Source organism: Lithobates pipiens, unplaced genomic scaffold (genome assembly GCF_037356315.1).
Source record: "Lithobates pipiens isolate NorthernLeopardFrog02 unplaced genomic scaffold, aLitPip1_a1.2 Scaffold_22, whole genome shotgun sequence".
NCBI classification, from domain to species: domain Eukaryota; kingdom Metazoa; phylum Chordata; class Amphibia; order Anura; family Ranidae; genus Lithobates; species Lithobates pipiens.
In genome coordinates, this window is record NW_027507784.1 from 10,348,494 (window position 1) to 10,420,582 (window position 72,089).

A 72,089-nucleotide genomic window follows, 5' to 3' on the forward strand; every position below is an offset into this window, starting at 1 on the left:
TGTCTGCTGTGCCTGATTTTGTGTTGGGAACCCATCCAGGGGGTCACACACACCCGCTGCCGAGCTAACCCCTCACATTGGATGGAGTGGAGGAAAATCTCTGGGGCAAACTAGAAGGCTAAAGATATGCTCCTGGAATGTTCGGGGGATAAGGGATACATCTAAGAGACAGGCAATCTTTTCTACTGCTGATGCAGAGAGGGTTAAAATAGTCTGTCTGAAGGAAACACACCTTCAGAAGGAGACAATAAGCACATTGAGGCGCAGGAATTACCAGGTGCAATACTACTCTATTTATAACTCCTATTCAAGGGGAGTGAGCATCCTGGTGGATTCAGGGATGTCTTTTCCTGCAGGTAGAGTAAGATAGATGAGAAAGGATGATATGTTTTTATTTTTTGCTCAATAGCTGACAGTTTGTGAATATTGGCTAATGTTTACATCCCCCTGCAATTTGGTATGGAAATTCTGAAAAATTTAATGAAATTTATCATGGATAAACCAGAAATACCTGTGATAGTGGCAGGAGACTTCAATATGACCATCTATAAAAACTTGGACAGGTTTCCATCCAGAGCCCTGGTGGTATATCTTACAGCCCATTCCTCCAGTTTTGTGGAGATACAGGGCTGGTGTATTTCTAGAGGAGGTGGTATCTGGATGTAAGACAGTCCTCTTATTATTCTAAGCCCTTGTACACACGGTCTGAGAATCCATCGGAATGTGTCTTATCGGACCGTGTTGTCGGATAATCCGACTGTGTGTGGTATGCATCGGACTGATTCTGTCGGAATATCCGTCGGACCCAATTTTCCAACATGTTGGAAATATTTTCCTACCAACTGGTTCGATCGGACATACTCCGATCATGTGTAGAGAATTTTGATCGGACCAAGTGCCACGCATGCTCAGATCAAATTCCTACATCAAAGCTATTGGCTACTAGTCCCATCATAACGAAATTACGTCATCACGTTCTGAATGATCGGATTTTTCGACAACTTAGTCCGACCGTGTGTATGCAATAGTTTCGGACAAGATCCGACAGGCAAAATCCGACAGGCAAAATCCGACGGATTTGGTTGTCGAAATATCCGACCGTGTGTACAAGGGCTAAGACACATTCCACCTTATCTATGATAGATCTTGTGCTATGAAATGAAGCGGCTCCAAATATGATGGAAGAGGTACAATACGAACTGAGGGGCCTCTCGCATCACTAACCTGTGGTTTTCTCACAAAAAATAGGGAATAGCTATTCAAGGAGCAACTGGAAAATAAACCCCTTCTGGCTGGAACTGACGGAGAACTCAGGAAAAATAACAGCCAGCCTGGAGGAGTTTATAAATTTAAATACGGAGTCAGCTCCACTGGGAGTGATCAGGGACACCCTGAAGGGTGCCTAGAGGTGATTCAGTTCGCATTGTGCGCTATACAAGTATTTCATTCATTCATTCATTCATTCAAGGCATTGCTTCAAGGTGTACTAATACAACAAATCATTCAAGTTAAGAAACAAACAAGATTAAAAGAGATCACCGCAGGGGAGAGTGCGAGAGATGCTGAGGCCCAGTATGTGGCAGATCCAACGCCACCTTGGAATGGGGAGTGGATGGAGAGACAGGAAGAATATAAGAAGCAGGTCTTGACAAAAGTAGAAAATAAGAGGGTATTCCAAAAACTGAGTAGTGCCAATCCTGGCTTTAATTGCTAAGGCAGACACACCATATTCTATTATACTGGCCATTATGGTTGAGGGAGGTAGAAATACTAGGTCAGTCTTGGAAATAGTGAATGCATTTAAGAATTATTACAAAAATCTGTACAGTACATCATATATAAATGTAGAAGAGGAGATTTTGGATTTCATTAGGGGGTTGAGGATCCCGTTGCTTTCAAAGGAGGACAGAGAGGGCTTGGAGGCCACATTGACATTAGAAGAGCTACAAAAGGCAACAGCCGTCATGGCAAACCAGAAGGCCCTGGGCCTGGATGGCCTTCCAATAGAAATATACAAAGGGTACGGAGGCAAGCTGCTCCCAAAACTTCTGGAGGTGCTCAATTGGGCTGGGGGAGAAGGGAAGTTACCTCCATTTATGACAGAAGCACCAATTATTGTAATGCTAAAGGAAGGGAAGAAACTCTTGAAGTAGCATCATATAGACCAATATCCCTCTTATGTTTCAGATGTAAAATTTTTAGCAAAGGTGTTAGCGACGAGGCTGAATAGAATAATCTCAAAACGTATACACCAGGATCAAACCGGATTTATACCGGATAGAGTGGAAAGTGCAAACATAAGGTGAGCATATTTAAATATCCAGTTACCAACAGGAAACAAGGGGACAAGGGTGCGTCTTATCATTGGATGCTCTTGCAGCCTTCGATAGCCTTGAATAGTTCTACCTTTGGCATGTCCTAGCGGAATTTAAATTTGGCCCTAATTTTGTTGAATGAATTAAAATATTATATGAAGGACCTAGAGCTAAAGTGAGAATAAATGGGGAAAGTTCAGAATGGTTTCAGTTGGCAAGGGGGACGAGACATGACGCCCCTGCTCTTCGCCCTCGCAATAGAGCCACTGGCCATTACTTTGAGATCCTCATTGAAAGTCCAGGGATTTAGGAGGGCGATGGGAGAAGAGAAGGTTGCTATGTATACGGATGACGTGTTGCTGTTTTTGGGGGACACACAGACTTCCCTGGGGGCAGCGATGGATATAGTTAGAGATTTTGGCCAACTTTCCGGTCTGGTAATCAGTTGGGAGAAGTCTGTACTTTTGCCAATAGACTCTCTTATAGAGTCCTTGCCCCAACAGACACCCCAAGTAAGGGTAGTAATCAAATGAAGTACTTAGGTATTAATATATCAAAAGACCCAAGACAATACATAGCTGGTAACTTAGTCCCACTTATGACCAAATTAAAACATAAATGTCGGGCGTGGACCGAGCTTCCCCTCTCGGTAGCTGGCCATTGCAATTTAATTAAAATGGTTTGGATGCCACATATTCTGTATGTGCTACTTAACTCTCCAGTTTGGATCCCAAGGCATTGGTTTAAAAAAATTGGATAGTATTTTTAGAGAGTTCATTTGGAAGAATGGAGTGGCCAGAATGCATTTGTGGGTGATGCAGCTGCCGGGAGAGGAGGGAGGACTATCGTTGCCAAATCCAAGAAATGACTTTTTAGCTGCACAGATGCAGCATATGAGATGGTGTAACTTGTAGGTAGAGAGGGGCGAAGAAGAGGAATGGTGTTGGAAGACACCAGTCATGATACAGCGGTGGAGGCAGTTGAAGCAGACTCCTTTAGCTCCAGGTGTCCCACGGCCCAATTGATGGTAAAAAGTTGTGAAACAATTAAGGCCCTGTTGAGCTATGGAAGTTTCTCCAAATTCTCCCCCATGTGGGATAATAAGAATTTAAAGGAACTTAGGGTGAAAATCGAGGAATGGGAAGGAAACAGCATTCACTGTTTGGCACAACTGTATAGCACTGGCAGATTGAAAACATTTCAGAAGATAAGGGAGGAATATGCAGTCCTAAATAGGTCTTTTTATAGGTACCTGCAGGTTAGACATGTCATGGATGCACAGTTTGGGGGAAGGGCATTGGAGTGGAGTGAGAGGCCCTCTCTTCGAAAGGTGGTTAATGCCAGAACATCTAAAGGGCTGGTTTCTGACATGTATGGGTGCATAAGCAGGGCTGAATTGGAAGGGGACAAGGGACTCCCGATTTGGGCTAAATGGGAGGAGGATATTGGGCGAATAACCAAGGAGCAATGGAGCAGAATATTGGCGAGGGGGGAGGGGAAGATGGAGGAGGAAGTAGGATAGGGGAGGAATGATTTTTTTTGTTTTTGTATTTCTTGTGATGTATAAAATGTAAAATGAAGAATCCATTTCTTTTTTTGTTTCAATAAAAAGTATTTGATAAAAAAAAAAAAAAAAAGAGAGGTACCCCTTACCTGGGTATTACTTTTACAGCATCCTCTACCAGAAGCTAAATTACAAACCTATTATTGCCAAAAAACTAGAGAGTTATACCAATTGTTTGCATTGGTAACTCACATAGAGGGGCAGATTAGCTACATTCAATGTGATGATACTGCCACAAATTTTATAGATTTTTAGGATCTTACCCATTCCTGTCAAACATGTGTACCTTCCCTTTTATCTTTTGTATTGTGATGTGTCGTGTATTATTTTTGAGAATATATATTTTTATGAATAATAGTTTTTTTGAATAAAGCATTAATGTTAAATTTGTATTTAAAATATTACATTCAATTGTCTTCAATATTGGTAATTTATGGTATACCTTATTACTATTAGGCACCGTAATAATCCCCTTTTCCCCAGATCCACATTTTTGATGTGCACCTTCCCTTTTCAAGGAATTTGTTTGGCACGGTGTTCTTATGTACCACTTATTAACCACTTGCCGACCAGCGCACGCTGATGTACGTCGACAGAATGGCATGGGCAGGCAAATGGGCGTACCTGTACGTCCCTTCAAATTTGGCGCCCTGCCATCGGGGAGCGCGCCGCAGGCGGCACGCTCCAGCGCAGATAGGGGACCCCCGTGAGTCCGGTCGCGGGACCCGCGGACTCGATCGTCGCGGGCATACCCGCGATCGTCTCACGGAGCGGCCGAATGGAGAAGTGCCGTTGTAAACAGCATTTCTCCATTCTGCCTAGCAACTAGTGATGTTGATCTCTGCTCCATGTGATTGGAGCAGAGATCAGTGTTCACTAAATTAAAGCCCAACTTCCCCACAGTTAGTAACACTTAACCCCTACACTGCCACCCACTGGTTAACCCCTTCACTGCCAGTGTCATTTACACAGGAATCACTGCATTTATATAGCACTGATTGCTGTATAAATGACAATGGTCCCAAAAATGTGTCAAAAATGTCCGATGTGTCCCCCCACAATGTCGCAGTCACAATAAAAATCGCTGATCGCCGCCATTACTAGTAAAAAAAAAAAAAATAATAAAAAATTATTAATAAAAATGCCATAAAACTATCCCTGTTTTGTAAACGCTATAACTTTTGCGCAAAGCTATCAATAATCACTTATTGTGATTTTTTTGTACCAAAAATATGTAGAAGAATACGTATCGGCCTAAACTGAGGGAAAAAAATGTTTTTTTATATATTTTTGGGGGATATTTATTATAAAAAAAAGTAAAAAATAATGCGTTATTTTCAAAATTGTCGCTCTATTTTTGTTTATAGAGCAAAAAATAAAAAACCCCAGAGGTGATCAAATACCACCAAAAGAAAGCTCTATTTGTGGGAAAAAAAGGACATCAATTTTGTTTGGGAGCCACGTCGCACGACTGCGCAATTGTCAGTTAAAGCGACGCAGTGCCGAATCGCAAAAAGTAGTCCGGTCTTTGACCAGCAAAATGGTCCGGTCTGAAAGTGGTTAAACACAAAAAAGGGCTGGAGGAGTTGGCTTTGTGAATATCAAAGTTTATTATTATGCCTCATTGCTCACCCATTTAATATACTGGTTTCACTCTTCTTCAGAAAACTTGGGTAGACATTGAATCTACCCTTACACAGGCTACAGATCTTACATCATTACTTTTAACCGACCCATGGTCTTCTTTTGACTTTCTACAATTTCCAACTACAGTCAGGGCATCCCTGTTGGCTTGGCATGCAATTGCTCATTGGTCGATGCACGACAAGCACAACATTGAAGTTTTTACTCCAATTTCCTCATTGGAACTTCTATTACATCTGCAGATCTGCAGATCAAGACATGGTGAGAGTCTGGATTTCAATGGGTGAAGGCAGAGATCCTCTGGACTGGACGGCTTAAGTAGGCATAACTGATGATCAGGATATAATCAATAGCTGAGTAACTGTGGAGAGAGATGGGAGCTGGCAATTAGCTGACAGCTGAGCAGCCAGCTCAGAGAAGGAAGGGCTGAGCCCAGCCCCGACACTTAGTAACTAATTAAAATATTTCTCTTACTGAGTACTTTCTGCGTATGCGTATTTCATATTTTCTGAATGTAACCCCCAATGTATATCCATCCCCACACGTGGCGGTTCTATACTGATCCATTACTTCACACCAAGGGAGTTTCATTGTTTTACTCTCTCTTCCAACGTAAGGTGAACTTTCACAAATATCAACATTTGGAGTTGGATTTACATTCTACTTTCTTAGACTACCAATGGTTAAGAGCATTACTTTATTTTTTATACTGCTACCCCATAAACTAACCAGAAAAAATCACCTCCCAGTGGAATCTCACTCCGTCTGTACAGACTTGCAAAATTTCCCCCTACTCATTCCTCTCTCTGTTGGAGGGATTGTAGTCAATATTTTCAATATTCTTTGGAGTTGTAAAAGTCTGAATAGTTTCTAGCGTCAAACTTTTCAAATGTTATCTAAAATGACTGGTATACTGACCACTCCTGATCCATCCCTGGACAACAGTAACGTGTTTGCTCTTGGCAGCTAAATCATTTTCTTGCCAGATTATGGAAGACGGATCTTGCACCCGATATCAGGGAACTCATTCCCACAGTTAAGCTCCATTATGCATATGAAAAAATTGCTTACTATTGGAGCTTACTCCCTAGATTTGAACAGGCATTGAAATTTTCGGTTGATTGAATATCTTCTTGATATAGACTGATATATGATATATGGATGTTACCATGTGATTCTTCTAGCTTGTTTGTTTTTGTTTGTTTCTTTGTTTTTTGAGGCTTTCCTTTTTCAGACTACTATTGATCAAGCGCCCTCTGGGGCTCCACTCAAAATACTCTAAATTGTTGAGTGCCTTTCTTTCTTTTTCAAACAAAATAAAAATGTAATTGATGCAAAAAAAAAATAATAATAATAATAATAATAATAATAAATTCCACAAAATGAACTGAATTCTTTTTTTTTTTTTCTAATAAAATAATAATATTAATAATAATAATAATAATAATAATAATAATAATAATAATAATAATAATAATAATAATAAGCATTATCATCACTATTTATTATTATTATTATTATTATTATTATTATTATTATTATTATTATTATTATTATTATTATTATTATACTGCAGAGTAATAATAATAATAATAATAAAAATAATAAACCTAATAATAATGTATCTAAATAATACATGTTTTTTTAAGTATTATTCAATAATAATAATAACAATAACAATAACAATAAGTATTATCATCATTATTTACTATTATTATTATTATTATTATTATTATTATTATTATTATTATTATTATTATTATTATTATACTGCAGAGTAATAATAATAATAATAATAATAATAATAAACCTAATAATAATGTATCTAAATAATACATGTTTTTTGTTATTATTATTCAATAAAAAATAATAATAACAATAACAAGTATTATCATCATTATTTACTTTTATTATTATTATTATTATTATTATTATTATTATTATTATTATTATTATTATTATTCTGCAGAGTAATAATAATAATAATAATAATAATAATAATAATAATAATAAAAATAAACCTAATAATAATGTATCTAAATAATACATGTTTTTGTTATTATTATTATTCAATAAAAATAATAATAACAATAACAAGTATTATCATCATTATTTACTTTTATTATTATTATTATTATTATTATTATTATTATTATTATTATTATTATACTGCAGAGTAATAATAATAATAAAAATAATAAAGCTAATAATAATGTATCTAATTAATACATGTTTTTTTAATTATTATTTAATAAAAAAAAAAAAATAATAATAATAATAATAATTATTATTATTATAATTATGTACTTTTATTATTATTATTATTATTATTATTGAATAATAATAAAAAATATGTATTATTTAGATACATTATTATTAGGTTTATTATTTTTATTATTATTATTATTATTATTATTACTCTGTAGTATATTGAAGGCTGGTTGCATATATTCAGTACATGGCATTATAGCAAAGAAATTGATTACATTTGTCTTTGTTTTCTTTCTTTCAGCAACATTTTTTTTTTTTTTTAGGTTTTATTAGGTTTATTAGTATTATTATTCGTTTTATTATTCTGCAGTATAATGGTGGCTGGTTACATATATGCAGTACATTGCATTATAACAATGCAATTGATTACATTTTTCTACGTTTTTTTTCTTTACGCTACAATTTCTTTGTCTGCTTAATTAAAGTCTCTCTTATTATTATTAGAATATACTCATCTGGGGGATCGTGAATTATGAGTTGTTTCCTGGGAATTCCTGCTCTGTGGAGGCGCATTACACCGTGTTATTTCACAGATCCTGAAGGTATATCTACACACACAGACCTGCACTTGTTCATTGTTTCCTACAGTAACTGAAGCACGTTTTATGCCACTTGAAGAATAGATCATTTTAATTTTTTTTTTTTTAACAAGATATTGTCTCCTTTATATTTTTTATTTTCTACTTCTTAATTTCACAAAAAAGGTGTCATAGTTTTGTTTTTAATGTTTGATACAAGATATACTGTATATGCATCTCTGAACAATTCCTCTAAAAAAAGGACAAAAATGAACCGGCTTGTCTAAGGTTTGTATATAAAGAGCCATTTTCTGTCCTGCTGTGGTCAGACTCAAATTTTCTTCTCCGGCTGCTAAATCCAAATTTCACATTATTCACACCTTTAAAAAATACACACACCTCACTTTTTAAACCTCATTAAGGTCTGTGCAAAAAAAAAAAAAAAAATCTATTTTCTGAAAGCGGAGAAAACCTCCAGGATTAGAGGAAACTATTCTTGTTTCTTTTTTTTTTTTTTTCTTCTTTTTATTTTTTTAGACTTATCAAAAGTGAGGCAACCTTTTTTTGATAAAAAATGGCATCAATTACATTGTTTTCACGCACAATTTGATAATAAATACAACATTCCTTCCACATTTAAACATAGTTCCTGCATCCGAATTCAAAACTGAAATATTAAATATTTGAAATTTTAAAGGAGGAGACTTATGCTGAAAATGTTCTTAGTTAGTTTTTAAACCTCATTAAGGTCTGTGCAAAAAAAAAAAAAAAAAAATCTATTTTCTGAAAGCAGAGAAAACCTCCAGGATTAGAGGAAACTATTCTTGTTTTTTTTTTGTTTTGTTTTTTTCGCTACAATAATATCAAAGATGAGGCAACCTTTTTCGATAAAAAAAATAAAAAGTGCATCAATTACATTGTTTTCACACACAACTTGATAATAAGTACATCCTTCCTTCTACATTTAAAAATAATAGCTCCTGCATCAAAATTCAAAGCTGAGAGATTAAATATTTGAAATTCTAAAGAGAAGATTTATGCTGATTTTTTTCTTTTTTTTTTTTTTTTACAAAGGTTTTTGATTTTTTTTCTTAGTTAGTAACTTAGCAGGAAACACAAATACCCCATAACTTTATTACAACAGGTAGCAGGGTTACTTATACTGCACTGATCACTGGCGCTTTATTTATTTATTTATTTATTTTATTTTTTTTTGCGCTTTATGTACTTTTTTTATTATGGGTTTATTTTTTATGTTTATGTGTTAATGTTTATATGTTTCATGCATCATGCATTTTTCCTGTCACATTTGTTTTTTGCTTGTCTTTTTTTTGTTTTTTGTTTGTTTTTCATTTGTTTTTTGCATATTTTTTTTTTTTTTTACTACCACATGGTGCATCACATATTTTTTTTTTTATGTGCAAAGAATTTCTGATCCTCATATGCACCAATGGATACAATAACATGACTTCAGCAGTCAGCTGCCGCAATGCTGTGCTTTTTTTTAAAGTGTATCAGCCAAGTAACCAATTTTACACATTTCCAAGTAGTTGTTTACTAAATCAATGGTGTTGACCAGGACCAAATGTTTCAAACTGATTTTCTTGTGTTTTAAAATTGTTAGAGCCAGCAGACTAATATGCGATGTTTAAAAAAAAAAAAAAAAAAAGACCATAATGGCATGTATGCTTTGTCATTTGTGATTTAACCATTCCATTGTATAAGATTGTAGCTACTACCCTGTTTCCCCCAAAATAAGACCTAGCGTGATTGTCGGTGATGGCTGCAATATAAGTCCTACCCCCCAAATAAGCCCTAGTTAAAGTCCTTGTAGGTCTTATTTTCAGGGTAGGGCTTATTTTCGGGGAAACAGGGTAGTAGTTGCTCACATTCAACTTGATTGTTCTATAATCTTAATTTTTTATTTTTTTTGTAGGTTCTCCAAGCCACTTTATTTAGTAATTTACGGGGTATTATTATTATTGGAAGTAGGTTTGCAAATATATTTATGATTTACACATAAAAAAATGTACTGCGAATTGTGTAAATTTTCCCGTAGCTGATGTGTAAAGATATCTCATATGCTAACTAGGTCTTTGTTTTGATCAACTTTGTGACCAGCTGGGCTTTGAAATAAGTTTGTTCTCAGAGTCATTTGCTATTTTTTTTTTTTTATTATAGATACTTTAACCACTTCACCACCGGGCACCTAAACCCCCTTTCTAACCAGACCAATTTTCAGCTTTTCAGCGCTCTCACATTTTGAATGACAATTACTCAGTCATGCAACACTGTACCCATATGAAATGTTTGTCCTTTTTTTAAAACAAATATAGCTTTCTTTTAATGGCATTTAATCACCTCTGGGGTTTTTATTTTATTTTTTTTTGTTCCAAACATTTATTGAAAATTGTAAGAGAAAGCAACAAAGCAGGTTACAGAGATATAATGTACCAAATACAAGGATGGGGTTTTTTTTTTTTTTTTGCGCTATAAAAGAAAAAAGACCGAAAAGTCTGTAAAAAAAAAATGCATTTTTCTTAGTTTCCGTTATAAAAATTCGCAAATTAGTATTTTTTCTTCATACATTTTGGCCAAATTGCTACTTTTTTTGGTAAAAATAACCCAAATTGGTGTATATTATTTGGTCTTTGTGAAAGTTATAGAGTCCACAAGCTATGGTGCCAATCTCTGAAAATTGATCTCACCTGATGTACCGATGTGCCTATTTCATTTCTTGAGAACCTAACAAGCCAGGAAAGTACAACTTTCCCCCAAATGACCCCCTTTTTGGAAAGTAGACATTCCAAAGTATTTAGTAAGAGGCATGGTGAGTTTTTTGAAGTTGTAATTTTTTCCCACAATTCTTTGCAAAATCAAGATTTTTTTTTCTTTTTTTTTTCACAAAATTGTTATATTATCAGGTTATTTCTCACACACAGCATATGCATACCACAAATTACACCCCAAAACACATTCTAACCCTTCTTGTGAGTATGGTGATACCACATGTGTGAGACCTTTACACAGTGTGGCCACATATAGAGGCCCAACATGCAGGGAGCGCCATCAGGCGTTCTTGGAGCATAAATTACAAATATAATTTTGTGACTAACTCTTGCAATTTTGAAGGCCCTGGAGCACCAGGACCATGGAAACGCCCCAAAAATGACCCCATTTTGGAAAGAAAACACCCCAACGTATAATCTATGAGGCATAATGAGTCTTTTGAACATGTCGTTTTTTCTGGAATATGTGGAAAGAAAATGCTTTTTTGTTACACAAAGTTGTCCATTTATACAATATTTCTAACACATAGCATATACATACCAAAAAAGGCACCCAAAACAGATTCTCCTACTCCTCCTAAGTATGGAAATATCACATGTGTGAGACTTTTACACAGCCTGGCCACCTAGAGAGGCCCAACATGCAGGGAGCGCCATCGGGTGTTCTAGGGACATAGGATTCAAACCTAATTTGACTACCTATTATACCTTTGTGAGGCACCCTAGTGGCATGGATGTGGCATGGATGAGAACTGATGTGGCATGGATGAGCATGAATGGGGATGGATGAGCCATGGAGGAGAATGGCTGAGTATGGATGGGATGACTGAGCATGAATGAGTACAGCTGAGTGCAGCCAAGTACGGCTGGGTATGGCTGGGTATTGCTAGGTATGGCTGAGTATGGCTGAGTATGGATGGGAGTGGATGGGAGTGGATGAGCATGGATGGATGGATGAGTATTGCTGAGTATGAATGGATGGATGAGCATGGAAGAGTATTGCTGATTAGGGATGGATGGCTGAATATGGATGGATGAGTTTTGCTGAGTACAGATGGATGGAGGAGCATGGATGGATGGATGAGTCTTGATGTTTATGGATGGATGGCTGAGTATGGATGGCTGGCTGAGCATGGATGGCTGGCTGAACATGGATGATTGGATGGCTGGTTGTGCATGGGGCAGCTGGCTGAGTATGGATGGATGGATGGCTGGCTGGCTGAATGGCTGGAGTGGGCACTGCAGCAGTATCTGATCGCTCCCCTCTCCCCTCTCTGTACCGATCTGTACAGAGAGGGGAGAGAGGTACCGGACGTGACGCTGGTTTGTTTACAAGTGATCACTCAGATATTTGACAGAGCAATCATGTGGTAAACGGCCGCTATCCACAGCCATTTATCATGATCCTCCAGACCCAGTGGTCACGGATGTTCCTGGGTGCGTTATTTCCCTGCTCTTCCTGAGAAACATTGTGACCGCTGCTTTGTCCCAGAGAGTCTCCGTACTCCAGACTTACCATTCTCCCAAGGCTTCTGGCCACCCTGGGAAGAATCAACTCTTTTGGGTAATTTCCCAACAATTCTGGTGGCCTAGTCTACGTGCTGATGTAACCGCCTTCGTAGCTGCCTGTTCCGTGTGTGCTCAGAGTAAGACTCCACAAAACCTTCCAGTGGGCCTCCTACAACCCATACCCAATAGAAAGGAGGCCCTGGACTCACCTGTCTATGGATTTCATTGTGGATTTACCCAACTCCCAGGACAACACTGTTATTATTATGGTGGTTGACCGGTTCACCAAAATGTCTCATTGTATTCCACTTAAGAAGTTGCCCACTTCTAAGGAGCGGGCTTCCGTTTTTGTTTACATGGGCTACCCAAAGTGATTGTCTCAGACAGGGGTAGTCAGTTTGTGTCCCGATTCTGGCAAGCCTTTTGTGCACAGTTTGGAATTCAGCTTGCTTTCTCCTCTGCAGATCACCCACAGCCTAATGGGGCCGCAGAACAAGCCAATCAGTCCTTGGAGCAATTCCTACATTGCTATATTTCTGACCATCATAACAACTGGTCAGACCTATTACCATGGGTGGAGTTCGTTCACAATAGTGCCTTGAATTCTGTTTCCCGATTGTCCCTGTTTATGGCGAACTATGGTTTCCAACCTTTCATATTGCCTGACTCATTTGTTCTGCAGAGTATTTCTGCATTAAAGGAGCATCTCCGTGGACTTTGTTTCACTTAGACACAAGTCCAGGAGGCTTTGCGACATGCTAATGATAGGTACAGACTCCGTGCTGACAGCAGATGCCTGCCTGCGCCTTCCTACCAGATTGGGGATAGGGTCTGGCTGTCATCTGGCAACCTCTAACTTTGTGTTTCCTCTCTGAGGTTCGCTCCTCAGTTTATTTGGCCTTTCTGTACTCTTTGCAGGATTAACTCCTTACTCATCAGACCTTCCTTCTAATATGCGTATTTCAAATGTATTTCATGTCTCCTTATTAAAACCTTTGGTCTGCAACTGCTTTACCCTCTCAGTGCCTCGTCCTCACCCTGTACAGGCTGAGAACCATGAGGAGTATGAAGTACAGTCCATTGTTGACTCCCGTAGGTTCCATGGGTTCATACAGTACCTGGTGCATTGGAAAGGGTACGGTCCGGAGGAACGCTCTTGGGTCTCATCCTCGGTCGTACATGCCACTGTCCTCCTCCATGATTTCCATAGATGTTTTCCTTTCAAGCCTGGTGGTCCTCCGAGGGGGAGGGGTCATTGAGGAGGGAGTGCTGTCAGGGCTGGGCTCAGCCCTTCCTTTTCTTTGCTGGCCACTCAGCCTTCGGCTAATTGCCAGCTCCTATCCCTCCACAGTGACTCCCCTGTTGATGACATCCTGCTTGTCAATGCTGCCTACTTTCACATCTCTAGAAACACTCTACTGTGTTCCTGTTAAAGACTTGCTTGGCTGACATTCCTTCTGGCTCCAGATCCTGCTTGCTGTTCAACTACGCTGTTCTCTGGCTCCCTGACGTTTTGGCTTGTCTGACTCGCCATTCCGGTTCCTGAAATCTGGCTATGTTTTGACTACGTTTACTCTGTTTACCTTTTTTTATTATTATTAAACAAGTGCAATTTAACTGCACTTCTGTCTCAGTCTGATTCATGGTTCCTGACAGTTTGACCATGGGCCTTGCTATGTGGCAGCCCGAGTGTGAGTGTTGTGAGGGCGGAGGTTATTATGCATTTTTGTCTAGGAACCCTTGCCTATCACTTATGAAGCTTACCTAGCTACTCCTCCGTACATTTTTCCTTATTGGTTACCATTGTGCTTCCCTACTACTTTTTTGCTCATGCATGGGGATTTCCCCATTATTGAACTCCTACTGGTACACAGCATAATCTAGGCTTTTATTTTAAATAACTCTCGGGAATTAATGACTACAATATATACTTTTATATGGCTATGTGTGAAGTGAAGGTAAACCATGTGAAGTACGATTCCACGCATCCCAAATTTTGTTAAAATTCAGGAAAGTGTCATCTGATTGACCTGGGAGGTGCTTCATTTCCCTAACATCTCCAATAGCACTCAGTAGTTGAGGGATAGAAGGCGCATTAGCGCAAAGCCAGGGTAAAGAAATAGCTCTTCTAGCAGCAGTTATAATAAGTATTAACAATTTCTTGGAATGTTTGGCAATACCAGAGAAGGGTAGGTGTAATAAAAAAAAAATGGAGAGGATCAGGAGGGGAGGAAAAATGTAAAGAATGTCAGATTCCCAGAAGGGCTGGATGTGGGGGCATCGGCAACAGATGTGATATAGGGAACCCAAGTCATCATTACATCTCCAGCAGGTCTGTGGCCAGGTTGGGTTGTGAAAAAGGAATACTTCAGGGGTTTTATTCCAAAAGTATTTGACAGTTTTAGTAGTCTCTCTCTGCACGACCTAGTATGAGGATTTGCGTTGAAGTCCCATGTTCTTTCTCAGTTTTTAAGGGAAATTGGGCAACCTGAGATACAAACCTATGTTTTGCATAAAATAATGAGAATCATAATGAAAATGACCCTGTCATGTAATTAAACCTGCCAACAAGTCACACAATTGTGAAGAAGAACAAGAATTCTTACCTCTCCTGCCTTCTTCTTAAACTGACATATCTAGAGTGTCAAATCCCTGTGTCCAGCAATGCCCTCAATGTTTCCACCCACCAACCTCTACATCAGTACTCTGTCCTTCGGTAATGTATGGGCCACGAGGAGGAACCACAGGGTACAGAGGAGGACTGGGAATTGTCTAGTGATGATGATATTTCAAGCAGCTGTACCTCCATGTAGTGGCCATAACCTGTTGCAGGGCGGCCTTGACTTAATGGGCTTACTGGTTACCTTCTCTCGGCCTGCTCCTCCACTTCTAGAGGTTCCCAGGGTTGATACCCAATGACTTGTACACTGACACAGATGAAGTCCTTTCAAAAAGGTTTTATTCTGCAGTAGAACTTCCAATTAACATAGTCTCTTAGGCAACAGAGGGCACGGGTGAAGAACTCAGGCACCTTGAACTGCAGGTCTAGAAAAGTCTCTATTTCCACCCTGAGAGTAGCCACTCACAGCTGGGTACTTCAAAGCTGAACAGATCTCTAGCCAGAGATCATGGCAGTCAGCACGGTGACTCAAACTTGAAGAAACAACTTAAGGGCAAACAGGAACCTTTTTCCTCCATACCTGGAACGTTTCCAGTCTCCTTTATGGTACTGGAAAAGTGTGAATTTGTCAATGTCCTTCTCAACTCAGTAACCAGGCACTTCTCAGGATGCCACTTGCCGGCCCTCCTCACTTCCACGAGCCTTCCACACCTCCTCACTTCCACGAGCTGTGGTGTCCCTCCAAGCCAAGAGCACACCCGGACACTTTGAATCCACCCTCAGTTACTGCGCCTCAGACCAGCAGGTTCTGAGACTCGGGAACGGACGGATCCCTACCCCATACCAAGCAGGTCTATCAGGGGCCACTGACAGAAACATGTTGCGGGGTGTCGAACACCCTGTGACCGTGACCCCTCACGGGGCTACCCCGGTCCTGGAAACAGACCAGACCACACGGGTCTCTTGCACAACTCCGGAACCCCGAACACGTGACCCAAACCCCTTTAAGTACCCCTTCCCAGACTCCTCAGCGGGCCCCGGTACTCCCACTGATTGGCTCAGAGAAGGCCGATACCCAAACATCCAACCAGACTTGGTTCTAGCCTGTCATGTGTACTTCACCGTCCACATGACCAGGCAGCACTTCCAAACACAGCCTGGCCACACTGGTGTTAAGGCCCACCTACACATTTAACCCTCAGAACCTTTACTGTTCTAAGGCCAAAAAACTAAATTTACAGGCGTGTGACATTTGATCCCAAAATGTCATCCGCTACAGCCATAAAAAAGCAGGTGGGGGAAAGGTAAAAATGAGCTCTCTTGTTTATGGGGATGGGGGGGGGGGGGTTGTTTCTTATTATTTTAATGTCAAGGTGAACCCAAGGTCATTTACATTTGTCTGACTTTACCCCACCTCATCTCATTAGCTGGTCAATAATTTAGTTAGTTTTTGGAACAAGCACAATATTATTTCTTTCTTTCTGGGGATCAGACCCCCTTGAGTGGTACGGCAAGAAACTCTTCATGAAACTGTAAGTTCAATTTGCCTGTATTTCTTATTTATTGACAGCATGGACCAATTTACCCATCAACACTTGCCAGAGGTTCAGAACAAATCATCGATTAATAACGTCTTTATTGTTGGGTTGAGGATCCACCAAAACTACAGACTTGTCCTCTTCACCCTATTCATGGTCACCTATGTCGTGACTCTGACTTGCAACCTCATGATCATCTTATTAGTGTTCATCACAAAACTTTCACAGTCTCCTATGTATGTGCTCCTCTCCAATCTGTCACTGTCGGAAATTCTGTTCACCAGCAATATTATTCCTCCCATGCTCTACATCCTATTTAGAAATGGGGCATTGTTTTCCCTCGCTGGCTGTTTCATGCAATTTTTCCTATTTGGTATATTTGCGGTGACAGAGAGTTTCCTCCTCTCTGCAATGTCCTACGATAGATTTTTGGCCATCTGCAAACCTCTTCATTACACACTGATTATGAGCCCAAGGTTCTGTGTTTGTCTGATCCTTATCTGCTGGGCTTTGGCATTCCTGATTATGACAATCACTTTAAGTGTATTGAACACTTTGTATTTCTGTAAAGACAATATTATTGATCATTTTTATTGTGACTTTCTACCAATAGTAAAGCTGTCTTGTTCCAATTTTGCCACCGTTAAAATGGTTGTGTCTTTCCTTTCATCCTCAGCCTCTGTGCTTCCTTTCCTCATAATCATCGCTACTTATGTTTTCATCATCAGAGCCATTACTAGGATCTCATCAGTCCAAGGCAAAGAGAAAGCCTTCTCCACCTGCAGTTCCCACCTAGGAGTTGTCTCCATCTATTACACCACCTTGATTATGGTCTATGTGGTTTCACCTGGAAATTTTGTAATGGTGAACAAAGTTCTATCACTGCTTTATACGGTGATCACCCCACTAGCCAATCCTTTTATATACACCCTGAGGAACAAGGATATCAAGGCAGCTATAAGGCAAAACGTGACAACCAAATCAAGACCCTAAAAATAAATCTTTTTTTTATGTTTTCACACATTTTTAAAATCTCAATTTTAAGCTAATTACTTAAAACACCCAAAAGATGATATACTTTCTGAAAGAAGGGGTCCTGTAGAATAACTGCACTACACAAGTCCATTAAACGGGACCAGACAGCTCTACAGCTACCTGATGATCACTGATGCAAAAGCTGGTTTGTAAAACGAGCTGGGAGCTGGTTTTACAAAAGAGACTCAAGCTCATGGCTGATGTTTTGGCCTTTAGCAAAATTAGCAAAAAAAAAAAAACGCACATACCCCAATGACAGTCATTGGGGAGACATAGGGGTTACTTATGGTAAAAAGGGGTAATACTAAAGCAATGTCTAATCAAAAATATATTTTATTGATATCAAACAATAAAACTACAAAGTACAATACTTCTACTCAGATTACAGGCGGTGCGTGACGTCGAATGCGGAAGGCCCTGCCGTAATGGGATGATGAGCTATTTCAAGTGCAGCGTGCTACCCCTGGGAACGAAGGACTAAGTGGCCCATATCCACTCCACCACGGATTGTAATCTGGAGACATCACCCTCAGAGACACCTGAGTGATCAGGAATCTCGGAAGGTGCATATGGTCTATGGCAAGGGTCGTCAAACTACGGCCCTCCAGTTGTTCAGAAACTACAATTCCCATGATGCCTAGTCATGTCTGTGAATGTCAAAGTTTTACAATGCCTCATGGGATGCGTAGTTCCACAACAGCTGGAGGGCCATTGTTTGAGGATTCCTGGTCTATGGGAACGATAATCTACCAACCGGGTTAGGGTATACCTTACAGCCATCAGATGTCCACGTTACATTTATATAGGGGACAGATGGAAGGGTATACACCTGTGAATATTAACTAAGCGCATCCGCTGCCAACAGGAGGAAGTATTGTCCCTGATTCAAGAAGTCGTTCCACTTTTCAGTGTGACCAAATCTGCATTTACTGTGACCATTGATAGCAAATTTATTGCTGCATGTGCTTTACCATGCTCACTTATAAATGCATGAATGGCAGATCCTCAGATGGTGGAATGCAATGATGTTATACCATCTTATTCAATGGAAAATGACAATACAGCTGTGAAATGGGATGTCAAAAGACCTCAGGGACATTCACATCTTTCCTATCACCATAGTCCTTGGCATTAATTTGTGATATATATATATACAGCTTCCATCTCGCTGTATAGGAGGTCCAACCTTCCTTCCACTTCAAGCATCTTGAGTGCCTCTACTATCCACGAACCAGTGTGGTGTATCACACTCCACTCATTGCTTGTAGTGGATATTCCCATCCACCAGCAGTTCCCCATCCCCTGGGCAATGTGCAGATCAGATGTCATACTATTATACACTTATAACCAGTTCGAATAACTCCATGCATGTGATAATTTTCACATAACATCATATCTGTGCATCGTGATTAGGTGTCCGGGCATCCATTCTTTTAAGATGTGTATGTGTTGTCAGGTCACATGTCTGTCTGTGTCTGATGTCCAATGTATATGCACTTTACAATAGTGCTGTTCCACAATCCAATGGCACTGTGAAGCTATTAATCGGAGTAGAAGTATTGTACTTTGTGGTTTTATTGTTTGATATCAATAAAATATCTTTTGGATTAGACATTGCTCCAGTATTGCCCTTTGTTACCATAAATAACACCTATAAATAAGCATAAGTAACCCCTATGTCTCCCCAATGACTGCCATTGGGGCATATGTGTTTTTTTTTGCTATAGTTTCTAGACTATAGTGACAACACCTCCATATGGTGAACGGTTAGGGAGTATCTTCTAACTTTATAGTGGACTTTTGCTATACCCATTACTTTTGTTTTGGTTGATGTACATTAGCAAAGTCAAACCACTTGGAATCTTGAGTGGACACCACACATCCAAAGAGAACAGGTTTTTAAGCAGAGTTCCTGCATTTAAAACCTGCCCCCCCATGTTGCTTGCACATAATCAGATATCAGTTGGCATTACTAGTTAATGTAGCTTTTGTAAATGTTGTGTGTTTTAAAAAAGTACTTAGCAGTGCCCCCCAGGGCAACTTGTTCTGGGATATGGCACTGCTGGCTACCCAGCATGCACTTCCAGATCTTACGCATGCGCATAAACAAGAAAACCGTGGCGCCATGCTACAAGTGGCAGCGGAGGAGCCTTGACTCCTGGGATTGATGAAACTGATATCTCAGGAGCCAATGGGTGGGAAGACATGACGTACCTTGCCACAGTGAAAAAACTAGGAAGTGGGGGATTACAACCAAAAAAAAAGGTATTTGCACTGCTCAATGCTCAAAACAAATGCAATGAGAATACAGGAAGTAATCACAAACATGAGGGGGGAGGGGGGGTTATAAAATGACTGGAACTCTGCTTTAAGTAGGCCCATGGCTCTCTTGGTTAATATAATAGGTTTTGGTGATGAAGGTGTGAATCCTTGACAAATCTTAAAGGTCATTTTTAGGTACACTAATGGCAGAACACATTTTTTGCAATATTAACAAAAAAAGAAGGCTGTGACTTTTTTTTTTTCTCTAAGCCCTTCTACACACGGTCGGAGATTCCGACGGAATGTGTCCGATTGGACCGTTTTGTCCGATATTCCGACTGTGTGTGGTCCACATCGGACTGTTTCCATCGGAGTATCCGACGGACCAAGTTTTCCAACTTCTTGGTAAAGTTTTCTGACAAAATGCTCCGATCGGACATACTCCGATCATGTGTAGAGAATTCCGATCGGACAAAGTGCCACGCATGCTCAGATCAAATTCCTACATCAAAGCTATTGGCTACTAACCTGAACATAGTCCCGTCGTAACGAAATTACGTCATCTTGTCGGATTTTCCGACAACTTTGTCTGAACGTGTGTATGCAACAGTTTCGGACAAAATCCGTCGGACAAAATCCGATGGATTTGGTTGTCGGAATCTCCGACCGTGTGTACAAGGGCTAAGATCCATTTTATTATAGCCCCATCTGCTGTCAGCATTCCCTCTTGAAGTCATTAGTTAAGGGGCCAAAAACTGTTCACTAGTGGTCCTGCTTTATAAAAACAGCAATATGTAATAGAATGATTAACATGTTTCCAGATGGGCATTAGTCTACAATTTGTCTCCCCTTATTTTATAGCAGGCTCGACAAGAAAAGTTTTAGCACTTAGTAGTTGTAAACTTTTACATATACCCAGTGAAGTGACTGGCCTCAGCTGATACACAGAGATGAAATTAATCCTCCTGTATAAGCTGTACCTGTTTACCTGTCTCTACATTCCATTTAAACAATTACTTCTGTTCAATTTTCTCAGAAATAAATTGCAATAAGGATAACAAGTTGGGGAACCATATTGATTCTAGTCATAACGGTTCAAATCTAAGATTTCTGGAGACAGAGGTAGTAGAGGAACTGGCTTTGTTAAAGCTAAATAAAGCAATGGGCCCATCAGGTCACCTTGAGGCGAGGTGACAGATGCACACCGTAGGGATCAGGAGTGCACCGCAAGGTTGTGGACCCTACGGCTGACTGCTGCGGACAGGAGACAGGTCCCACCGGGGGTTAGAGCGTAAGATTCCCTGAGGCGCGGAGTCTAAGAGCCAGCAGGTGTTCACCAGAGCCTCTAGTGGTGAGGATGGACTTGGCTGCAACTGGCTCCAGGTCGCGACCCCCAGGGTCCCCCAGCTCACACCCACAGTAGGCAACAGAGGGATAGGGATGGTGAGGGACAAAGCCAAGGTCGGGGCCACAAGCAGACAGAATAGTCAGGGACACGCCAAAAGGTCAGGATCACAGGCAAACAGGGATAGTCAAAGACACGCCAAAGTCGGTAACGGAACAACGGAAGAGCACACGGCAGGTAATAGGAAGCCAAACACACAAAGGAATACAGAATGGTTGATCAGCACTGATGGCCTGCAGTGTACAGGTTAATATAGGGCTCCCAGATAGGGCCTGGGGTGGAGCCATGCTTAGAGGAGAGGTTATAAAAACCACCAGGTGGAAGTGGCTGGCCTCTTAGTCTGAAGACATGAGGGGAGGTAAGCAAACACAGGAAGATCACTGCATAACCATGACAGGGCCCTGATGGTATTTGTCCCAGAGTTCTAAGAGAACTTCAAGATATAGTTGTTGGACCATTAATGGAACTTTTTAATCAATCTCTTCTAACAGGAGACGTTCCCCATGATAATATTATACCTATTCACAAAAAGGGCAGCAAGGTACAAGCTGGCAATTACATTTATTTTTTATTTTTTTACTATATTTTCAGTGTTTTGGACCACGGTGGTGCTGTGGACATATCTTGATTTCAGCAAAGCATTTGATACAGTTACACATAATGATCTAATACAAATGTTGCACAAGGTAGGACTTAACCCTTGGGGGGGTTCAGAGGCTATGTGGTTAGGAAGGAGGTCCTGATTCCTTTATATAGATCTTTATATCACTAGAGGGATCACCAGCAGGAGGAAGGAGGTCCTGATTCCTCTATATAGATCTTTATATCACTAGAGCAGTGATGGCGAACCTTGGCATCCCAGATGTTTTAGAACTACATTTCCCATGATGCTCAACTACACTGCAAATTGCATGAGCATCATGGGAAATGTAGTTCCAAAACATCTGGGGTGCCGAGGTTCACCATCACTGCACTAGAGGGATCACCAGCAGGAGGAAGGAGGTCCTGATTCCTCTATGTAGATCTTTATATCACTAGAGGGGTCACCAGCAGGAGGAAGGAGGTCCTGATTCCTCTATATAGATCTTTATATCACTAGAGGGATCACCAGCAGGAGGAAGGAGGTCCTGATTTCTCTATATAGATCTTTATATCACTAGAGGGGTCACCAGCAGGAGGAAGGAGGTCCTGATTCCTCTATATAGATCTTTATATCACTAGAGGGATCACCAGCAGGAGGAAGGAGGTCCTGATTCCTCTATATAGATCTTTGTATCACTAGAGGGGTCACCAGCAGGAGGAAGGAGGTCCCGGTTCCTCTATATGGCTCTTTAGTGAGACCTCACTTAGAATGCTGTGTCCAGTTCTGGAGACCTCATTTACAGAAAGAGATTGATAAGATAGAATGAGTTCAGAGATGGGTAACAAAAAGGTCTGGGAGATAAAACATATCAAGATCGACTTCAGGAACTTCATATGTGCAGTCTGGAGGAAAGAAGGGAAAGGGGAGACATGGTTGAAACCTTTAAATACATCAAGGGTGTGAATAAGGATCAGGAAGGCAGTCTTTTCGATATGAATCCAAAATCCAGAACACATGGACATGATCTAAAACTAACTGGAGGAAAGTTCAAAACAAATCCTAAAAAGTATTATTTTACTGAAAAGGTAGTTAATGATTGGAATTAACTAGCAACAGAGGTAGTGAGACAGTCAACAGTCAATGGCTTCAAACATGCCTAGGATAAATTTGGACAGCCTCTGATTCCTTGTCCCCCATTTTCCAGACTTATTACAATGTAAGTACTTATAGGGAGGACTAATGCCGCGTACCCACGAGCGAATTGTCCGGCGTACTTAGTCCGCCGAAACGCATTTCACCAGACAATTCGATCGTGTGTGGGCTTCAGCGGACTTTTCCAGCGTAAAGTCCGGTGGACTTAGAAAGTAGTTTTGCACTCCAATCTTTCCGCCGGACTTGGATTTCAGCGGACAATACGTTCGTGAGTATGCTAGGCAGACTAAGAATGACGCATGCTCAGAAGCAAGTATGAAAAAAGGAAGCTATTGGCTATTGAACTTCCTTTTTCTTGTCCCGTCGTACGTGCTGTACGTCATCTCGCTAGCAAACGCCGGACTTTCTGTGTGTCCGTGTGTGGCCAAGTGCGTTCGGTAGAAAGTCCGCCGGATTATCCACCGGATTGTTTGCCGGACTAAGTACGCCGGACAATTTGCTCGTGTGTACGCGGCATAACTCTCTCCCTTTCTTTTTGTACATATCCTCCCCGTTGAGGGGTACAACATTGGATCATACTGGTCTACTCATGTTTTGTTTTATAGATTTGAATGCACCCACCCCTGAAGAGTGGTATTATCCACAAAACGCGTGGGGATAATTTGGATGGACTTATTCTCCTGCAGACACCCCCCCCCCCCCCACATTGTCGTGCGTTCACCACCTACCATGTATTTTTAAGTGTTTTTACTACATCAAGGATTTGTTTACCACACAGTGGTTGGCTGGTTGCTATGAATGTTTTTTTCTATGTATGGTCTGTAATATGTGATTGACAATTTTATTCCTTGCTGCACGTATCATGTCATTTGCCATGTTCCTTATTTCACTAATAAAACGTTTTTTGATATCAACTCATCTTCTAGCCATATGTACTCACCTCATTTAAAGTCCCACACAGTAATTAGATGTGACCAATAACGGCCCGTCCATTAGGGACACGTGGGCGCGCCCCCACCTATCCATGCATCCGGTCCCCTGAGCTACATACAGGGCCTCAGACCATGGATTCCAATGGTGGGGTGTGTTTTTTTTGAAGCACGTGATTAGAGCCAGAGACTCTAATAGGCTTCAAAAAAGGGTGGGCTTGGGGTGCAGAGCACTGTGCCTCATTCTCACTTAGTTGTGTGACAATAACAAATGGATATTTTCTATCGCCACACTGATCCTCCTCCCAGCCAATCAGAAAGTGGGTCTTGAGACCTCTCATTGGATTGGCTGAAAGGACAGGTGAACCTATTGGATGCCTAGGAGGAGGAGGGAGGAGCCACATGGCAGAAGTCAATCTGATGCAGAAGAGGAGGAGAGGACACAGGAGCTGATGCCCACCACCGTAGAAATCTGCAACTGCCCACTGCCCGCCTTCTGTAGGAGCCTGCAACCTGCCCACGGCCCACCACCTATAGGAACCCGCAACCCTCCTGTAGGATCCTGCAACCCGACAGCTGCCCGCTGCCTGTAGGGCAACATGAAGTGATGTTTTAAGTACATCGTTACATAGTTAATCTGGTTGAAAAAAAGACACAAATCCATCCAATTCAACCAACACAGAAAAAAACATATACACTATCCTATACCTACACTTCATGATACCTAAGAAAGTATTGTGTCCAAACTAGGTTACTTTTTTTATATAAGTATCAATTCACAAAACTATCACACAGATTTTACGCTCCTTATATTTTTGTTGTCTTCTGATTGATGATACCCTACTCATGAGCTGGAGAGAAAACTCTATTGTAAAGATCAGACAACGAGTCATTTCAAGATGGAAATATAATAGAGATTTGTGAGAAAAAAATATGTTTTTCATTGTTTAAGGTAACAAAAAAGAATGATTAGGACCTTAGATGTTGTAATGAGGATGTTTTTAGTAGATACTAATGCTTGGGCCAGGTATACTGATATTTAATATATATATAGGAGCCTCTCCAACTCTGTCTTCAGTCTTCAAGAGGGCTTTATTGTCCTTATTCACAGAATGAATCCAAGCCTCCTTCTCAGGGTCCATTAGGTTGTTTTCCATCCTTAGAGGGATGATCTGCTCTCTCCATGGGCCATAATCAGTGGGTAGGAGGTTTGCCCCCGAGTCCTCTCCAAAAATCCTTGTCCTGGTTGAGTCTGTCACATTGCCTAAAGGCAGATAGTGTAGGATATAGCCAGACACACTGGGATAGAGAGTTCCAGAGGAAGAAATAGGCTCTGAAGAAGTCCTGAAGGAGCTAGAGAGCAGGAGGGCAGGTATACGAGGACTGAAAATCCAAGAGGTCACCATCCAGGGTCTGTCAGATATGTTGTATGTTGCCAGGTGTCAAGCAGGTATTCCAATGACTCTGGAGGTTGGTGGACATTTTTAGCTTCATGAAAGAGGTCATCTGAGGAAGCAAATGGTGACTGAGACCAGTGGGAGTTAGTAAAGTGAGTAACAAATAAAAAAAGTCTACAGGAATAAACAGAAACATAAGAATCAGTGCCAGCATATGCCCTAAAAAAAGTGATCCAATTGGATTAACGAGTAGTAACAGCTACTTTTAAGGTAATGGAAGGGTCCTCTAAGGCCCTGTGGGGACAACTCTTAACTGAAGGCACTTTAGGGGGTTACAAACACTTGAACTGGGTCAAGATTGCACTTGAATGCATAATTTAGGTGAAGCGAAGGTTGACACTATAATGTGGTACACATTTAGCAGTCAGAGATATCATTATTGCTGAGTGTCAGAGAGTTGCTCATCTGGGGTTGAGCAGGGTCATCCAGAGCAGGTAGTAGGTTCCATGAGTAGAGTAGACGAAGGCCTTCATCAATTGAAGAGACAATGTATTGCTTATTACTTTGGTGGTTACCTGTAGATAATATTGTGGTTCTGGAGCATTTTAGTTTCCAAGATTAGTTTTCTGCGGGCCATGAGGGTGTGCTGGGAGAGCTCTACAAACAGCTTGACACCCCCGTATGGATTTGCTTGCCATGCCAGGCATAGTAGTTTGTCCTTAACCACTTGCCGACCAGCCACCATCAATATATTGTGGTCCCTTTAAGCGGGATAGCAGGTGTGTGCGAGAGGAAGAACAGGGACTTGTGTGTAAACACACACATCCCAGTTCTGTGAGGAGAGAGAGATTGTGAGTCCCTACGAGCTGGGAACAACGATCTGTCATCTCCTATAGTCAGTCCCATCCCCCACAGTTAGAACACACATATAGGGAACACAGTTAACCTTTTGATCGCCTCCTAGTGTTAACCCTTTCCCTGCCAGTGACATTAATACAGTAATTAGTGTTTTTTTTATAGCACTGATCGCTGTTTAATTGTCAATCGACCCAAAAATGTGTAAAACATATCTGATGTGTCCGCCATAATGTCGCAGTCTCGATAAAAATCACAGATCACCGCCATTACTAGTAAAAAAATAATAATAATAAAAATGCCATAAATCTACCCCCTATTTTGTAGACGCTATAACTTTTGAGCAAACTAATCAATATACGCTTTTTGCGATTTTTATTACCAACTATATGTAGAAGAATACATATTGGCCTAAACTGAGGCAAAAATTAGCTTTTTTTAAAAAAATGGGGTTATTTATTACAGCAAAAAATGTGCTTTTTTCAAAATTGGCATTATTTTAATAAATACCGCAGCGATGATCGATGAAGTGATGAATACCACCAAAAGAAAGTTCTGTTTGTGGGAAAAAAAAAAGGACATTGATTTTGTTTGGGTACAGCTTTGCGCGACCGCGCAATTGTCAGTTATGACAAAAAATGGCCTGGTCATTGAGCAGCCAATTCTTCCATATCTGTGGTAATGTGGTAAAAATGGATCTGGGGTATGATGTCTCATGGTACATGCTCTGATAAGTGAAGTAGATTGGGCAGCCTATGGGCCCTGTCAGTAAGGATTTCCTGTGCCGGGATGTCAGGTAGGTAGTTATCACTTGTATATATCACTTTAAGTCTCCAGTTAGGTTCCAGTCAGCTATTTCGCCGAGAGCGATCCTCTAGGTCGGCAATTTTCATTTTAAGTTGGGCAATAGGGTCCTCTGTATCCCTGTATACATCTACAAGATCGTTATTGGCCTCCGCAAATTCCCCTATTTGATTTTTTTTATGGTCTACCCTGTCACCCAAATCCTTCACCTTCTACTTTTATTTTAGAGACCACTGAAAGCATTTCCCTGTGGAGAGTGCTGCATAGGGCAACCAGCATGTCTTTTAGGTTTGTGTCTACTATGGGTTGACCAGTGGTTGGGAATTGTTCAATGGGATCATTAGGGCCTCCTCTCTCCTCCATATAGTTGTTCTCCTCGCCCCCCCCGCTATCTGCAGCAAAGGGTCTACTCTGGGGCGTGTTTATTGTGGGCTTTGGGGGTGGTGATATAGAGTACTTGCCTGCCCTTTCCAGACTAGTGAAGAGCCTGCCACTGTGCCTTGCTTCTGAGCTCCGTGTGAGGAGATGCCTCATGGTGTTGCTGCTGAGTGACTGGGAGCGGCACCATCTTGGCACAGGGAGCCCCCGGCAATGGTGAGAACCAGTTTGTTGGGCCCATCGTGGGTTTTAAGCTTACCCATTGTATCCTTTGTGGTGCGCAAAGCCTCTCTGTGGGTCTGTGGAGTGTGTCTGTCACCATATTTCACTGCTAGCCACCGTAGTGTGGTAAATTGTCCCGGAGCTAGTTCACTCAATGGCCATCTTTCAGGCTGCCGGCCATGCCTCCTTTTTCAATTTTTTTTTATTGGATATTTTCTATAGCAGAAAGTAAAACTTTTTTTATTATCAGCCTTTTTTTGTTTATAGCACAACAAAAATGTAAACTGCAGAGGTGATCAAATACCACCAAAAGAAAGCTCTATTTGTAGGGAAAAAAAGGATATAATTTTTTTTGGGGTACAGCATCGCATGACCACGCAATTGTCAGTATGAGTGACGCAGTGCCGTATTGCAAAAAAATGCCCTGGTCCAGTCCTTAAGTGGTTAAATTGACCTCCAAGCTGCTGCAAATATAAAATTGTGTTCCCACAATGATAAGCGCTGATTGAAAAAAGGTGTATATCTGCGCTGCTTAAAACAGATTGCCTAATTATATGACCTCCTCTGGTAATAAGAGAACATATTGATAGGCGCTTCAACATAATATAGAAAATCTCTTATATCAAAACCATATACATATGACATCAATCCCTTATATACTTAATGTCATAAAAAAAAGAGTGAACAACAGCAACAAATTGATGATAGCCCTCCCTCATAAACTGTGTGCTTCATTCGAACAGAAAAAGTGTCAGTGTTTAGGGCCCTTCACCCTTATAAACGATGTGCTTCACTGAAAAAAGCTTCCAAATACTCTGCAGTTTTTATCCAAAAACATAAATAAAAAAAAGGTGCAAGTGTTGAGGGCTCCTCATCCTTATAAACAATGTCCAGGCATGTACTGGCCATCGGGACTACAGGGAGTTTCCCGGTGGGCCGATGGCTCAGTGGGCCAGTCAGGTGCAGTCCTCAAGCCGCTCCTCTCTGACGGTGAGTGATCACAATTTCACTCCTGTTAGGAGGAGCAGCTGCCGTCACTTGCTGGAGAGAGCATTAGGCTTTCGCCTGCAGGGGGAGATAGACAGCTGGCAGACGTTCCATCCTCTCTCCCCTTATCACTTGTCACTTATCACATGACTGGAGAGAGGAACGAGAAGCTGCCTTCAACACTGTGAGTACAGTGGGAGGGGGAGGAGAGGGAGGACACTCTGATGTAAGGGGAAGTGCTAATGGAGACACTCAAAATTAAAGTGGGCCATTCATGATGAAGTCCAGGGCCAAATTTTTGTCCCAGTCCAGCCCTGACAATGTCTTCCACCACCACACAGCAGGGGTGGATCCGGAGCCTAGTCTCGGGAGGGGCACTGCCAGAAAATTTTGCAGGCAATTTGTCGTAGCAATGGCTGGTGTTGGTGCTTCTATCATCACAGCACCGCGGTTCATATGGTGTAATGTGATTGAAGCGCATTATTTCTATTATTACATTGTAATATAAAATTAAATAATTCTACTGACCATAATGCAGAATCAGTGGGAGCCCCGAGTGTCACTTGCTACCGTCGCCTGCCACCGGATGCAGCTTGTCACTTGCCACTGTTGGCTGCCACCAAATGCAGATTGTCACTTGCCATGTCACTTGCCACATCCCCTGCCACCAAATGCAGATTGTCACTTGCCATGTCACTTGCACACATCCCCTGCCACAAGATGCGGATTGTCACTTGCCAGTGTCTGTGTCCCAGAGTGAGGGCGGGCAGTGAGAGATAATGTAATCTCTCTGCTGCCCACACCTGCACAGTGAATGTTGTGTTCTGTCAGAAGCTGAGCTGTGGTGATGCAGGGTGAGAGATGATGTCAGAAATCCACTACTCATCAGAATATGTGACCAAAGTGATGTTGTATTGCAGCCATCTTGGTACACCCCCACTTGTCAGCAGTAAGCCTAGAGTTAGAAGTTGGCAAGCAGACATCTTTATACACCCACCGGAGTCTTGCTTTTCACAGTTATTTTTAACTGTAAACTCAGCTTATTTAGTGAAATATAAGTTGAGTTTACTGTTAAAAATAACTGTGAAAAGCAAGACTCTGGTGGGTGTATAAAGATGTCCGCTTGCCGACTTATAACACTAGGCTTACTGTGGACGAGTGCGGGAGTACCAAGATGGCCACGACGCAACGTCTCTTCAGTCACATATTCAGAAGGGGAGCCACTTCCTGACAACACCTGCCTGTTTGCTCAGTCACACGCCTGCCCGCCCACCTGCCAGCATGATTGCTCACTCATCGGCCTGCTCACCGGTTCACCCGCTCATTATTTTCTTGGGGGGAGCAATTGCCCCGTTGCCCCCCCCCCCCCGATCCGCCTCTGCCACACAGGTGCTCCACCACCAGCTAAAATGCTTTCTCACCTTGCAAGTGGATCTGTAAATGAATGCAGATCAAATGGGCTTTTAGGACAACAAACCTTCTGTAGGTATGACGATCATCTGGTCTCATCCACAAAGTATGGCTCCTAGATGTACACTTAGGTCCATATATATTTGGACACAGGCACAATTTTCATACTTGGCTCTGTATGCTACCAGAATAAAATTAAAACAAAATAATCCAATTGAATTTGAAGTGCAGACTTTCAGCTTTACTTCCAGGGTTTGAACATAAAATTGTAATGTAACATCATACACTCCACGTGAGTGCTTTCGTCATATATCACTTCCTCCCAATCAGAATATAGATATCAGATATTCCAACCACTGCTAACAGCCAACAAAACAAGACAATACTTGTTTTGTTTCTGAACATGGACTGTTTATTGAAAACCCATGTACACAGGTAATAACCCCCTTTGCATTCTTGTCGGGGTAGACTGTCCAATCATCAGTGAGAGCTGTTGGAGGAATTTTCCCCCACCAATATCACAGCTAATCTACATACACATCCCATAATATTCAAGACACAATAGAACATTGAAATACAGGCACACCCCAAATGACCCAAATGACCCAGCAATGAGACAATAACCTATTGGGTGAAAGACCCAGGCTTTCCAGATCTCATTAATCAGCATTCCTTTCACATACATCTGTCCACTGAGTCCCAATCAGGCAGAGACCATCATGGCCTCTTCCTTAATAATGTCCTTTTGCATTACTCAACAGAATATCTTTCTAAATGCTTGTAGCTTCCTCAAATACCAGGGCCCATAGTCAGTTATCAAGAGGCCAGCATTCATTCCCCTCCAAAAACCTCTGTCCCGGGTGAGTCTATCACAAATATCAAGTACAAATTTTAGGAACTTTAGGAACATTTTTATACACAGTCCCAGCCCCCCCCCCCCCCCCCCCAATTTCAGGGCTCAAATGTAAATGGACAAATTAATATAATAATAAATAAAATGTTAATTTGTTATAATATAAAAATAATTTTGTTGAGAATCATTTACTGGCAATGACTGCCTGAATTCTGGAACCCATGGACATCACCAAACTGTCTTTCCTCCTTTCCAAAGCTTTGCCAGGCTCTAACTTTGTTTGTGGGTCTTTCTGCCTTTAGTTTTGTTTTGCCTTTAGTTTTGCCTTCGACAATTCCAGATCACAGCCAGACTTCTTTTCTGAGCGGAGACCTTCACCTTAAGTAAAGGTAGCTGGAACAGCCAGCAACTGAATACAACAACTCCTTCCGCATCCATATAGGCATCCCCTGATCAACTTGCGCGCTAATAGCCTCAAGCACGGCGGCAAGTCTGATATCTAGCCCCACCTCAGGATCAATACCCTAATCAGAATCATCATCTTAGGCCCATAGTACCATCAACAGCATCCACAAACCATGTGCTACTTCAAATACTCAGCTGAAGTTCTGCACAGACTAAGGAACATCAACACCACATTGCCATCTTCCATACAAAAAATACTTCAAAGAGAACAACTATTAAAAACCGGACGACAAGCAGCTCCCAACCACAGGAAGACATCTACTCGACCACTACAATTAGATTGCGCCTTGATTAACGCCAGGTCTGCAGTCAAACATAGACTGGAAATACACGACTTCATCATCGAGAACAATGTAGACTGCCTCTTCATCACCGAAAGCTGGTTAACCTCTGACTGCAACACCATCCTCAACGAATTGGTGCCGGAAAACTACAGGATCCTAACCTAACACCGGATAGGGAAAAAAGGAGGAGGCCTAGCAGTGATCTTTAAAGGTCACCTGGATCTCACTAAACCATCATCTCAGAACCCAGTGCCTTTTATGGAAACCCTGACGCTACATCTTCAACCAACACCCCATGACACCACTCATATTCTACTGTGCTACAGACCACCGGGACCAAAGTCCAATCTTCTTTCACCCCTCACGGAATCCTTTGCAATGCACACCCTAAAATTCAAAAATTTCCTGGCACTCTGAGATTTCAACCTTTGGGCAAACGAGCCTAAAGACCCCATCGCGACTGCCTGCATCAATCAACTAGAAGAACTGGGTCTACAGCAACTGATAAAGACTCCCACGTATGGGTCAGGACACACCCTGGACCTCATTTTCAAACAGAACATCGACGTCAACATACTCAACAACATAACTCTGCCATGGACGGATCACCACGCCATCAAATTTAAAATCACTACCAACATCACCAACGCAAAACGGAAACCTGTAACAACGCACTGGACCAGATCGCATAAAAAACTGTACTCCGAAGCCTTCAAAACCACTCTGTCCAAAAAGATATCTACAATAACCTTAAACCACTCTACGGAGGAAACACTCAACTCCCTGAACAAGGCATTACTGCAATCAGCAGACTCGGTAGCACCAAAATGCAGGGGACTCATCAGGAAGAAAAATGCTGGATGGTTTAATAGCTCCCTCTCCGTACTAAAGCAAGAACGCAGAAGAGCGGAAAGAACATGGAGAAGAAATCCCACCGAGGAAAACCTATTTAACTACAAAGGTCTCACAGAGAATTATCGGAAAGCAATCTTCAAAGCCAAAAAGGACCACTTCTCATATACAATCTCAACGGCCGCAAACCAACCACGGGAACTGTTTAAACTGGTTAATCAATCAATGAATCCGGTGTGCCTAGAACCCCCAGAAAGCGAATCCCAGGATTACTGTGACAAACTGTCGGATTTTTTCATCGATAAAGTCAAAACCATCAGGGAAACAATTTGTCAGAAGAAAACATCCAACCTCAGCCAGCAAATACATAAAGAGGATGTCTGCACCAACATACCGCAACCGCCAAAATTTTCACTATCCCCAATTACCGTAGACACCGCAAAAAACATCATTAATAAACTGCGTGACAGTACCTCACCTATTGACATCATCCCCACAAAACTACTGAAAGAATGCTCCGACATTGTGGCTCCAACCATAACCCACCTCATAAACCGATCATTCCACGAAGGGATTGTTCCCAGCATCCTCAAACAAGGCATCGTCAAACCTCTACTCAAGAAACCAAACCTGGACCCTCAGGATCCAAACAACCGTAGGCCAATTATAAGCCTCAACACCATTTCTAAGATCATGGAGAAAGCTGTAGTACATCAGCTACAACTTCACCTGGATACTCACAAACTCCTGGACCCACTGCAATCAGGCTTCCGCCCGGGTCATGGAACAGAAACAGCTCTCCTCAAGATTTGGGATGACGCCCTCGAAGCAGTAGATGACGGAGAGCCATGTCTCCTCGTACTGCTAGACCTAAGTGCAGCGTTTTATACAGTAGATCACAATACTCTACTCGTCCCCTCACAGAAGTAGCCAGAGTCCAAGACATAGATCTCCAATGGTTCGCGTCCTTCCTAGGAAATCGGTCACAGACAGTGAAACTAGGAAAATTCCTCTCCGAAACTCGGGCAGTCACCTGCGGAGTCCCTCAAGGCTCTCCGTTGTCACCCGTTCTCTTCAACATTTACATTCGCCCACTCCTTCAAATCATCAGATGCTCAGATCTCTGCTTCCACTCTTACGCTGACGACACGCAACTTTATTTCCGGATCAATGGAAAAAAAGATCACCAACAACAACTTGAAAACTGCCTCAAATCAATAGAGGACTGGATGACCACTAACTCCCTCCAGCTGAACCAATCAAAGACAGAGCTTCTTATCTTACACCCAAATCATAATCCCGCAACCAAAACCTCCTGGTCTCCACCAACCGTCTTTGGGCAGACTATCTCCCCAAAGACCAAAGCGAAGAGTCTCGGGGTTATTTTAGATGCACAAATGTCAATGGATGCGCAAATAGGATCTGTAGTCAGTCGATCTCACCATCTGCTGCGCATGCTTCGCAGACTCATCCCTTTTATCCCAAAGAATGACAAAGCAGTGGTAGTTTGAACAATCATAAATTCACGACTGGACTACGCAAACTCGCTTTACATACGATTACCACAATATCAACTTGCGCGATTACAACTGATCCAAAACACGGCGGCAAGGCTGATAACAGGAAAAAAACCCTGGGAATCCATCTCTCCTTCACTGAGGAGCTTACATTGGCTAACCGTAAAAAATCGGATCACGTTCAAGACCCTGTGCCTCACCCACAAATGCGTGCATAGAGAAGCTCCGCAATACCTAATGGAGAAAATAAATCATTACACACCAAACCGCAGTCTTCGATCAGCCAACAAAAACCTCCTCCTCGTGCCCAAAGCCCGGTATAAATCCAAGGGTGATCAGAGATTCGCTGTCCAAGGGCCTCGGTTATGGAATGCTCTACCAATCAACATCCGCCTGGAAGAAAATCACCTGGCTTTTTAGGAAAAAACTCAAGACCTTCCTCTTTTAGCAGATGATCAAAGCTCGCCACAGCGCCTAGAGGCGATTCAGTTCGCATTGTGCGCTATACAAGTATTTCATTCATTCATTGCCTTCAGCAAGGGAAATGCATGCTCAATTGGGTTGAGATCGGGAGATTGACTCGGCCATTGCAGAATATTCCACTTCTTTTCCTTCAAAAGCTCCTGGGTTGCTTTTGCGGTGTGTTTAGGATCATTGTCCATCTGTAATGTGAAGCGCTGTCCAATCAAATTTGCTGCATTTGGCTGAATCTAGGCTGACAGTATCTCTCTAAATGCTGCAGAATTCATCCGGCTGATTCTGTCTTCTGTCATATCATTAATAAACACCGATGACCCAGTGCCACTGGAAGCCATGCATGCCCATGCCATCACACTGCAAGCTCCACCCTGTAATCACAGATGACGCTGTGTGCTTTGGATCATGTGATGTTCCAAGCCTTTTCCACACTTTTTTCTTTTTTTCATTCTGGTTCAGATTAATCTTAGTTTCATCCATCCGAAGAATGCTTTTCCAGAACTGGTCTGGCTTTTTTCGATTTTTGGCAAAGTCTAATCTGGCCAGTGGCAGCCTGTCCATAGAGGGCGCACGGGTGCCGCCTTCCCTATCCATGCATCTGGCCCCCTGATCTACATATCAATGGTGCAAGACCATGGATTCCATGCAGCAGGGTGTTTTCTTGAAGCACCCAATTAGAACCAGAGGCTCTAATAGGCTTCATAAAACGGTTGGCCCACCCAGTTGTGTGACAATATGCATTCATTTTCTCTATTATCACACTAAAGTTCCTTCACACCAATCAGGAGGCAGGTCTGTGAGAGCTGTTTCCCGATTGGCCAAAGGTTCAGGTGATCCTATTGGATGCCAAGCCCTTTGGCAAGAGAGGAGACACACAGCAGAGGAAGCTGGAGGAGTGGAGATGGAGCCACCATGGCAGCTGCCCGCACTCCAGGAGAGGAAGAGAGGACACCACAGCCCCAAGTAAGTGCTGGAATGCCGGCGGGGGTGGTTCTGTTTCATTGTCGCACTGCCGAGGGGGGGTGTTGTTCCTTTGCCCCCCAAAAGAAGAAGCCACCAGAAGCCACTGAATCTGGCTATTCTATTCTTCAGCCTTCTGAATGGTTTGCACCTTGTAGTGAACCCTCTGTATTTGCTCTTGTGAAGTCTTCTCTTGATTGTAGACTTTGACAATGATATGCCCACCTCCTGGAGAGCGTTCTTCACTTGTCTGGATGTTGTGAATGGGTTTTTCTTTACCATAGAGAGGATTCTGTGATCATCCACCACCACACCCATCGTGGATGTCCAGGCCTTTTTATGTTGATGAGCTCACTAGTGCGTTCTTCTTTCCTCAGAATGTACCAAACTGTTGATGTGGCCACTCCTAACGTTGCTGCTATTACTCTAATGGATTTGTTTTTGAAGCCTCACAATGACCTGTTTCACTTGCATGGACAGTGCCTTTGAACACATGATGTAGATTCACAGCAACAGTTTCCAAATGCAAATGCCACACCAATGCCGCATACACACGATCGCACATTCTGACAACAAAAATCCATGGGATTTTTTCCGACGGATGTTGGCTCAAACGTGTCTTGCATACACACGGTCGCACAAAGTTGTTGGAATTTCCAAACGTCAAGAATGCCGTGACATACAACACATACGAAGGGTCGAGAAAAAGGAAGTTTAATAGCTCTTCTGCTTGATTCAACGCATGTGTGGAATGTTGTGTGTCAGAATTGTGTACACACAATCTGAATTTACGCGAGCGGATTTTGTTGTTGGAAAATTTGAGAACCAGATCTCAAATTTTGTCTGATGGAGCCTACACATGGTTGGAATTTCCGACAACGAACATTTTCCATCGGAAAGTCCGACCGTGTGTACATGGCATTAGACCTAACTCCGGACTTTTTACCTGCTTAACCAGTTCCCGACCAGCGCACACCGTCGGCAGAATGGCACAGGCAGGCAAATGGGCGTACCTGTATGTCCCTTTAAATTTGCCGCCCTGCCATCGGGAGCGCGTAGCCGGTGGCGCGCTCTCGTGCTGGTCAGGACCCCCGTGAGTCCGGTCGCGGGACCCGCGGACTCGATCGCCGCGGGCATACCCGCGATCGTATCACGGGGCGGCCGAATGAAGAAATGTCTTTGTAAACAGCATTTCTCCATTCTGCCTAGCAACTAGTGACGCTGATCTCTGCTCCATGTGATTGGAGCAGAGATCAGTGTTCACTAAATGAAAGCCCAGCCCCCAACAGTTAGTAACACACCCCTAGGAACACTTAACCCCTACACTGCCACCCACTGGTTAACCCCTTCACTGCCAGTGTAATTTACACTGGAATCACTGCATTTATATAGCAGTGATTGGGGTATAAATGACAATGGTCCCAAAAATGTGTCAAAAATGTCCAATGTGTCCGCCATAATGTCGCAGTCACAATAAAAAAAAATCGCTGATCGCCGCCATTACTAGTAAAAAAAAAAAATTATTAATAAAATGTCATAAAACGATCCCCTATTTTGTAAACGCTATAACTTTTGCGCAAACCAATCAATAATCGCTTATTGCGATTTTTTTAACCAAAAATATGTAGAAGAATACGTATCGGCCTAAACTGAGGGAAAAAAATGTTTTTTTTATATATTTTTGGGGGATATTTATTATAACAAAAAGTAAAAAATAATGCGTTTTTTTCAAAATTGTCGCTCTGTTTTTGTTTATAGCGCAAAAAATAAAAACCGCAGAGGTGATCAAATACCACCAAAAGAAAGCTCTATTTGTGGCAAAATGGTCCGGTCTGTAAGTGGTTAATTGATGAATAAATAATGAAGGAGTAGCCCACATCTGGCCATGAAACAGCTTTTGATTCAATTGTCCAATTATTTGGTCCCTTGAAAAAAAGGGGGGGGGGGGTTGGCTATTCTTAAGAGCTGTAATTCCTAAACCCTTCCTCCGATATAGATGTTCATACCCTCAAATTAAACCTAAGAATGTGAACTTTCAGCCCATATCCATTATATAACTATAGCTTGAATATATTTTGGAAAATTCCTGAAAAAATTGAATTGTGCCTGTGTTCAAATATATATGGACCTAACTGTATGTATCAACCTCAGCTGGCTGTATATCCAAGCACTCCGCCGTACATATAGAAAGAAAATGTCCACATATAGGGTAGTGTGTTCTAACAATCACATATTACGTATTACTTACCGTACTCCACATCCATGCATAGCGCCACTAACCCACATGGCTTTGTCAGGACGTGGCTTTTGTCCTGACAAAGCCCCTTGGGTTAGTGGCATTACGCGTGGTGTTACGCATTATGCTTGGATGTGGAGCCCAGTGTTATTGGAACATTACTTGTACACATGTTCAATTCGTTTATTTCTGAATTTGTTTTTTTTTATAAATATCAACAAACCCAATTAACAAATTTTTCCGTATATTCGTAAATTTGAATATTCGAAAATTCATACATTTGTAAATTAAAAAATTCTGAATTTCTGAAATTAGAAAATTTGCAAATTCAGAAATTCGAGAATCGAAAATCTGACAACCCAAAAATTTAAAAATCTCAAATAACAAACTATTAAATTATAGGTATTGGAATTTCCTTTCAAATTTGGCTGTTTGTGAACACAACGAATACAAATGTATCCGCATTTATCTGAAATAACGAATGCCATGTCTAAATGAATGGAACGTAACAAATGAATAATAATAAATAACAATAATAATAAACACATTTTATTATTATTATTATTATTTATTATTAATTTGTTCCATGCCATTTGTTTAGATGTGGCATTCGTTATTATTACGGATAATTTGAATCTTCGGATACATTTGTATTCATTACGTTTACTAACAGCCAAATTTGAAAGGAAATTCCAATGCCTATAATTTAATAAGGTAGTTGGTTATTATAAGTACGTTAGTTATTATTTCGAATTTTGGTATTTTCTATCTCATTTTTGGATTTTCAAATTTTTGGATTTTCAAATTTTTGGATTTTCAAAAATTTAGCGAATTTCGAAATTTTGGATTTTACAAATTTTAGAAATATACAAATTTATGAATTTACGTATTTTCGAATTTACGCATTTATGAATTTACGAATTTTCGAATTTACGAATTTACGAATTGTGATCATAATGAAATGACCAGAAAAATGGAAAAAAAAAATTACGAATAAAACAAAAATGAAAGCTAACACATTTTTCAGCAGTGCACATGTCTACTTACGATTTTCTATAATATGTTTAAGCAACTATGAATATGTTTACTTATTACCAGAGGGTCATATAATTAGGCAATCTGTTTTAAGCAGTTCAGATACACACCTTTTTTTCATATTGTATATTAGTGATATTTACACAACAGAATTATTTAATTAGGTCATTATTAGGTTAACTAATAATTACTATTGTTGATGACGCACATAGGACACACCAGAAACTATCCATAAATCCCCTAACTCTGTCCTTGTCACCTTTAATGGTCAACTACTTGTGAGTGAAAAAATATTTCGCTAAAATGCTTTTTATTCACAGGGTCTTTAATTTCACAACCCAGCCTGACCAGCAGGGGGATGGGACATGGTTGCAAATAATCATTATACAGCATTGTATTAATTATGATTGCTTAATTTTTAATGACTTGCTGGTATATGAAATAAAAAAAAATAAAAAAAGATTGATAAATTTTTAGGAAAAAATGTTGTGTAAATTTGAAGTGTCACCTGGAAAGGAGGCCCAATGCTTAAAAACAATATTAAGGTGCAATATAATTCTGTATAATAAAAGTCTTATAGTGGGAGCCCCACGTTTGTTCAAAATGAAAGATTTTCTACATCAAAACAGTTTCGGAGGCACAACCCCCTCCCTTCATCATGGCTAAAAAAATGTATTGAATAATTCAAAATAATATATATTTTTTTACATTTTTAAAAACATGTTTTACATTTAAATAATGTTTAAATTGAAATTAATTAAACCCATTTTACCTTTTTTTAATAAATAATATTTAATAATCATTTTTAAAATATTTACCCCAAAAGAACTCTGGTTGATGTTAAAAAAAAACCCCTCAATTAAGGAATATAAAAATACAGTTTACAGTATACAATTTTGGTATGTGGTGCAGGTAAAAGATGATGGTCAGTCTAAGGTTACTATCAACTTATTAATACCATAGATTCTATTTTTTTCTAGTATTTGTTTTCTCCTAAGCTATATTTTCTTTATTTTTCCGATGAATATCTCTGTAATGATTATTGTAACTTGTTTACCAAAGGGACCATGAGCTGTAGAATACACACGAGGCATTTTTGTTCCATAGAGACAAATTACATCAAATTATTTCACACACCTTGAAGGTATATCTACTCGCTCCCACCTGTTGCATGCAATTTCGATTAAAACAATAAACAGAATTTGCTGTCGGAGATGCACATTTTCCGTCTGCTGAAGAATACATTATTTGTAGTGATATGTTGCTGCCACCTTTCAATTTATATACCTATGCATTTGTTTTCTTGAAAAAAAATCCTAATCTAAAGGATTTACACATTGTCATTGGTAAGTGTTGGATATAGGACCCTGTACACATCTCAGTCTTTCCAGTATAAAGAAAAAAATATAAATTTTTCCTCAAATTACAATATTATTCATTTTCTATTCACATTTTTAATACCCAATTTGTGATTATCACTGGAGTTCTATGTGTGTCTGTGTGAATGGATTTTATTTAACTTTTGTTTTTGTTTTTTTATGTTTTTTTAATCTTCAATCACGATTGTAAGAGGCACCAGGACTTGTGATGTGGGAAAATGTAATTAAATAAAAAATACATTTTAACTTACATAAAACTAAAAACAGTATTGACTTTGTAATCTTGACCACTGCCATGGAGTGTGGGAGAGGGCAGGTACAATGCTTCTATTGGTCACATTTCAGAAGATTATAAGGTGGCCCTGCATTAATCTGAGGGCCCATTACAGGAAGATGATTTTTTTTTTTTTTTTAGATTAAATATTTAAAAAAACTTTTACAATTTTGCAGCTTCTATAATTGTATCATATTAATTATTATTAATTCATTTTCAATGCCTTGTTTGTAATATATATATATATATTTATATAAATAAAGAAGGTTGATACATTTCATAGAAAAATGGTTCAGGGAATCTGAGGTGACACCTGGAAAGACCCTATACTTTAATATTGGTGTGTGATATACTGTAATTCCCGGATAGTAAAGAAATGTAAAAAATGGGAGCGCCACTTTAGTTCATACAGTCCATAAAAGATTGTTTTCTGCATCAAAACCAAATGCATTTCTCCCTTCATCAGGGCTAAAAATGAGACAAAAAAAAGGAAGAGAAAAGAATATAAGAATATAAGAATGTATTGAATTTTTAAAAATATTTTTATATTTAAATTTTTTATTTTTTTAATTTTTTATTTTTTTTTTATCTAAAAACTGTTTAATTTTAAATTTTAAAATGATTTTACATGTTTAAATTATAGTTACAATTCGATTTTTTTTAGTAATGTTTAACCACTTCCAGTCCAAGCTAATTCTGGCACATTTCTCTCCTAAAAATCATATTTTTTTTGCTGTAATATTACACAGAACCCCCAAGCATTATATACACTACCTCACAAAAGTAAATATACCCCTCACATTTTTGTAAATATTTTATTCTATCTTTTCATGTGACAACACGGAAGAAATGACACTTGTCTACAATGTAAAGTAGTGAGTGTACAGCTTGTATAACAGTGTAAATTTCCTGTCCCCTCAAAATAACTCAACACACAGCCATTAATGTCTAAACCACTGGCAACAAAATTATGTCCAAATTGGGCCTAAAGTGTCAATATTTTGTGTGGCCACCATTATTTTCCAGCACTGCCTTAACCCTCTTGGGCATGGAGGTCACCAGAGCTTCAAAGGTTGTCACTGGAATCCTCTTTCCCTCCTCCATGACTACATCACGGAGCTGGTGGATGTTGGAGACCTTGCGCTCCTCCACCTTCCATTTGAGGATGCCCCATAGATGCTCAATAGGGTTTAGGTGTAGAGACATGCTTGGCCAGTCCATCACCTTTACCCTCAGCTTCTTTAGCAAGGCAGTGGTCACCTTGGAGGTGTGTTTGGGGTCCTTATGTTGGAATACTGCCCTACGGCCCAATCTCCAAAGGGAGGGGATCATGCTCTATTTCAGTGTATCACAGTACATGTTGGCATTCATGGTCCCCTCAATGATCTGTAGCTTTCCAGTGCTGGCAGCACTCATGTAGCCCCAGACCATGACACTCCCACCACCATGCTTGACTATAGACAAGACACACTTGTCTTTGTACTCCTCTGGTTGCCGCCACACATGCTTGACACCATCTGAACCAAATACCCTTAGCTTGGTCTCATCAGACCACAGGACATGGTTCCAGTAATCCATGTCTTTAGTCTGCTTGTCTTCAGAAAACTGTTTGCGGTCTTTCTTGTGCATCATCTTTAGAAGAGGCTTCCTTCTGGGGCGACAGCCATGCAGACTGATTCAATGCAGTGTGCGGCATGTGGTCTGAGCACTGACAGGCTGACCTCCCCACCCCTACAACCTCTGCAGTAATACTGGCATCACTCATACGTCTATTTCCCAAACACAACCTCTGGATATGACGCTGAGCACGTGACCTCAACTTCTTTGGTGGACCATGGCGAGGCCTGTTCTGAGTGGAACCTGTCCTGTTAAACTGCTGTATGATCTTGGCCACCATGCTGCAGCTCAGTTTCAGGGTCTTGGCAATCTTCTTATGGCCTAGGCAATCTTTACGTAGAACAACAGTTCTTTTTTTTAGATCCTCAGTTATTTGCCATGAGGTGCCATGTTGAACTTCCAGCGACCAGTATGAAAGAGTGCCACGCCTGCTCCCCATTCACACCTGAGACCTTATAACAATAACGAGTCACATGACACCGGGGGAGGGAAAATGGCTAATTTGGCCCAATTTGTACATTTTCACTTAGGGGTGTACTGACTTTTGTTGCCAGCGGTTTAGACATTACTGGCTGTGTGTTGAGTTATTTTGAGGGGACGGCAAATTTACACTGTTATACAAGCTGTACACTCACTACTTTACATTGTAGACAAGTGTCATTTCTTCAGTGTTGTCACATGAAACAATATAATAAAATATTTACAAAACTGTGAGGGGTGTACTCACTTTTGTGAGACACTGTATGTCTTTTAGCAGAGACCTTAGGGAATAAAATGGCGGTCATTGCAACTTGTTATGTCACACGACATTTGCACAGAAATTTTTAAAACACGTTTTTAAAAAACTGTTTAGAGAATAAAAAATAAATAAAAACGTTATCTTGTTCAAGTAAGCTTTTCCAAAAAAAGGAAGCTGATTGGTTTCTATGCAGAGCTGCACCAGATTTTGCACTCTCCAGTTTTATTAAATCAACTCCATTGCGTTTAGTACCTGGCCAACCATGCAATTTGTGGAACTCATGAAAACTCTAAAATCAATTATCTTGTGTTTCTTTTCAAGGCATGGAAGAATTGATTCCCCAACAATTTCTGGAAGTACAGAACAAGTCGTCAATAAATAACGTCTTCATTGTTGGGTTGAGGATCCACCAAAGCTACCGGCTTGTCTTTTTCAGCCTGTTCACGGTCACCTATGCTGTGACTTTGACTTGCAACCTCTTGATCATCTTGTTGGTGTGTTTCTCCAAACTTTCTCGTTCTCCTATGTATGTGTTCCTCTCCAACCTCTCACTGTCGGAGATCTTGGTCACCACCAATATTGTTCCCCCCATGCTCCACATCTTACTTAGAAGCGGCACTTATTTTTCTCTTATTGGCTGTCTCACACAATTTTTTTTATTTGGTGTGTTTCTAGTTACGGAATGTTTCCTCCTCTCCGCAATGTCCTATGATAGGTTTCTGGCCATCTGTAAACCTCTTCATTACACAATGATTATGGGTCCCAAGTTGTGCATTTGCCTGACCCTTGCCTGCTGGGCCATGTCAACCCTACTAATGTCCATTGCTTTAATTTTTGTGGCAACTTTGGATTTTTGCGAAGACAATATTATTGACCATTTCTATTGTGATGTTATTCCAATACTGAAGCTGTCTTGTTCTGAAACTTCCATCGTTGAAATGGTTGTGTCTTATCTTTCATCTGCAGCCACTTTGTTCCCTCTGCTTGTGATCATATCTACTTATGGATTTATCATCAGAGCCATCACTAAGATCTCATCATCCAAGGGAAAGGAGAAAGCCTTCTCCACCTGCAGCTCCCACCTGGGAGTGGTGTCTACATACTATACCACCATGATTCTGGTCTATGTGGTTCCATCTGGTCATTCCGTGATAATGAACAAAGTCCTATCACTGCTCTACACGGTGGTCACCCCACTAGTGAACCCCTTTATTTACACCCTGAGAAACCAAGAGATCAATGCAGCTATAAGACAAATCTTGTCATCCATACCCAGACCCTGGACAATAGTTAGTCCATTTAAAGGTAAATTGGACAGAGTAGCCAAACCTCATTTAACCCCTTCATGCTGACTGTATGCAAATATGTGACCCGCTGGACTGGGCTTTTTCTCCCTTGGATTGATTCCAGCACAGAGACTGGGGTCTCACAGAGAGCCCCGGCCCCGTTCTAATGATCAGGACATGGAACGTCCGATTCCAGGTCACCTTCGATCGGCTATCACAGTGATCAATTACTGTGAAGCCCGTCCCCGTGTTTTCTGTCTTTGTGAATGGACGAGCGAGATACATTGTATCACTGTCTGTCCTTGCAGAGCTTGAAAAAAATAATCATAATAATAATTGGAAAAAAAAAAACTACAAGATCAAGGTTTGATTTAGGTCAGTGCCAAGGTTAGTTTTTGGGTCAAGGTCAAGGTTAAAGGTCAGGCTCCATGTTTTTTTGGACATCATTTTTTTTTAATTAGTATTATATGTTGTAATATGTTGGCTGATTTATGTAGGATATAATGTTATTAATTATATCTGCACCTCCCAGGACCTTCTGCTTTCTAGCTCCCTTGTTACCTCCTCCCATGCTTGCCTTCGGGACTTCTCCATAGCCTCTCCCATCCTCTGGAACTCCCTGCCCCAGTCTGTCCGATCAGCCCCTACCCTGTCCACCTTTAGGAGATCCCTGAAAACTCATTTATTCAGGGAAGCCGATCCCACCCCCCACCTAACAACAACTGTCCCCGAGTCACCCCCACATCAAATCATTCTCTGCAGCTATTACCTTTTGTACCAACACCCCCTCCCTTTAAAGTGTAAGCTCTACGAGCCGGGCCCTCCTGTACCTTTTTGTATTGAACTGTACTGTAATTGTGTTGTCCCCCCTATACATTGTAAAGTGCTGCGTAAACTGTTGGCGCTATACAAATCATGTATAATAATAATAAAAAAATATATAATAATAATAAAAAATATATAATAATAATAATAATAATAATAATAAATATATAATAATAATAATAAAAATATAATAATACAAAAAATATAATAATAATAATAATATATATATATATATATATATATACACATACACACGTGTGTGTATTTTATATATTGTATTATATGTATACATATATCACATGCAAACATTCCAGCAGAGGCAGTTGACAAATCCATTTTACACATCAAAAGAATGTTCATGTTGTGCAGGTCCACATTGGTATCTGTTTATCTAATTACACATTTCAAAGGGGACTTATTGATCAGCGGGGATACTGACCAAACAAGATTCACTCTACAAATCAACGGGGGCAGATAGTGACTCTGGGCTATGTTAACCACTTCAGCCCCGGAAGATTTTGCTGCTCAATGACCAGGCCATATTTTGCAATACGTCACTGCGTCGCTTTTGACTGACAATGGGGCGGTCATGCGACACTCAACCCAAACAAAATTGACGTCCTTTTTTTTTCCCCAAAAATAGAGCTTTCTTTTGGTGGTATTTGATCATCTCTGCATTTTTTATTTTTTGTGCTATAAACCAAAAAAGAGCGACAATTTTGAAAAAAAAAAAAACACAGTGGGGGTTATTTACTAAAGGCAAATCCACTTTACACTACAAGTGCACTTGGAAGTGCAATTGCTGTCGATTGCTGTAGATCTGAAATGAGGGTAAGCTCTGCAGATTTTATCATGCGCAAGCAAAAATGCTGTTTTTTATTCTCCTTGCATATCCCCCTCAGATCTACGGAGACCGCAATTTCCAAGTGCACTTGTAGTGCATAGTGGATTTGCCTTTAGTAAATAACCCCCAATATTTTGTACTTTTTGCTATAATAAATATCCCCAATTTTGCTTTAAAAAAAAGATAATTTTTTCCTCAGTTTAGGCCAATATGTATTCTTCTACATATTTTTGGTAATAAAAATCGCAATAAGCAATAAGCGTATATTGATTGGTTTGCGCAAAAGCTATAGCGTCTACAAAATAGGGTAACAATTTATGGCATTATTATTATTATTATTTTTACTAGTAATGGAGGTGATCAGAGATTTTTATTGGGACTGCGACATTATAGGGGACAGATCGGACACTTTAGACAAATTTTTGAGACCAATGCCATTTATAACATTGATCAGTGCTATAAAAAAATGCACTGATTACTGTGTAAATGTCACTGGCAGGGAAGGGGTTAACACTAGGGGGGCGATCAAGGGGTTAACTAGGGAGTAATTCTAATGCCGGCAGAAAAAGTCAGACGGAATGTTTTCATCGGATATTCCGATCATGTGTGGGCCTCATCTGACTTTTTTTTTCGAATATTCTGACGGACCTAGAAATAGAAAATGTTTTGAGTCTTTTTGACGGAATCAATTCCTATCTGGAAAACCGCTCATCTGTATGCTGTTCTGACGGACCAAAAACAGCGCATACTCTGAAGCAATTACAAGACGGCAGCTATAGGCTACTGGCTATTGAACTTCCCTTTTCAAGTCCTCTCGTATGTGTTATATGTCACCGCATTCTTGACGGTCGGACTTTGGTGTGATTGTCTGTATGCAAGACAGTTTCAGCGGAACTCCGTCGGAAAAACCGCCAGAGTTTATTCCGGTGGAAAAAAACGGTTATGTGTACGCGGCATAACTGTGGGGGGGGGGAGGGGACTGACCGAGTGAGGAGACTGATCTTTGTTCATACTTAGTATGAACAACAGATCGCTCTCCTCACCCCTGACAGCACGTTGATCTGTCTGTGTACATTGACAGGTCTCTGTTCTGTCTCTGTGTGGAGAGATCACGGTCATCGCGACCGTGGGCACGCACACGCCCCTAGTGAAAAGGCGAACCGATGTACAGTTACGTCGGTTTGCCTATGGGAGCCAACCTGCCACAGTACAACTGCGGCAGCTGGTCGAGAAGGGGTTAATGTTAATATACAAGAATGCCAATTAGGGCAGTTTATGACTAGGGGTCATTATCTGTCACTCGGAAAGACAGAAGCAGATCAAAGGCCTAATAGAAACGGCCAATCAAATTTCTCAGCTCTTGTCACTCACCCATGGGGGGAGGTGTATAAGAAGGGAACCTGTTTTGGCTAAAGGTGATGACAGAAGGAACTGGGTTCTCTGAAGGTGTCTGAATGCTGCACAAATAGCCTGTCACCTATTTTATATGTTGGATTTTGTCGTCTGTTGCAAGTATCTTATGGACTTTGTTTTGTCTGAAGTTTCAATAAAAAAATCGGATTGCTGCTGGAAATGCTTTGCATCATCATACTAATAATAACTAATTAATTATCACCCAACTACTACATCACTACAAGTGTCAATTATGCCGCGTACACACGAGCGAATTGTCCAGCGTACTTAGTCCGGCAAACAATCCGGCGGATAGTCCGGCGGACTTTCTACCGATCGGACTTGGCCACACACGGACACACAGAAAGTCCGGCGTTTGCTAGCGCGATGACGTACAGCACGTACGACGGGACTAGAAAAAGGAAGTTCAATAGCCAGTAGCCAATAGCTTCCTTTTTCGTACTTGCTTCTGAGCATGCGTTATTCTTAGTCCGCCCGGCTAGCATACTGACGAACGTATTGTCCGCTGAAACCCAAGTCCGACGGGAAGATTGGACTGCAAAAATACTTTCTAGGTCCGCCGGACTTTACGCTGGAAAAGTCCGCTGAAGCCCACACACGATCGAATTGTCTGCTGAAATGGGTTTCGGCGGACTAAGTACGCCGGACAATTTGATCGTGTGTACGCAGCATTAGTGTCGGTGTGTTTTAAGTACAGTAGGTTAAAAGAAAAGCAAAATGCACAGCATTAGTTCTGGGCCGTACTACGGGTACAAACAGCAAACAAAATACACATATGTGGTATCGCTGCAATCATCAGGAGCAGGAGTTATCGTTGTTCTTTGGTGGTATGTTATGACAGTAGCAAGAAATATACAGTTCAATTTAAAATAAAATAGTAGTTGTGATGACATCTATGCTTGTACTAACACATGTTGAAACTACAAAATTGGGCTTAGGCATTTTCGATTTGTTTTACCCTTAGGCACGAAGGGGTTAAGTATGGTGATGCCCTCCTATATTTCAATTATCGACAGGCTTATTCAATAATGCAGAACCCAAGGTGCATAGAGCATTAACAGGGGTGAACATCGGCGCTAGATATGGTGATAACATAAAATTATATAGCAACTAGAATACAGGTATACATAAAATGTGTGTGTGAGTAAGCACACATAATATTTAAACATTTGTTAAACCATAATGTCCAGAAATGATCCGAGATCTTGTATGATTAGCACCTGGAGGCAGCTCCCTTATGCCGCGTACACACGATCGTAAATTCTGCCAGCAAAAATCCGATGAGAGCTTTGGGTCGGAAAATCATGTGTATGCTCCATCAGACCTTTGCTGGCGGAAGATTGAGAGCAGGTTCTCAATTTTTCGCTTGGAAAAAGTTCCTATCTGAAAATCCGTTTGCGTGTATGCAATCCGGACGCGCAAAAAATAACGCATGCTCAGAAACAATTTGCTGCATGCTCGGAATTATTGAATGTCATTTTCTCGGCTCGTCGTAGTGTTGTACGTCACCGCATTCTTGGCGGTCAAAAGTTCAGAGAACTTTTGTGTGACCGTGTGTATGCAAGCCAAGCTTGAGTGGAATTCAGTCGGAAAAACCATCCAAGTTTTTTCTGATGGAATTTCTGATCGTGTGTACGGGGGCATTAGCCCTTGTACACACGGTCGGAGAATCCGTCGGAATGCGTCTTATCGGACCGTGTTGTCGGATAATCCGACTGTGTGTGGTCTGCATCGGACTGATTCCGTCCGAATCTCCGTCCGACCCAATTTTCCAACATGTTGGAAAGATTTCCCGACCAACTGGGCCGCTCGGACGTAATCCGATCATGTGTAGAGAATTTTCATCAGGCCAAGTGCCACGCATGCTCAGATCAAATTCCTACATCAAAGCTATTGGCTACTAGCCTGAACGTAGTCCCATCGTAACGAAATTAGGTCATCACGTTCTGAAAGATCGGATTTTTCGCCAATTTGGCCCGACCGTATGTATGCAACAGTTTCGGACACAATCCGTTGGACTAAATCCGACGGGCAAAATCCGACGGATTTGGTTGGCAAAATCTCTGACCGTGTGTACGTGGACTTAGAGTGAAGCGATGGGCTCTGTGTAGAAATGGGAACAGAGGGAGGCGCCAGACTGAGCGCAGTATAAATCATATATTTAATAAAAAACAAGTAGTAACTCTCAGGTTAAATTAGATGAGTTCAATTTGTGGTGCAAATCCCCAGTCCTGGTGTCTCATAAACGTCCTATTTGGCGTCCTGTTTCCTCTTTGCAGCCTGGGGGCGCTGGTGTGATCTTACAGGGATCAGAGAATGCTGGGAACCAGGAGGCAGGAAACAAGAAGCAGCTGGTCGTGACGTCACAGGAACAGGAAATGTGGTTATTCACAGTGGCAAGGAATGGTAATGCATTTGGAAGCTACAAGCTTCTTTATCTGACCATGATTGGCTGGCAAACCTGACAGTCTTATATACAAAGGAAATAGAAAGAGAGAGATCTGATGGGCTGGCCGGCTCGTCAATCAAGTAGACAGATTTAAAGAGGTAGACAGTTGTAGACCAAAGTGAATGTAAATATGATTAAAAAGCTTGCTGATTAATAGTGGATGATGATACTTTTATGAAGTTTGAAGAAATCGATCAAATAATGAATTGATTAAATACATGAATATAAATTTGTAGCGGCAGCTCCTGAAGAGCATGCGCTATGTTTTTTTTTTTTCAATTTAAGGTTATACCTGAACTGCAGTTTGGTTTGGGTAAAATTGTTTAAATTTTGACCTCAGCATCAGTCTGACTGGACTATGGGATGTTCAGCCTGGCCACAGGGGGCACTGTCCCTTCTGGCAGGCATGGAACTACAGTCTGGTTGGGTGCTTTAAGATTAGACATGTGCATTTCGTTTCGTTCCGAATCGAAATTCGGACGAATTTTCATTATTCGGACATTCGGATGCATCCGAATAACCGAATTACAATGCTAACGAATTCAAACGAAAATCAAATCAAATTCGTAAAAAATGACATTTTGCGACCTGAATTTGGGGCCACGTATCTCGGGGCCACTTATAGCTAGAAGCTTTGGTATGCAAACACAGCAGAACTAGCACTACAACATCTCCAAATTTGGGATTTCTAGCACCAAGTGACCCCAAGATACATGGCCCTAAATTCGGGTCGCAAAATATTTTCGAATCCGGTTGAAATAATTTGGAATCATGTTGAAATCTTTTCGAATTCGGTAGAAATATTTTCGAATTTGGTTGAAATATTTTCGAATGCGACCAATTTTTTAAATTCGGTAGAAAACGAAATGAAATCCGAAAACGGTGGGTGCTGTGTTGCTTTAACCACTTGCCGACCGGAGCACGACGATGTACGTCCTATTTTTGAAGAGGGATATCTCGGTAACGGGAGCAGCTGCTGCCACAACCGAGATATCCATCTCTTCAGGCGGCGGTCGGCTGTATGATAACGGTGGTCTCCGCGGCGGATTCGCCGCGAGATCACCGCTATCGGCGGCGGGAGAGGTGCCACCCCCCCTTCCGCCGCTTACCAGAGCCATCGGTAGCGGCGGAGGCGATCGGGTCCTTTCATCTGCTGGGCATAGAGACAAGTGAGGCTAAGATGGCCCCCACTCGTCTCTATACCATAGGAGGGCGGAAGCGACGTCAAAACGTCACTTCCGCCCATACCTCTTAAAGGTATATTTTTTTTTAAATGTCAGTTTTTTTTTTTTTGCATTTTAGCCCAAATATGAGATCTGAGGACTTTTTGACCCCCCCAGATCTCATATTTAAGAGGACCTGTCATGCTTTTTTCTATTACAAGGGATGTTTACATTCCTTGTAATAGGAATAAAAGTGATCCATTTTTTTTTTAAAACAGTGTAAAAATAAATAAAATCAATTAAAATAAATAAGAAAAAAAAATAAAATTTTTTTAAAACACCCCGTCACGACGGGCTTGCGCACAGAAGCGAGCGCATACAGCGCCCGCATATGAAAACGGTGGTCAAACCACACATGTGAGGTATCGCCGCGATCGGTAGAGCGAGAGCAATAATTCTAGCCCTAGACCTCCTCTGTATCGCAAAAAATGCAACTTGTAGAATTTTTTAAATGTCGCTTATGGAGATTTTTGAGGCTAAAAGTTTGACGCCATTCCACGAGCGGGTGCAATTTTGAAGCGTGACATGTTGGGTATCAATTTACTCGGCGTACCATTATCTTTCACAATATAAAAAAATTAGGCTAATTTTACTGTTGTCTTATTTTTTTATTCAAAAAAGTGCATTTTTTCCCAAAAAAGTGCGCTTGTAAGACCGCTGCACAAATACGGTGTGAAAAAAAGTATTTCAATGACCGCCATTTTATTCTCTAGGGTGTTAGAAAAAAAACAATATAAAATGTTTGGGGGTTCTAAGTAATTTTCTAGCAAAAAAAAACTGTTTTAAACATGTAAACACTGAGTCTGAAAAAGAGGCCTGGTCCTTAAGTGGTTAAGGAAACTGTATGGTGCGCCAAAAAGCGCCTCATCCACCAGAGGGAGAGGATGTCCATCGAGGACTGTTGCAGACTGGTTCACAGTCTGCTCAGAGGCTATAACTTGATGGACTTTAAGGAGGAAGAGGAGGTCTTAAAATTTCCACTTCCCCCTCCTCCCCCCTGTGTATCCTTTGGCAGTTCAATAAAGCTTCAGGCCTGTGAACTATTTTCCCCCTCCCCCCATGCCTATTGAAATGTAATTTGTCTGAAAAGTATATGACTTGCTAGTTACATGTTTTTAGTTAATGCTTTCAGGGTAATGCGGGGTCATGCATGATGCGATGGTTCGGGGTATTATTACTCTGCACAACACATCAGGCATCATACCGTAGGATGTATGTCATGGCATCATACCGTAGGATGAATGTCATTTATTTGTATGCTTAGAACTGTATTGTTATGTAGTGTATGTATCTATGCGCTGCGTCGCAGTTCAGAGTGGAATGCACCCTGTTGAAGTATTTGTTTTTTTGTATATTTTTATGCAAAATAAAGTATACATTTTCAATCAAAAAATAAATAAAAAAATTAGAGCGCTTGACTCTAAGGAAGTCTTTTGGTCTGAGGATCAGACCTAAGGCCTAGGCTTGAGGTCTGAAGCAGCCGTGTGGCAGGAGAGTAAGCCAGGAGGTTAAAGAATTCTGATTGTGCAAGTTACAGTACAGGAACCCCCCTCCCCACATGAGCTACTGACCTCTTTTGTGAACTTTTCCGTTCCTTTAAATAAAAGTGGTCTACTATGCCCTTAAAAATACAGTTTTGGACTGGCGCACTCATTGAAAACGCACATAACGCATGAGTCTGATCAACGCAATCTTAAAATGTAAGTGTAGCGCTGACATTTTTGCCTACTAATACAATGTTAATGTGACTGCAATGTAAACCTATGGACAATGTTATTCTTTAGTATTTGGCACCATCTAGTGGCCAAAACTGGAAATGGACTTTAGTTATTTTCTTTGCTGAATAATGTTGAAAAGATAACAGGAAGTGACTGTTGTTTACATTTTGGCTATGACCTTACCTACCCATAAGGCCAGGTGACCTACCCTTGATCACCCTGTACTGAACTGCATGCTGGGTAGGCTATATAAGAGCCCACGCGGCCTTTTTGTTTGTCTTCTGGATGCATGGCCTGCCTGTAAGGACCTGTGAGGAGGTTCCAGAGAACTGCAGCCTGCAGAGAAGCAATCTGAAGCCAGAGAAGGACTTCACACCACAGCGTGCTGGGACAGCAGTGTGGTCGGATCGAGAAGGATCTAGAGGCACCCTGACGGAGGTAACTGAGAGCTCCTGGTGACCCTGTGAAGCGGAACAGCGTGACAGCGTGGCCGCAGCAAATGGACTGAGACCAGCGGAGTGGAGCTGTTTTATTCTTCAGACCCAGTTTGGTGAGAGGGCTGTTGCCCACCGTTTATTAAGCACTTTGTTAGACACCTAGACTTTGACACAGTGTTGCTGGGACCTGTAGTCCCATGGAGGAGAACCTAACAAAGAGACTGAGTCTAAACAGGCCTCAAGCCTATTCAGCACAACACTACCTGGAGTTTGCATGTTCTCCCTGTGCCTGCGTGGGTTTCCTCTGGGTACTCCGGTTTCCTCCCACACTCCAAAGACATGCAGGTAGGTAAATTGGCTTCTGTCCAAAATTGGCCCTAGTATATGAATGGGGACCTTAGATTGTGTGGTCCTTGAGGGTAGGAGCCAATGTGAGTGTGTAATGTACAGGGATAGGGGTAAACACTCACTCAGGTTGAACTGGATGGACTGGTGTCTTTATTCAACCTTACTAACTATGAAACTATTAGCACTGTGTTATTCCAAAGCAATTACACCAAAGGGAATTATAATTGGATTACGTTGGATTACAAATTGTCATAACACCAATAGCTAGCAGAAGACTGAAGACTAAAGAGACTGCATCTACTATTGCAAGGCCTTGCATCCTAATAAAGTAGGGGGAGCTCCCTTGTAGTGGTGTTATATTTCATTATTGACTTTGCATTTTTGTATTCACCAGAGTGCAATGGAAGTGGGAAGGTGCCCAGAGTAAGGCATAGTCACCCTGAGCCCCAGTCCCAATTGGAGCCGCATTCTCAGGGATCATTTAAGACAACTGTACATGTGCAATCTGTTGTGTATACCTACTGTACTGTTATGTTATGTCTATGTGACAGTGCAAATGTTGTAACTACCATTTTACATTACTCAATACAAGTTCCAGTAAATATATGTTTCTGGTTAAGTACTTTGGTGTGGAGTGTTGTTCCTTTTCCAGCAGGTGGGGCCATTGGATACCCAGGTAATAACAAAGGTATATTGTTATTATATTGTATATTGTGGGGTTATCTTTCACCATTAGCTCCACACCAACTTTGCTCCACAGCTGTGTCAAGAGAACAAAAATACTACAGCGCACACATGCAAAACTAACATTTACCTCCAGCAAGGCTTTTTAACCAGTTCCCGACCGGCGCACGCCGATGTAAGTCGGCAGAACGGCACGGGCAGGCATATTGGCATACAGGTACGCCCATTTTTAAATGCCGCCCTGCATCCAGTCGCGGGTCCCACGGACTCAATCGCCGCGGGGATACCTGCGATTGTCTCACAGGGCGGCTGAACGGGAAGATGCCGTTGTAAACAGCATCTCCCCGTTCTGCCTAGCAACAAGTGATGCTGATCTCTGCTCCATGTGATTGGAGCAGAGATCAGTGTTCACTAACACAAACCCCAGCCCCCCACAGTTAGTAACACGCCTCTAGGAACACTTGACCCCTACACTGCCACCCCCTGGTTAACCCCTTCACTGCCAGTGTCATTTACACAGGAATCAATGCATTTGTATAGCACTGATTGCTGTATAAATGACAATGGTCCCAAAAATGTGTCAAAAATGTCCGATGTGTTTGCCACAATGTCACAGTCACAATAAAAATTGCTGATCGCTGCCATTACTAGTAAAAAAAATATTAATAAAATGCCATAAAAACTATCCCCTATTTTGTAAACGCTATAACTTTTGCGCAAACCAATCAATAATCGCTTATTGAGATTTTTTTTTACCAAAAATATGTAGAAGAATATGTATCGGTCTAAACTGAGGGAAAAAAAGTTTTTTTATATATTTTTGGGGGATATTTATTATAATAAAAAGTAAAAAATATTGTGTTTTTTTTCAGAATTGTCGCTCTATTTTTGTTTATAGCGCAAAAAATAAAAACCGCAGGGGTGATCAAATACCCCCAAAAGAAAGCTCTATTTGTGGGAAAAAAAGGACATCAATTTTGTTTGGGAGCCACGTCGCACGACTGCACAATTGTCAGTTAAAGCGACGCAGTGCCAAATTGCAAAAAGTGGTCTGGTCTTAAGCCAGTAAAATGATCCGGGGCTGAAAGTGGTTAAAAACACCTAGACATTTTCAAAAAACATTATCAAAAAATATGGGGATTTGGTCACACCATATTGCTATATGGTGCTTAAGCCCACTTACTGCAACAAAGTACCCCATGATTAGTGGGTCCTACACTATCCATAGACTAGGAGATCCTGCTTCTCTGAACCATGGGAGCCATACACTCCTCTATATGGGAGAACATGAGGTCTCCACCATGACACAGGTGGTCACTAATGAGAGGTACAGCTGTGTCAAGGGGACTGAGCCGAGTCAGTGGGGGGTTCACTAGCAGAGTACAGACCCAAACAAATTCAGCAGCTCCTTCGGGGGTCAGTGCTACATAAGGCCGCGTACACACGGGCGGACTGTCTGCCCAACTTAGTCCGCTGAAACACATTTCAGCGGACAGTCCGCTCGTGTGTGGGCTTCAGCGGACTTTTTCAGCGGACTGTCTGACGAACAAAGTCTTACGGAATTTCCGTAAGATTGTCCGTCCAAACTTGGTTTGAGCGGACAGTCCGCCCGTGTGTGTGCCAGTCCGCTGTACTTTCGAAATGAGCGGACTTTTCCCGCCCGGAGAAAAGTCTGCTCATTTCGAGCGGGTATCCAGGTAGGCGGGGCCCGCGACGGAGACGTCGCGGGCCCCGCCGCCTGGTATGGACTTAAAGGGGAACTCCAACGCCGAAAAAAATCGGCGTGGGGGTGCCCCCCAAGTCTACAACAGACCCTTGTCCGAGCACGCTACCCGGCCGGCCAGGAAAGGGGGGCGAGCGAGCGCCCCCCCTCCTCCTGAGCCGTACCAGGGGGGGGCACCAGGGGGGTGCCTTGGGGAAGGGGGGGGCGCGCGGTCCCCCCACCCCAAAGCACCTTGTCCCCATGTTGATGAGGACAAGGGCCTCTTCCCGGCAACCCTGGCCGTTGGTTGTCGGGGTCTGCGGGCGGGGGGCTTATCGGAATCCGGGAGCCCCCGGATACCGGCCCCCCACCCTATGTGAATGAGTATGGGGTACAATGTACCCCTACCCATTCACCTGTGAAAAAAAGTACAAAAAAAACCACAACACAGGGTTAAAATATTTTATTGCACAGCTCCGTGGGTCTTCCGTCTTCGGGGGTCTTCTCGCCGCACTCCTCCGCTATCTTCTTGTAGCTCTTTTGCTAGCGGAGGAGTCCGGCTTTCTTCCTCCCTGCCGCCGGCCTCTTCTCCCGACTTCGGGGGTCTTGTCCCCCTCTTCGGTTCTTCTGCCCGGTCTTCTGTCGCCGCTGTCGCTGTCGCCTCCGCCTTCCGTTCTTCTTCTTCTTCTTCTTCTTCCCCTCGACGATGTGCAATAAAATATTTTAACCCTGTGTTGTGTTTTTTTTTGTACTTTTTTCACAGGTGAATGGGTAGGGGTACATTGTACCCCATACTCATTCACATAGGGTGGGGGGCCGGCATCCGGGGGCCCCCTTATTAAAGGGGGCTCCCGGATTCCGATAAGCCCCCTGCCCGCAGACCCCGACAACCAACGGCCAGGGTTGTCGGGAAGAGGCCCTTGTCCTCATCAACATGGGGACAAGGTGCTTTGGGGTGGGGGGGCGCGAGGCCCCCCCTTCCCCAAGGCACCCCCCCATGTTGAGGGCACGTGGCCTGGTACGGCTCAGGAGGGGGGGCGCTCGCTCGCCCCCCTTTCCTGGCCGGCCGGGTAGCGTGCTCGGACAAGGGTCTGTTGTGGACTTGGGGGGCACCCCCACGCCGAGTTTTTCGGCGTTGGAGTTCCCCTTTAAGTCCATTCCAGGCGGCGGGGCCAGCGACGTCTCCTTCGCGGGCCCTGCCTACCTGGAGACGCGCTCGAAATGAGCGGACTTTCCTCCGCGTGTGTGGGCGAGTCCGTTCATTTCAAAAGTTGAGCGGATTGTATGGCGGACTTAGTCCGCTGTATTAGTCCGCTCAAAAAGTGCCGTGTGTGGGCAAGTCCGTTCATTCAAAAGTTTGGACGGACTGTCTGTCGGATTGTCTGACGAACTTAGTTGGGCAGACAATCCGCCCGTGTGTACGCGGCCTAAGTATCACATATCAAACACTATATGTTTCATTGACTGCCAATGAGAGATATTACTATATGCTGCCCTTGCAATCCTCATAGCAGATTTGATGGTCCCCACATATAGCAATAGAACCATACTGCAGCCTTGCTTGGGCCCCCCACCTGGTATTGGGGGTGAGTGTTGTGACCCCGAAATTCCATTGTTAGTGACTGTTTTTGGGAGAAAAAATTGTGTCAATTTGTATAGAGCAATGTATTCTAATAAACTGTAGGTATGTTTTTATTTAAATAGGGATAAAAGGAGAACAATGTTGGGACTTTATATGAGACCTTGGACATCCCGTACAAAGGTCTCCATCCCTAATCTATAAATGCACAAGGGGAAAAAAGCTGAGGGACATGGGGGACAAGGGGACTTTATATGAAATACAACACTCAGGATTGGCTGAGACATTAATTATAGTATAAATAATGTTCTGAGGTGACAATAATGGGCATAAAGCAATAATTCATAGAGTATTTAGATGAAATCAATAGGTAAGATATACAATAAGAAATAATTGATACAAATACAATATATTAATATATAATTAATTAAATCAATAGTATAATAAATAAAATATGATTAGTATAATATCTCGCAATATAATTTTATATCATACAATATATCATACAATTTTGATCCCAGTTGAAGTCACGTGGTGACGTAACGCGTAGGATCCGAGGCATTTCTGATAACGGAACGGGCGCTCAGACAGTGACACGAGCTCGGCGCTCGTTTTTTTAACATACTTGTACCCCTTGCAAAATGTGAGTTCTTTTTAAATATAAATAAAAGGTTTTGTTCCTGTTAAAAATACTACACTATGGTGGACTCCCTTTATCTTTTTAAAATATATACTGAGATCCATACCATCTGAAGTACCCAGTGGAAGGATAGGAAGATAAGGATTACCCTTACCCCCGTCCCCCACCTCCCCTGTCTATACCTAAAAGCTGAAACGGACATTGTGGGAAGGATCAAGCTGAAGGAAACGCTCACCTCCTCCTTTATCTGCTATATGCTGTTACCTTACAGCAGTAAGGTAACTATTCAATTTTTCCACGGGTGTCAGCGACGCTGCTGTTGTATTTGCACTTAAAGGCACAGTGTCACTTTGAAGTCAAAGACAGCAATACACAGTGTTCCAGCGCAACACTCTGCACGTTTGCACTTTTATTGCACATTGGACTATGGAATTTTAAAAAGTCCAAAATCGCACTGGCTATTTTTTATTTTAGCTAGATGATTTAAATGATTAGTTTTATGTCGCGTTTGAATTTTATTTACTAAATTTGCTCCATGTTTTTGTATACCAGTCACCATACGAATAGTTCACGTATATGTTATATATTTTGCACAGTGATTTAATCACCTATAGCTGCACTTTGAATGTGGATACTTTGGTAATATCACCTAATAATTGCTCTATATTTCATCTTTTGCACTATTGTTATGATTATGTTAGTTTGTTTTTTTCTAAATATTTAAGTTGCTTTGCACTTTATGTATATATTAGGCGACTAATCACATTAGTTTCTCTAATATTGCACTAGATATTCCAAATAAGAGCGCAACACCACCCTTCCCTCTGTTATATCATACAATATATAATAATAATAATAATAATAATAATAATAATAATAATAATAAGTATAATAGCATAATACATAATATATCACATAGTAAAAATAAATAGCAGCAGTACACCCTAAATCGACACGACCATGATGAACATATTGTAATAAAAAATAAATAAATAATAAATAAATCAATGTCTCCGCCCTTTAATAGAGCCCATGGTATAAACTATGGATACTGTGATATAGCAGCAAGGGTAAAATCTCAACGCGTTTCGTGGACTTATATCCACTCATCAGGAGCAGCTGGTTGGGAATATCTACAATGAATTATATGCAAAAAGTTAATGATGGTTTAAAATCAATTGATACAGGAAAGAGAGGGAGCAACACCTATGATCCTAACCCTCTTACCTGTAGTAATATAATGTGATGATAGAAACAGGTAAAAAATAATAAGTAGTAATTGGGATTAAATATATCGGGGGATGATAAACCATTGTCCACCCGGGAGCTGAGGTAGTGACGAATGTGGCAGCAGGACAGAGGCATCCAAGGGACAAAAATGAGAAAGGTGTGTAGACAGGATCCCCCTTCCAATGCAGTAATATTCGATATAGATCATGAGGGTGTACTGTAACAAATAATGATATGATATATATATGGTAAGCATATAGGTAAAGTAATACAAAAGAAGAGGAGGGGGGGAATAAACAAGAGGGAGTGGGAAGGAACTAATTGTGTGATAGGGTGCATTAGTGGACAACTTCTGATAAAGAAAGACTGAAATTTAAGCGCAAGGGGAGAAAAAGATGTGCCCCAAAAGAACAAAAATGAGTTTGCCTATAATTAAGATAGATATAGTGAAAGTGAAAATGCCACCGTGAATAGTTTAAAAGGTCTCTGGATGCGTGATGGAAAGAGAAATTAACCTGCCAGCCAACAATAGTCAGCACCAACGCCACGTATTACCGTGCTTTGAGAGAGGAGGCAGCCACCAACACCCGAACCCCTCTCCTCACGGTACACAAGAGGTGGAATTAGCACGCCCGTACAGTGACCACAATCGCGTCAACCATGCGGGCGTGTAGAACGTGGCACCGACGCACAGCGAGTACACGCCCCCAGCCCCGCAGTCATAGAGACGAGGGAGTGGGGGAATGACGCGGTGCGCGTCGCAGCTCCCGGAAGTAGACACAGGTCAACCCCCAGGTATTGGTCAATCAAAAATAAAAACCACAAGTAGAAAAACCATCCCAATGTTGCCAAAAACTGAAAAATATATATACATTGGTTCTTGGTGCATATCATGCAGTAATCCATATGGAAAAAAAATTTAAATGAGTGTGTATTTCCATCTCTAATTCATTGAGATAAAAGGAGAACAATGTTGGTACTTCATATGAGACCTTGGACATTGTTAGAAGTTTTTGAGGTAATTAATATTTTAAAGTGATAAGGGTTTCTGAAAATATATGTAAGTTATATGTTCAGTGGTAAGTGATGGTTTCTGAAGGTCACACAACAGCAGATCATATAGGGAGGAGGGGATTTGCTGAGTAGGTATTTATATTTTGAGTTACTAGTCAGGACAATGGGTGGAGTTATGTTACTTATCTATAGACTGAACCATATTGGGTATATATGCAAATGTGGGTGTTATTAGAATATGCTGACATAACATCTTGAACAGTATAAGAATGGAGTAGGGTTATAGGAAAAGGAGGATTGGTGGGAGGAGAAAGGATTCTACACTTTGGAGAATGTAGATCAGAAGACCCATTCCTCCTTCTGAGGCCATCACCATGCCATATGTTACCAGATGTCAATCTTGTCTTTGCTTGTCTTTCTGAAAAATAAACCAACTATTGAACGGACGAAGGATTCTTCAATTTCTACTCCTGAAAGTACGTTTGAAATGCCTTGGATGAAAAATACATATCTCCGCTACACACCCTTTGGAGAAGGGTTACTGATTCACATATAACACAAAGACTTTGCTATTCATTAAGAAACGCCCCTGTGAGTGTGTATGTAGAGCTTCTTGTACTTTACACTACGTTTACATTACATTACATTTTACTACTCTACACTCACTTTTAACATTGTCAAGCCAGCCGAAATGATCAATTGTTTTCCCTGCTCCTTGCCAAAGGGAGGAAAATGAGATTTGTCAAGTTTTGGCAACAAATGATCAAAGAACCTAGAAGGAGGCGTTTGCGTCAGATGCGGCAACGGTCCAGAGAAAACAGTGGAGGTTGAGTTTTTTTCTCTTTGTTTTCTCAACCTGTCTGTACACAGAAGATAAAAAAAAAAAAGATACAGCCTGCGAAGTTGATTGACAAGGCCAGTTGGACAGTATACTTCAAGTTATTTTTGGAAAATCCAGGACTTTGTGAAGACGTAATTTAGTTACGTACGTGAAGATATCTGCCAAGGTTTGTTCCTAAGAAGGTGAGAGAGTCTCACATAAGAAAATATTGGGTTGTTACCCAAGAAGAAAAAAGTGTTGAAATAGGAACAAAAACTTCACATTATTTGAAAAAGTCACCATTGTAGGTACAGAAGCAAATGTACACTTTGGGTGAGCTAATATGGAAGTCGGATTTTGATTTTTTAAGATGGAAGGTCCAAGCACAAAGGCAAAGAATAGATCAACAGGCAAGACACTACAGCACACTACAGCACATAATTCATATAACAAGGCAAAGAGTTACAAGAAAAGAAGAAAAAGGAAGATAAAGCAATGAACAACAAAGTTAAAGGGACATTATTCATCTCTTGTTTTATTTTAAGTACACACAGGACTATCATACTAACAAGGGGTAAGTGTGTTTGTTTATATAAAAGGGTAATATGGCAATGGTTAACATCTCTAGGCTCAGAAGTAAGTCTCAGTACGATCGGGAAATGTATATATTTCATATGTATGGAATATAGGAATACAAGCAGTAGTAAGGTAATTAATTAATTTATGCCAGAGTGTAAAGAAGTTCATTAAGAAGAAAATTAAGTTTAATGCTGCATGTATATCTTTATGTATTAAGCCCTGAACAAAGTTTTCAGAGAAAAATTATTGATTAAGATTGTGGAAAGAACTGTATGAAATTGAGATAATGGAAAAAAAAAACATGATGTTTAGTGTTTTACAAAAATTCTAAAGATTTGGTTGAATGATATAATAAGTTAAGGATTGAGCAATTTGTACAAACTTGGATTTAGTTATTAAATTAAAAGTAGTAAATTGTTCTAATTTACTTAAGGTTACCCAGAGAAAATATTAAAATATGAAAGTTTTTGTTCAATCTAAAAAATTGTAAGAATAACTATTGTTAAAAGTTTTTGTAAATTTGTATTTCTGGTGAAAGTAAGGACTTTTGTTGTGGGAGGAGTTTTCTCGGGGAAATGGCCAATCGCAGGTCATGGGCAGGACCCAATCTGTGAGTTTCACGAGATGGTCTTCTAAACAATTTTTTGTCATTATTATAATCAGGAAAGTCATATAACATAGTGTACATGATTTTTCGTAGATGTACAAACAAAATATGTTTAAAAAGTGTTAAAAAGGTTAAAATAATAAAAATAGTGTAGCGCTTCAATGATAAGTGTAATCAATACAAATTCTGTGAAGATAATAATAGCAAAACAGAAATCACACAGAATGCCTGGAAATCAAAGTCCAACATGAAACAATCATTCAACTGTGTTGATGGCGTAGAAGTGACCAAACCGTCACATAGAAGGACAATGATGTACTAGACGAATGTGTTCATGCGGGTAAGCTTGATTGTAAACATCAAAATAAAAAGTGGATAAATACTTCTTACCGGAACGGTTGGACTCACACAGTCATATGACGGTTGAGTCTAGTAGACTTGGGGTCACACTCTGGGACCAAAAGACTGTAAGGAGAGAGGTCAGTTGGGCTGGTGGAGAAGCTCCAGACGGTTGTAGGCTTAAAGGTGGATCCTTTCAGATGAAACATCAAAGGTCAAGATGATCAAGCCCAGACGCAGCCAGTTGTACCAATAATCCTGCCTCCCCCGGATGGGGAGGGGGGTGTTTGTAAAATATTACACCAAAGAAATGGAGAGGAGAAAAAAGAGAAAAAGGCTCCACATGGTGCGGGTCAAACAATGTAAAAAAGTTGATTTATTAAAGTCAAAAAGGTAATAAATGACTTAGTGATCACATAAAAAATAAAATGAACTAAATAAAAATAAAATGAACTAAAAGCAATATGGGGTGCCAACAGCTTGCCCGACGCGTTTCGACATATGTGTCTTCAACTGGGGCATGGGACATGCCCCAGTTGAAGACACATATGTCGAAACGCGTCGGGCAAGCTGTTGGCACCCCATATTGCTTTTAGTTCATTTTATTTTTTATGTGATCACTAAGTCATTTATTACCTTTTTGACTTTAATAAATCAACTTTTTTACATTGTTTGACCCGCACCATGTGGAGCCTTTTTCTCTTTTTTCTCCTCTCCATTTCTTTGGTGTAATATTTTACAAACACCCCCCTCCCCATCCGGGGGAGGCAGGATTATTGGTACAACTGGCTGCGTCTGGGCTTGATCATCTTGACCTTTGATGTTTCATCTGAAAGGATCCACCTTTAAGCCTACAACCGTCTGGAGCTTCTCCACCAGCCCAACTGACCTCTCTCCTTACAGTCTTTTGGTCCCAGAGTGTGACCCCAAGTCTACTAGACTCAACCGTCATATGACTGTGTGAGTCCAACCGTTCCGGTAAGAAGTATTTATCCACTTTTTATTTTGATGTTTACAATCAAGCTTACCCGCATGAACACATTCGTCTAGTACATCATTGTCCTTCTATGTGACGGTTTGGTCACTTCTACACCATCAACACAGTTGAATGATTGTTTCATGTTGGACTTTGATTTCCAGGCATTCTGTGTGATTTCTGTTTTGCTATTATTATCTTCACAGAATTTGTATTGATTACACTTATCATTGAAGCGCTACACTATTTTTATTATTTTATCTGTTGAACTTTGTTTGTTTTTGGTGTTGGCTGCTGTTGTGGCCGCTGTGGCCATTTTTTCACAAACTATAGCGCAGTGTTTTCCCTTTTTATATGTTAAAAAGGTTAAACATTTTAAAAACGAGAAACAAGATTGTTACCGAATTGTACAAAGCATGGTAGCCAAGACTGTCAGTAACAGATCATTCTCTGAAGAGTATGTGACATGTGAGGAGTGTGTTACCAACAGAGAGATGCAGATCAAGTTACAGACTGGTCAGACATGCCATGACATTTTTTCACTTTTATGGATCAAAGCACAATATATTTTTGTGTTAAATTTTCCAGATATTTGGAAGAGGATTCACTGATGAGGAAAATATATATTTAAAAAGGTATCATTACTTACTAAAAAGTAATTGTTTTGAAAAATAAGATTTTTTTGGGCTTTAATAATTTTTTCGAGAGTTCATTGAGATTTTTGCAGACAAAGTATCTGTCTGAGTAAATTTTAATGACTTATATAGGCTTAATGTAGGGCAAATATATTTTTAATAACAAAAGATAACTTATATACAAACATTTGAAGATCTGAAGAAAGCCCTTATAAATTTAGTATTTTTGGTAAATTATAGAAATCTCTCTCAGTCATTTTACATTTAAGTGTATGTGTATGATGAGACAATTTCATTGGTATTTATAAATAAATGTGTTAGGGGTGCATTGTCTAATGCTACAGATCTGAGACATTGTGGGTTTAGCACCGTTTGTTTTGAAAAACATCTTATGTTACACTAAAGGTGTTATTTCAAGGAAAACAGGAGGTGTCAATACACACAGCTTTGTCTAATGGCAATTGGATGTTAAAAAGATCAGTTGTAGTGTGAGGGACAAAGCCACAGTTGTGTAAATTAATCATGAGAATGTCACTTTTTCAACTTTTAGTGGACGCATTGAAAGCTGAATTTAAGACTGACGTGTTGGTTTTGCAGTCAGTGACAGAGCAGGTGTGGTTCATTCAATCATACTGTATGAGGGGAATGCTGGGTTCTGAAAAGAAACTTCAACATGATCAAATTTCTTTCAGAAACAGAATATTTAGGAAAGCCCAACCTAAATTAATGTTCTTTTACAAAATTAAAATAAATTGTCAGTGTAGAGAAAAAACAGTAATCTGGTAAGATTATTCTTTTAGAAGATTTGATATTAGTCACAGGATAAAGAGGGGGACTATGACATTGTCTTAGTTAGAATCAGTACAGACTGATAAAGGAGAAAATTTATTGTAAAAATAATTGTATTCCAACAATAATGGATAGAGTTATTTTTAACCACTTCCCGACCAGCGCACGACGATGTACGTCGACAGCATGGCACGGGCAGGCATATTGGCGTACATGTACGTCCAATATTCGTTGCCGCCGTGCCATCGGGAGCGCGCCGCCGCCGGCGCGCTCCCGCGCTGGTCGGGACCCCCGTGAGTCCGGTCGCAGGACCCGCGGACTCGATCGCCGCGGGCATCCCCGCGATCGTCTCACGGAGCGGCCGAATGGAGGAAATGCTGTATAAGCAACATTTTCCCATTCTGCCTAGTAACTAGTGACGCTGATCTCTGCTCCATGTGATTGGAGCAGAGATCAGTGTACACTAAATGAAAGCCCAACCCCCCCACAGTTAGTAACACACCCCTAGGAACACTTAACCCCTACACTGCCACCCACTGGTTAACCCTTTCACTGCCAGTGTCATTTACACAGGAATCACTGCATTTATATAGCAGTGATTAGTGTATAAATGACAATGGTCCCAAAAATGTGTCAAAAATGTCCGATGGGTCCCCAACAATGTCGCAGTCACAATAAAAATCGCAGATCGCCGCCATTACTAGTAAAAAAAAAAATAATAAAAAATTATTAATAAAAATGCTATAAAACTATCCCTATTTTGTAAACGCTATAACTTTTGCGCAAACCAATAAATAATCGCTTATTGCGATTTTTTTTACCAAAAATATGTAGAAGAATACGTATCGGCCTAAATTGAGGGAAAAAAATGTTTTTTTTATATATTTTTGGGGGATATTTATTATAACAAAAAGTAAAAAATAATGCGTTTTTTTCAAAATTGTCGCTCTATTTTTGTTTAAAGCGCAAAAAATAAAAACCGCAGGGGTGATCAAATACCACCAAAAGAAAGCTCTATTTGTGGGAAAAAAAGGACGTCAATTTTGTTTGGGAGCCACGTCGCACGACCGCGCAATTGTCAGTTAAAGCGACGCAGTGCCGAATCGCAAAAAGTGGTCTGGTCTTTGACCAGCAAATTGGTCCGGTCTGAAAGTGGTTAAATGAAAAATATTTCTTTTTGCATATCCAGGTACCTGATTGATTGATTTTTTGTTTTAGCTTATAAAAATTCTGAACTACTCATTTTAGAACACTTTGTCATCAAACTTCTGAAAATTGTTTTATTTGTTTATAGAATTATCTAAAGTGAAAGAGGCCTAACCTGATACTACAAAGTATTGAGGGATTTGGCAAGTCTATATAGATTGATTATATTCGTTTTTTCACTTGCTACAGGAGGATTACAAGGATATTGTTTTTTTAGTTAATGTTTCTTTTTGATAAATTAATTGAGGTAATTCTAGAAAAAATAATATTTTTTATAAAAACGAAGTTGTTGTGAATTTATGTCATATTCCATTGGGGTTGGATTCCAAACCATGGAATCAGTTAATGATTTAAAATTTTATAGGACAGGTAGTGAAGGACATGTATGCTATTTTAGGTTTAGTAAAGTTTTTGTTTCTTATCATCTTAAGTACTCAGGTATTGTAGAACGTATGAATAGTATTGGTTAAGATGATAAAGGTAAATATTGGGTGATTTATTTACCTGCTATAGTTTAAAAACTTATTTTTTTTCTAAACATAGGGTTTGTTAACTTTTTGAGTTAATGACAGTCTTTTGAGATTAGCATATTTCGTTTTTTATATAATCTGTTGTATAGAAAGTAGTATGGATGCAAATTTTGCAAACAAAAAGTATAGGTATTTCAGAAGTTTGTTCACAAAACATAGCTAGGCCTTTGCTAAATTTAAAAAGAAATGATGTCTTGTATGCGATTTCTACTTCTAATGAGTATGTTTAGTAATTTATTCCAGTAGCTAACATTATGGTACCAAGGATGTCAACTGGGATATCAGTTGGGAAGATTATTTTGTTATTTTTAAGGTACATTGGGATTATAGTCTTTTGTTTCAAAAGTATTGGTAAAAATAAAAATAATTGTTCAAGCCCCGACTTGTTCATGCCCCGACTTAGTTGGGGTAGGCGGAACACTTTGCTGGGGGTGGGTCAGCCCTACACTTGACCTTTGACCTCTGGGGACACGCCTCCTGACCTTTGACCTTTGGGGGAGGTCCCTATTCTAATCCCTGAGTCCTAACCTTGTTCTTCTAGGGGAAACCCTAACCCTGACCCTGACCCTGACCCTAACCCTAACCCTAACCCCTAACCCCTAACCCTAACCCTAACCCTAAACCCTAAACATAAACACAGAAAGGATTATCATTTTAAAATGGTTTAAATTGATTAATGAAAATTATTTAGGAAAACATAATTTTTAAAAGAATTTGATACTTGTTTTCATTTTCTTTTATAGATATGTCTTTTGTTTCTAAATTTAAAGAAAACTATTTTTTTATTTAGTTTTTTTAAATTCTTCCATGACAATGCAATCAAGCACAACTAAATTTCTATTTGTTAATATTTCCTGTTTTTTCAAAAATTATTATTTTTTGATTATGTTATCAAGGACTATCATTTTTTTGGTGAATTTGCATCAAAAGCGACATATTGATCGGTCGATCATTATGTGAGGGGGAGTTAGGATGTGATTCTCACAAGAATTTTTTTATGAATTATGAATAATGATGATAGTAATAAGATAATAAAAAAGACAAATAGGTATAATTAGAGTATATGAAGAAACGGATTTCAATGTGTCTAAACAAAGTTATTGTTGAATTTAAATAATTTTGGAATGTTTAAAAAAAAAAAAAAAAAAAAAAAAAAAAAAAAGTTGCTTGCTGGTCATGGATAGATGGATAAATAAATAGAAAAATAAATAGAATGATAGATAGAATATATAAAATATGACAATCAACTAATGGGAAAGTTTTTATGTATTTTGTTTCAAATCTGTATTAGGGTTAGAATGAAACAATTTTATAAATTGATTAACCTCCCTGGCGGTACCATTATTTCGGATTTTAGGTGCTAAAAGCGGTACCATTATTTTGCATGAAAATTTGGCGTTTTATATTGTAGTCCTGCAATTCTTAGGAATAACTCTCTTAAATCTGTCCAAACCAGAGTCTAGCAGACATCCCGGGTATGATAAAGTTTGAAAAATTAAATCATAAATTATAATATAATAAATAATTATAAATAATTGTACCAAATAATAATATAACAATAATAAAAATTATTCAATAATGTAATCTAATCAAAAACACTGAAATTTGCTGAGTTGCAGAATTGTCACTGTCATTACTTTTCAGTATTTGATGACGGATCTCCCCACAAATCGCTATCGCTCAATTCTGCGAGTCATTCTAATTTATTATCGCTGTTTTCTAGCTGGTCTAAAATCATTTTTGATGTACAGTGACAGTTTTGGTTGCTATGGACAATCTCCAGTTTCCAGGCATAAAGAACAGTTTTTATTATATAAAACTGCATGCAGGACACTGGGCAGAGCACTAGGGACAAAGGGGATGTGAAATATTTACATACAGCAATGTAATCTGTAAGATTACATTATACTGTATGTATACTGTTTATTTCACTTTTTGAATTTGGCGCCGATCTCCGTGCCCGTGCGTCGCAACGCTCGCAGGGCACGGAGATCGCCGATGTGATAGATCGAGCGAGACACGGCTCGCTCGTACAGCGGGGAGACATCGCTGGATTCGAAGGAGAAGGTAAGGAAACCTCCTTCTGGATCCAGCGACGCTGTCCCGAGTCTGACTCGGGGATACCGCTTTTGGTATAAAAAATCCACCCCGAGTCAGACTCGGGAATACCGTCAGGGGGATTAAGGAAGAAATATAAAAAAAAAAAAAAGGGTGAAAAATTATGACAAGTATTTTTAGTCGGAAAATTACTTCTGGTTTATCTGATCCAGTGATTTGCTATAGTACATCTGGAGCAATTGATTCAAAATGTGTATGAAAGGGCGCCATAAATGAAGTGTGAGTGATTTAGGTAATATTTAAGTTGTGTGAATGTCATTTTAATGCTAGTTGTTCTCTATGTTCAGAGTTTGACTAAAGGTCAGTAGGTCAGTGGTTTCACAGATAAGAATACACAAAGAGAATGTGTCATATAATGGAACAATATACTTGAAAAGAAGATAATTTTTAAAGTAAGATCATAGATTATCCATAAAATATTTATATGATATGGTTAAAGTTATAAGAGTTTCACAAGAAGTTAAATACATTTATAAAGTTGAAAGAAGAAAATATTTAATATTACATGATTTAGATGGAGAATTAATTAAAATTAAATATAATAGTTTATACTTTCTCAATGTAATGAAATATTTAAATATTTTTCATAGAAACATCTCAGAATTTTTGAAAATGTTTATGTACAAATTCTGACTCACTAAAATGTATTAATGTGTATTGTATTAATGTTTATTGTACTGTTTGTATTGGAAAAAAAGAGAATCAGAAACATTTATTATTTAAGATGAATGCACTTATTATTTGTTGATTATAGTGCATTGAGGGGGAATATGTTAGAAGTTTTTGAGGTAATTAATATTTTAAAGTGATAAGGGTTTCTGAAAATATATGTAAGTTATATGTTCAGTGGTAAGTGATGGTTTCTGAAGGTCACACAACAGCAGATCATATAGGGAGGAGGGGATTTGCTGAGTAGGTATTTATATTTTGAGTTACTAGTCAGGACAATGGGTGGAGTTATGTTACTTATCTATAGACTGAACCATATTGGGTATATATGCAAATGTGGGTGTTATTAGAATATGCTGACATAACATCTTGAACAGTATAAGAATGGAGAAGGGTTATAGGAAAAGGAGGATTGGTGGGAGGAGAAAGGATTCCACACTTTGGAGAATGTAGATCAGAAGACCCATTCCTCCTTCTGAGGCCATCACCATGCCATATGTTACCAGATGTCAATCTTGTCTTTGCTTGTCTTTCTGAAAAATAAACCAACTATTGAACGGACGAAGGATTCTTCAATTTCTACTCCTGAAAGTACGTTTGAAATGCCTTGGATGAAAATTACATATCTCCGCTACACACCCTTTGGAGAAGGGTTACTGATTCACATATAACACAAAGACTTTGCTATTCAATAAGAAACGCCCCTGTGAGTGAGTATGTAGAGCTTCTTGTACTTTACACTACGTTTACATTACATTACATTTTACTACTCTACACTTACTTTTAACAGACATCCCATACAAAGGTCTCCATCCCTAATCTATAAATGCACAAGGGGAAGAGGGCTAGGATCATAGGTGTTGCTCCCTCTCTTTCCTGTATCAATTGATTTTAAACCATCATTAACTTTTTGCATATAATTCATTGTAGATATTCCCAACCAGCTGCTCCTGATGAGTGGATATAAGTCTAGGAATATTAATATATTGTATTTGTATCAATTATTTCTTATTGTATATCTTACCTATTGATTTCAATTAAATATTCAATGAATTATTGCTTTATGCCCATTATTGTCACCTCAGAACATTATTTATACTATAATTAACGTCTCAGCCAACCCTGAGTGTTGTATTTCATATAAAGTCCCCTTGTCCCCCATGTCCCCCAGCTTTTTTCCCCTTGTTCTTATTTAAATAGATTGTTTATTAAAGCCCCTGAAGAAGCGACTAGGTCACAAAACTTGCTGAAGCAATCTTTATATTTATTTTTACAAATATATATATATATATAATAATAATAATATATATATATATATATATATATATATATATATATATATATATATATATATGTAAATATGTATATATATATATATATATATATATATATATACATATTTACATATATATATATTATATATTATTATTATTCACGATTTATATAGCGCCAACAGTTTACGCAGCGCTTTACAATGCATAGGGGGGACAACACAATTACAGTACAATACAAAAGGTACAGGAGGGCCCGGCTCGTAGAGCTTACATTCTAAAGGGAGGGGGTGGTGGTACAAAAGGTAATAGCTGCAGAGAATGATTTGATGTTGGTGACTCGGTCACAGTTAGGTGGGTGTGGGATCGGCTTCCCTGAATAAATGAGTTTTCAGGGAACTCTTAAAGCGGAGCTCCACCCTAAAGTGGAGCTTCCGCTCATTGGAACCCTCCCCCTCTCCGGCGCCACAATTGGCACCTTTCAGGGGGGAGGGGGGTGCAGATACCTGTACAGTATAGGTATCTGCACTCACTTCAGGCATAGATATCTGCAGCATCTACGCCCCTTTCCGAAGGTCCCGCGCTGTCTGCTGGGAAACACACGGATCCCAGAGACAGCGGGGGCCATCCTTATTGCGCAGCGCGACTCGCGCATGCGCAGTAGGGAACTGGGAAATGAAGCCGCAAGGCTCCACTTCCTGATTCCCATACCCAAGATGACGGCGGCAGCACCCGAGAGCCGATCGAGAGATTGACTTTGGGTGCCGACATCGCGGGTGCGCTGGGCGGGTAAGTGTCCTTATTTTAAAAGTCAGCAGCTGCAGTATTTGTAGCTGCTGGCTTTAAAAAAAAAAAAAAAACCCGGAACTCCCGCTTTAAAGGTGGACAGGGTAGGGTCTGTTTGAACAGACTGGGGCAGGGAGTTCCAGAAGATGGGAGAGGCTCTGGAGAATTCCTGAAGGTGAGCATGAGAGGAGGTAACAAGGGAGCCTAGAGAGCAGGAGGTCCTGGGAGGAGCGGAGGGGGGCGATTTTGGCGATATCTGCAGATGAGGTTGGTGATGTAGATGGGGGGCGAGGTTGTGGATGGCTTTGTATGTTGTGGTTAGCATTTTTAATTTTACACAGTGGGGGAGGGGAAGCCAGTGAAGGGATTGGCAGAGAGGGGCAGCAGTCACGGAACGGTTAGTGAGGTGTATTAGTCTAGCAGCAGCATTCATAATAGACTGAAGGGGGGAGGAGCCTGCGTAAGGGTCGGCCATTAAGGAGAGAGTTGCAGTAGTC

General features: G+C 40.5%; 2 protein-coding genes across 2 annotated transcripts; both read left to right on the forward strand.

Moving 5' to 3' along the window:
* Positions 1 to 8,364: 8,364 nt before the first annotated feature.
* On the forward strand, positions 8,365 to 19,345 carry LOC144000363 (olfactory receptor 1E16-like). The gene is made up of 2 exons (XM_077494157.1): positions 8,365 to 8,600; positions 16,801 to 19,345. The coding sequence occupies exon 2, from the start codon at positions 16,802 to 16,804 to the stop codon at positions 17,759 to 17,761; it is 960 nt and encodes a 319-aa protein (XP_077350283.1). The 5' UTR covers positions 8,365 to 8,600; position 16,801; the 3' UTR covers positions 17,762 to 19,345.
* A 23,853-nt stretch (positions 19,346 to 43,198) lies between these two features.
* Positions 43,199 to 45,056, forward strand: LOC143925332 (olfactory receptor 1496-like). The gene has a single exon (XM_077449909.1). The coding sequence runs from the start codon at positions 43,199 to 43,201 to the stop codon at positions 44,225 to 44,227; it is 1,029 nt and encodes a 342-aa protein (XP_077306035.1). The 3' UTR covers positions 44,228 to 45,056.
* The last annotated feature ends 27,033 nt before the right edge of the window (positions 45,057 to 72,089 follow it).

Excerpts from the sequence above, each read along its gene's own strand:
- LOC144000363 (XM_077494157.1), top strand. The coding sequence starts at position 16,802 with ATGGACCAATTTACCCATCAACACTTGCCAGAGGTTCAGAACAAATCA.
- LOC143925332 (XM_077449909.1), top strand. The coding sequence starts at position 43,199 with ATGGAAGAATTGATTCCCCAACAATTTCTGGAAGTACAGAACAAGTCG.